General features: G+C 48.1%; 8 protein-coding genes across 9 annotated transcripts; 4 read left to right on the top strand and 4 right to left on the bottom strand.

Moving 5' to 3' along the window:
* Positions 1-7,778: 7,778 nt before the first annotated feature.
* On the bottom strand, positions 7,779-9,536 carry LOC101766859 (GDSL esterase/lipase At5g03600). The gene is made up of 3 exons (XM_004958776.2): positions 9,429-9,536; positions 8,671-9,326; positions 7,779-8,575 (listed from the first exon to the last, which is right to left on the bottom strand). Exons 1-3 carry the CDS (start codon positions 9,475-9,477, stop codon positions 8,051-8,053), a joined length of 1,230 nt encoding a protein of 409 aa, XP_004958833.1. The 5' UTR covers positions 9,478-9,536; the 3' UTR covers positions 7,779-8,050.
* Positions 9,537-17,734: 8,198 nt separating this feature from the next.
* Positions 17,735-18,583, top strand: LOC101766442. Its single transcript, XM_022823870.1, has one exon. The coding sequence runs from the start codon at positions 17,735-17,737 to the stop codon at positions 18,581-18,583; it is 849 nt and encodes a 282-aa protein (XP_022679605.1).
* Positions 18,584-36,165: 17,582 nt separating this feature from the next.
* On the top strand, positions 36,166-38,815 carry LOC101775594 (AAA-ATPase At3g28510). Its single transcript, XM_004955279.4, has 4 exons — positions 36,166-36,353; positions 36,467-37,089; positions 37,528-37,926; positions 38,036-38,815. The coding sequence occupies exons 2-4, from the start codon at positions 36,497-36,499 to the stop codon at positions 38,478-38,480; spliced, it is 1,437 nt and encodes a 478-aa protein (XP_004955336.1). The 5' UTR covers positions 36,166-36,353; positions 36,467-36,496; the 3' UTR covers positions 38,481-38,815.
* An 8,660-nt stretch (positions 38,816-47,475) lies between these two features.
* On the top strand, positions 47,476-49,272 carry LOC101766033 (luminal-binding protein 4). Its single transcript, XM_022823869.1, has 3 exons — positions 47,476-47,825; positions 48,121-48,124; positions 48,217-49,272. Exons 1-3 carry the CDS (start codon positions 47,476-47,478, stop codon positions 49,270-49,272), a joined length of 1,410 nt encoding a protein of 469 aa, XP_022679604.1.
* Positions 49,273-49,420: 148 nt separating this feature from the next.
* LOC101775193 (flavin-containing monooxygenase FMO GS-OX-like 8) lies at positions 49,421-51,467 on the bottom strand. Its single transcript, XM_004955278.3, has 3 exons — positions 50,398-51,467; positions 50,229-50,311; positions 49,421-50,130 (listed from the first exon to the last, which is right to left on the bottom strand). The coding sequence occupies exons 1-3, from the start codon at positions 51,463-51,465 to the stop codon at positions 49,563-49,565; spliced, it is 1,719 nt and encodes a 572-aa protein (XP_004955335.1). The 5' UTR covers positions 51,466-51,467; the 3' UTR covers positions 49,421-49,562.
* Positions 51,468-52,242: 775 nt separating this feature from the next.
* LOC101774785 (flavin-containing monooxygenase FMO GS-OX-like 8) lies at positions 52,243-54,473 on the bottom strand. 2 transcript variants are annotated; one of them, XM_022824529.1, is made up of 3 exons: positions 53,451-54,473; positions 52,671-53,361; positions 52,243-52,531 (listed from the first exon to the last, which is right to left on the bottom strand). In XM_022824529.1, exons 1-2 carry the CDS (start codon positions 54,246-54,248, stop codon positions 52,714-52,716), a joined length of 1,446 nt encoding a protein of 481 aa, XP_022680264.1. In that variant the 5' UTR covers positions 54,249-54,473; the 3' UTR covers positions 52,243-52,531; positions 52,671-52,713. The 2 variants fall into 2 exon arrangements, with proteins under 2 accessions (XP_022680264.1, XP_004955334.1); XM_004955277.4 differs by lacking the exon at positions 52,243-52,531 and having other exon boundaries at positions 52,549-53,361.
* Positions 54,474-55,615: 1,142 nt separating this feature from the next.
* Positions 55,616-59,804, bottom strand: LOC101774382 (probable inactive purple acid phosphatase 2). Its single transcript, XM_004955276.3, has 2 exons — positions 59,010-59,804; positions 55,616-57,164 (listed from the first exon to the last, which is right to left on the bottom strand). Exons 1-2 carry the CDS (start codon positions 59,802-59,804, stop codon positions 55,902-55,904), a joined length of 2,058 nt encoding a protein of 685 aa, XP_004955333.2. The 3' UTR covers positions 55,616-55,901.
* Positions 59,805-60,927: 1,123 nt separating this feature from the next.
* On the top strand, positions 60,928-62,331 carry LOC101765620 (neo-calmodulin). Its single transcript, XM_004958773.1, has 4 exons — positions 60,928-60,988; positions 61,377-61,534; positions 61,956-62,036; positions 62,197-62,331. Exons 1-4 carry the CDS (start codon positions 60,928-60,930, stop codon positions 62,329-62,331), a joined length of 435 nt encoding a protein of 144 aa, XP_004958830.1.
* The last annotated feature ends 6,274 nt before the right edge of the window (positions 62,332-68,605 follow it).

The raw sequence follows: 68,605 nt of genomic DNA, 5'->3' as shown, positions 1-68,605 counted from the left end.
CTAATTAGGAGTAGTAAACGTAGACTATTTACAAAACCAATTACATAAGTGGAATCTAAACGGCGAGACGAATCTATTAAGCCTAATTAAGCCTAATTAATCCATCATTAGCAAAATATTTACTGTAGCAACACATTGTCAAATCATGGACTAATTAGGCTTAATAGATTCGTCTCGCCGTTTAGATTCGTCTTATGTAATGGGTTTTGTAAATAGTCTACGTTTAATACTCCTAATTAGTATCTAAACATTTGATGTGACGGGTGCTAAAGTTTAGCAAGTGGAAGAAAACAGGCCCTTAGTTGGCACAAAATTACATCCGTGAATACACCTTTTTTGAGCTTTTTGGAGAAAAAAAAAATCCATAGGTGTTGTCTAGCAAATATAAAAATTATAATCTAGACTCATTCACGGAAACGGACTTTTTTAGTCCTCACTCGGAAGATGCATCCATAGTCCCATTTTTAATTTGTTGCGGACTTCATCAGAATTTTCCCGATCGAAGATAATATAATAAGAAATTATATATCGAAAAACTGAAAGCATAACATTATCGAAAAAAATGAAGTACCAAAACAATAGATTTCTCGAACGCTGATGGACTGTATATGACAATCGTCGCAGCAGCAAATTAAACTACTCAAAAGCTTGTAATCTGGCAAAATCTGTTAGCTGATCACTCTGCAAATCGTAAATGCATCCTCTTGGCCGGCGGCGGGGACGACGACGTATGTTGCTGCTGGCGCGCGCTCCGCGAAATCTTCACCATGTTCTGCATCGCCGGAGTCGCGTACGGCCGCGGTGCAGCTCCGCCTCCTAGCCGGAGTATACCCCCACGTCCAGCACCGCGGCCCGGACGTACAAAGTGTGTTGGCGGCCGCACTGCCACCGACAAGGCGCGTTGCTGCCTGTGCGAGCTCATGCCGGAAAGCATGGCCGCGCGGCCCGTCTGCTCGTACTCCCTCCGGCTCGCCACGCGGGCGGCGAGGTCGCTCAGCTCGTCCTCCAGCGCGTCGGGTCCCCGGCCATCCCCGGCGCCGAGCGCCGCACGGCCTCCTGCCCGTCCTCGAGTATGCGCGCCGCCTTCGCGTGCTCGCCGCGCTCGGCCGCCGCCCGTGCGGCGGCCATGTCCTCCGTCGCTGTCACGCGGACGCGCTCCCGCACCACTTCCATGGACAGTCCGTCGGGCACTTGGGACAATGGCCTCAGCACCGCGGCGTCGTCGCCGGCAACGTCTTCGCAGCACCCTCTCACCGCGTCTCGGTACGAGCATCTCACTTTGATCAATTGGGTGACCTCTTCCGTAGCTTCGGCTGCCGGCACGCGCACGAACACCAAGAAGCGCCTCTCCTCGTCCGCGTAGAGCTCGCCGACGTCCACCGAGGCGGCCCGGCGGTCCGCGTCGACGCGGTTCTCGTAGCGGCCCGACTTGACGCCCAGGACTCGCACGCCCGGGTGCACGCACGCCACGGCGACGCGCACGTCCTGCATGGCGACCGAGAGGAGCCCGCCGACGCACTGCGCGAACGAGTCCTCGATGGCCGCCTGGTTCTCGACGAAGGAGAACGTGCCGCCCGTCTCCTCCGCGACGGTGTGCATCGCCGCCGCGTCGTGGTCGGTGCCGAAGCCGAACGTGTGGATGGGCGCCGCGCGGCCCCTGAATGAAGGTGGCACGAGATCGACGTGCCGACGCGGCACGTACCCATCCCGCCCGTCGGAGAGGAGGATGACGCTGGTGACGGCGTTCCTGTGCCGGCGGTCGTCGAGCTCCCTGGTGGCCACGCGGAGGCCCTCGCCGATGTTGGTGCCGCCGCCCGCGGCGAGGGCCTCCACGGCGCACTTCGCCGAGGCCTTCCCGTCGGCCGCCATGCGCGCGAGCCGGACCACGCGGGTCGCGTCGTTCGAGAAGGAGACGACGCTGAGGCGGTCGGTCGGGCCGAGGTTGTCGATGACGAACCCCACGGCCTGCTTCACCAGGCGCAGCTTCTCGCCGCGCATGCTGCCGCTGACGTCGATCACCGTCACGAGGTCGAGCGGCGCGCGCCGCGCGCCCGCGGCCGCCGCCCCCGGCGCCACGGCGTGCACGAGCACCGCGAAGCTGCCCCTGGACGCGCCCCTGGCCACGGCCGGTCGCTCGCAGTGCGTCTTAACTGCCACCACCGCGTGGTCGGCCGCATCTCGCGACGCCTCGACGGTCTGATCCGCCACCGGCGGGTCGTCGTCGTCGTCGTACGGGCCATGGTTATGATGATGATGAGAAGACGACGGTCGCCTTGCGGGAGGAGGACTGGAGGAGAACGGCAGGTCGCGCCACGCGGCCTTGCAGATCGGGCAGTCCCTGTGGCCGTGCGCGACGCTGCGGAGATGCAGCGGTGGTGGAAGAAGTGGGAGCACTCGGCCGTGAAGATGGCCTGGCCCCGGCCGACGTCGCCGAGGCAGATGGCGCACGGGTCGGCAGCGGCGTCGCCCTCCATCGCGACGCGCCTAGGCCCTGGCTAGGGATCGCTTCAGATCAAAGTTTTCCAAATGGGCCAGGCCCACTGGGTGGCCCGAGGCTCGGCACTAAAAAACCCGGCATGAACACGGGCCCGGCACGAGGGGAATAGTGCTCGGGCCGGCCCAGTACGATGATAGTGCCGGGCCTGGGCCGCATTCCTGGCACGCTGGGCCAGCACGAGCCCGGCACGATTTTTGGGCCGGCCCGACACCCCCGCGCCCCTCGCCTCCCGACCGTTGATCTCCGGCGTCCCGTCGCCTCCTGACCGTTGGATCGAGCCGTTGGGGAGGGGATATATAAGCCCGCCGGCGCGTCGCCCCGCTCGGCCGCAAACCCTAGCTCATTTCCTTCCCCTCCCCGCCGCTCTCGCTCTGGATCTGGATCTCGCTCTCCTCTCGGCTCTCGCTCTCCTCTGGCTCTCCGCCTCCCGCACGCCTCGCCGGCTCGCCGGTCGCCGCCTCTGGCTCTCCTCCTCTCCGCCTCCGCTCTCTCGTCTCCTCCCTCGCCGGCGACCGTTGGCCCCCCTCGCCTCCCGACCGTTGTCTGTTGGTGTTCTACTGATTCGTTCTTGTTTCATCTTCTTCCTCCCCCAACCCCCTCCTCCTCTCGCCTCCTCCCTCTCCGGCAACCGAAGGCCGGCGTCGGCCGCCTACCGGCACCGCTAGCCCCCCTCGCCTCCCGACCGTTGTCTGTTGGTGTTCTTCTACTGATTCGTTGGTGTTCTTCTTCCCCCAACCCCCACCTCCTCTCGCTCCTCCCTGGCTCCGGTGTTCAGATCCGTTGTTAGTTCACCTAGCCGTGCGCTCTGGTGATCCGGATTCGTTGGTAAGCCGTTGCGTTGTTGTCTTCTTCCCCCACCTCTCGCTCTCACCCATTCCTCTATCCACTGTCCTGTTGCCTCCTCTCGCTCCTCCCTGGCTCTGTGCTCCAGATCCGTTGTTCGTTGACCATCGCCGTGCGCTCTAGTGCTCCGGATTTGTTGGTAAGCCGTTGCGTTGTTTGCGTTGTTGTCTGCTGGTGTTCTTCTACTGATTTGTTGGTGTTCTTCTCCTGACTCGTTCTTGTTTTGTGTTCGAGGTTGATCCGTTGAGGGACCAGAGTGTCGACGATGGACGGCGGCGACGATTTCCAGGAGCACACCATCAACGACGAGCTTCGGATGATGGGCCAGCGAGGTGATGATGAGAGTGACATGGAGGCAGAGCGGGACGAGCTCTTCAGTCGTAGCGTTGTCGATCCAATCGACATAGCTGCGACTGAAGCACCACCTGCTGGTCAAGAAGCACCTGATGCTGATCCAGACATGGTGAGCAGCGGCACCAAGAGGTCCCGTTCCACCACCTCTGAGTGCTGGAAGGACTTTGAAAAGATATTCAAGGACATCAATGGGAAGAAGGTAAGGGTCTCTGCCAAGTATAATCATTGTGGCATTATATATGCTGCAAGATCTTCCATTAGCACTGGCCATCTCACCAGGCATGTTGAGAAATGCCCAAACAGGAGGGCTAAGGTTCGTAATTCCCAGTCTCTGATCCATTTCAACCCTGACGGTTTTGTCCGTAAATGGGATTACTCTGCTGAGGTAGCTCGTACTCAATTATGTCGTTTGATTGCTAGACTAAATCTTCCTCTGTGTTTTGGTGCATCTCCTACTTTTGAAGAGTATATTAAACTTGCTCATAATCCTAGATTTTCTGCTGTTTCTACGCAATCAACCACTAGAGATATGTGCAAGTACTTTACTGATTGCCGTGCTAAGCTTATTGAATCATTTGTTGTCGTTTCATCTGTGTCTATCACTTCTGATATCTGGTTTGGTAATGCTAAGGAAGATTACCTTAGTGTGGTTGCTCATTATGTTAATGCTGATTGGCAATTAGAGAAGAGGTTAATTGGTTTAAGGCTTATTGATGAATCTCACTCTGGCCAGAACATTTCTGACCGTGTGACTAGTGTGCTAGAGGAGTATGGTTTGATTTCAAAGGTGTTTTCTGTTACTTTGGATAATGCCTCTGCTAATACTACTGCTATGGAGAAACTTAGTCCTAAATTAGCTGCTTATGTTGGATCATTGTTCTTACATCAACGTTGTGCTTGTCATATCATCAATCTCATGGTTAAATCTGCCATTAGTCTGATTGAGCCATATCTAGATGCATTTAGATCTGCAATATCTTTCATCAATGCTTCTAACCAGCGCATTGCTGCATTTAAGAGATTTTGTCTAGCTGTGAATGTTCGTCCTAGAAAGTTTGGTTTGGACATGAAGTCAGGTGGAACTCCACTTATCTCATGCTCAAGCATTTGCTCCCTTACAGACAGACATTTAATGTTTTCATTGAGACTAACTATCCTAGGGGTGAAAGAGATCCTTTACTGTTGACAGAAGATCATTGGACTGTTGCACAGAGTATGCTATCCTTCTTTGAACTCTTTTATAATTGTACTGTTGCACTATCTGGTGTTTATTATCCTACCTCTCCACTTATGTTGCATCAGCTCATTTTGATTGCTAAGCATCTTAGATATTATGAAAATGATGAATTGCTTAGGCATGTTGTTGTTCCTATGAAAGATTACTATCTTAAGTACTGGAGAGACATTCCTATGCTTTATTCTGTTGCATTTATATTGGACCCTAGAGCTAAATTGAAAGGTTTTCAAAATGTGCTCAGGTTGTTATCTAATCTTACTGGTACTGATTATTCTGCTTACTTCACTGATGTTAGAGCTGAACTGTCTACTGCATTTAAACTGTATGGACAAGTTTGGTGCAGTAAAATTGCAAACTCCTCCACCTCCATCCACTTCTGGTAAGAAAACTAGTGCTTGGGATGATATTTTTTCCACTGGTTCAGATTTTGGTGTATCTGCCTTTGGAATTCATGATCTCCCTGGTACTTCTTTCTCCACCCCTCCTCCCTCTTTGCCTCTTGCTTTGTCTAGAAGGTTATCTGCAAGTGCTTTGCCGCAAGCAGCAAGCACTACTGCAACTGCAAGTGGTATGGGTATTGGCAATGAACTCTCTACCTACTTGGACAGTGACACTGTCACCCATTTTGATGATAACTTCAGCATCTTATCTTGGTGGCATGAGCATAAAAGAACTTATCCTGTTCTGTCCATCTTAGCTAGAGATGTTCTTTCTGTTCCTGTTTCCACAGTTTCATCAGAATCTGTTTTCAGCACTACTGGCAGGATCATTGAGGAGAGGCGGCGTCGATTGCAACCGGAGACGGTCGAGATGCTTTCTTGCGTCAAGGATTGGGAGGCTGCAGAAGCAAGACTTCAGAACTTAATAGAGGATGAAGAACTTGAGGAGAGTTTTGCTAATTTGTACCTAGATGTCGCTGAGAATTCAGAAGTGTAACACTGGCCTGTAATAACTTAAGTTTTTTTAGAACTATTATTTGATTGAGCTAGGCTGTACTCTTTTTTCCTATCCAGGGTTTTTTCTCACGAGGTGTGAGTTTTACCTGGATAGGTTTTTAACGAGGCAGCCATTGCACCAGCTCAAACTTATAATTTATAATCTGCTGTCTCTCTGTGATGTTGATCTGTGATGTGTTGATTTGTGATTTGTGAAGTTTGATAAGATGATTTTATTTTGTTGAAGTTAAAATCTGATGTTCTTTTATAGATAAATGACTTGTGTATGTTGTGTTAATGAGTATGAGTGGTCATTGAGACCTTAGTGCCTGGCCCGGCACTAGCACGCTAGTGCCTGCTGTGTCACCGTGCCGGCCCGACCCTTAAAAAAAGGCCGTAGTGCCGGGCCTGGGCTGCCTGTTCGGTACGACGGCACGACACGGCACGGCACGACAGAGGGGTCGGGCCATTTCGTGCCGGGCCCTTTCGTGCTAGGGCCGAGCTAGGGCCGGGCGGCCCATATGGAAATCTATTCATCAGATTGGCCGCCCTTGAGGCTACGAAATAGGAATATATGCCGGAGATCGGTGTGTGGACGTGCCGTGATCGGCTCCGAAAGGTGTCCTGTGCGTACCCGCCCTTGATGCATGCCGCGTAGACACGCAGGAGATCGACCGGACCCTCTCGGCTCGGCATGCACAAAAACGTGTCATCTTCTTTGGGAACTTTGCATTGTTTGGGAATTGTTACTTGCCCAGGTTTCTCTCTAGAGTACGTACACATGCAGCTGCACAGGTGAAGGAGGCACAACAATTGCACATCCTGACAGGGAACTAACGTAACGCTAGCACTTGTGCAAAAGCTTCTGCAAGTGACTTTGAAGGCATTTGTTGTGACTAGAACTTCTGGAAATGACTTTGAAAGCATGCATGTCCCAGTGCAGACCACAGAAGTTTTACAGTAGAGCACATTGTGATTGTAAAATGTCTGACAGTAGAGCACGTTAATGAAATTGTGGGTGGACTTTAGATCAAATATTAATTGGATGTATTGACAGGAGATATAACAGGATTGCTACTTGAGATGATCTAAAAATCGTCTGGGTTCTTGCCTGCAGGTTTCTCTAGTTTCGACTTTCGAGTCTCTAGCTAAATGGTTTAGCTCGATCTGCTGCTATGTGGAGCTTATGGAAACACCTTTTGCTTTCAGTCTGGCAGGTGGCGGGACTTGCAGCTGGTGTGGCATCCCATGCTCGCAATGGCCAAAGCCTCAAGAATAGGGAGCAAGTCTGTCCCTTTCGCGTCTGTCCCTTTCGCCGTCTGCACCTGTACAAAGGCTGGCAACCTTCCTAGCGTCCCGACTAAAATTTCCGGTTCCCATCCATTTCCATCAAATTTTCGACCGTATTGTTCGTTTCTGTAAACCCGTATAACTTGCTCCCGGCTGTCCCGCTCCTACTCCTGCAACGAAATGCGGGAGCGGAAATGAGAGGGGTTTTCCCACCCGTTTCCATCTGTTTTCATCACTATCCGTGATCCTTGCGTGCAATGCAAGTGTGCAACCGAACTACCACTTCCAGGATCTACCTCCATCGACCATCGTGTTATGCCCTTTTCTTTTTTACCGAAAAAGGAGCTAGGAAACCATACCCTTTTTTATATTTTTTTTCTTTTTTACTGAAATAAGGTAACCCTACCTTTTTTTTACAATTCTTTTATTCCAAACCCGTTTATTTCGCTCCCACGGGCAATCCAACCTGAGCCTGCTAGGTGCTACTAGGCTAGAGGCTCTTTCGTTGTATTATAATTCTACCTCTAGCTTCATATTAGTTTCTCTCACAAAGAAAAGTTTTGTTTTGTAGCTAGTCGTCGCAGTTCGTCCTTTGCAAATAAAAAAAATGAAGTTTATGGGATTGCAGAAGTAATTAAATTGAGCAGATAAAAGATGATTTACACATAGTATGCAACCAAATGAAGCGTCATTCTTCTAACTGATCGATGATGACAAACTATAGCATTGTCAACACAGTTGACACCAAAACCTAGACCACCAATAAGCATGGACGAAGAATTATTTATTCCCTTAACTACTAGCTAGCTAGGCACCTAATCCGAACTGACTAACCGAAACTATCTAATCCAAATCTTCTCGTCCATTTCTGTTATTCCAATCGATCGATGGCCATCAGAAGTGCTCGAGGTTGGAGATTCCGAGGAACGCCATGATTGGGCCCTGGAGCAGCTGCATGACGGCCCTCCATCCGGCCTGCGTGGGGTGCTCAATGTCCCAGAAGAAGTACTCCTCCGGGTGTTCGCAGAGCGAGTAGCGCCCGTCGAGGCCGCAGTAGTCGCCGGCGTCATCGTCGGCGGCCTCGCAGCAGGGCCGGAGGCGCTCCTTGAACTGCTTCCCGTACAGCGTCGACCCTTCCTTGGGCTCCACCAGATCCCTCACCACGCTGTTCACGTCCAGGAGCATCACGTCCTCCTCGCCGCCCAGCCGGTCACGGAGGGCCGTGTTGTGCTCGTCGGAGACCCAGCTGCGGCCGTCGTCACAGGAGCTGTAGGGGTTGCTGGATCGCCTCGTCAGCCACGGCGTGCAGCCGTACGAGATCACCGTGTTCACCAGGACCTTGGGGACGCCCAGGTCCTGCAGATCCGACACGATGCTCGCCAGCTCATCGATCACCTTCGATATCGTACCGTTCATCGCCTGCAAATGCATGGGATCCATCAATATTGTACTACAGCGTAGATGTATATATACATATAGCAGCTACATCTAAGAATACCCAGGATACTACTCACGTCGTTATCGACGTATGCGTAGTCGCCGCCGGAGTAGGTGAGGAGCGCCACCGAGTCCCTCAGGTCCTTGCGCTCGACCACGCCGTCCCTAATCAGGTTCCTCAGCTGCTGGACCTGTTCCCTGAGCTTGGGCACGCCCGCCGGCGCGGGCACGCCCGCCGGCGCGGGCACGCCCGCCGGCGTATCCAGCGCGACGGAGAAGCCGACGGCGAAGTTCAGGCCGGCGGCGTCGATGCCGTCGTCCCAGTCGTCGTACGTGTAGGGCGGGGGTGACTCGCTGTGGCCCAAGATCTTGGCCAGAAAGTCCGGCTGCACCAGGCCGTCGGAGAAGCGGCCGCTCGGCTGCCTGCCGTGCGCCGTGTCCGACATGCCGAAGGGGGAGCGCCACGAGCGGGAGAGTACGCCGCGTTTGGGGTCCGAATCGCCGTTGCCGGTGTCGGCGAAGTCGTCCCCGAACACCAACAGCTTCTTGGGCTTGGCATCAGCAGGGGGGCTATCGGCATCATCATCATCATCAGAAGGGGGGCTATCGGTATCACCATCATCATCAGTAGGGGGGCTATCGATATCATGATGGTGGCCGTGGTGACGGTGGCGCCGCTGGGACGACAAGTCGCCGGCGGCCACCGCTCGGGACTCCGCCACACGGCTTGCGCCTGCATGCATATGCAGCCGTAGGTAAGTAGATGCAACACCACATACACATATGCATGAGATACAACAGTGCGAATGCTAATGTTGACAATAGAGTAGCTTACCGTTGAGCAGCAAGAAGAGGACGAAGCAGCTAATGGCCAAAGAATTCATGGTGAGAGGTGAATGAACAGATCGGATTTTTTTTTTCTTATGGGAAAGGAGCTGCTCGAGAGAGAATAGTTTGGGCCTGCGTGGGAACGACGTACGGCTTATCTATTTATAGCCCAGCATCAAGCAAATTGAATTAGAGATTGCGGAGAGGTTTATCTCTTGCACGTATTTGTTCAAGCAAATTGAATTAGATATTGCGGAGAGGTTTATCTCTTACACGTATTTGTTTTTATTTTCTGTTGCAGAGCATCTTAACTACATATAGAGCTTTATCTGTGGCGCGTATTTATTTTTATGTCCTGTTGCAGAATATCTTAACCGTATGCAGCTACAGCTATTAGTATCAAGATTCACCTTCCCTTTCTCCCCTTCCATAGGTCCCTTTCTCTTGGGGCGGCGACGCTGTGAGGTGGACCGAGGATGATGCGCAGCAATCGAGCTGGAGCTGGAGCCGGCCCACCTGTCAGCGATCGCTACATTAACTGAGACGCCACCATCCAGCGTGGTTAGAGACATTCTGATTCCGTTCGATGTGGATTCCAAGAAATGAGATTTTTTTTTGCACAGGACTAAGTAGGATTTTTTTACATATCACGTAACACTATCCATTTTTGACTCTCTGTTTAACTCTCTATCCAAGTTGTCAAAAAAATTTCTCTTCATATTGAGTTACTCCCTTAAACAAACTATCCATTTCCCACCCTCCAAATCCTAATAGTTAGTTTCCTCTCTAGAAATCTACACTATCCATCCACTTCAACATTCTCTTCATTTCGCACTACAACAGACTTTCCATTTCGCTCTCTCCATTTTGCACATTTGGTAAGCCAAACCTGCTTGCCAAGTTTGGAGATTGTGGAAGGGTATTTGGCAAGCCGCATGGGATGGCCAGGGGGCGCAGGGCATGCAGTGCAGAGGATGGGTGCGTGCTGCTGCTGTGGTGCCGGCACTTGTGTCTGTGCCGTGGGTGTGAGGCAGTTGCCAAGGAGTGCTCGTAGACAGCGGCAGCTACTGCCGGTGCTTGAGTGTGCAGAGGTCTTGGTGCTGACGGAAGAGATAAGGTTGCAAGTTGGCTTGATTAAATTGAGTAGTAACACATTGTGTTGGATTTGGTGTATCGGTTGAATTTGTGAGCTGAAAATTGCATGATGATTGCTCGATTAGACACGGAAGGAGGACATGCTGCTGCTTTCTTGCTTCGTGGAACAGGAGATGCAAGAGCTGATGATATGCTTGGTCCGGCTGCCTGATCATGGCGGAGGAGCACTTTTCTTGGAGGTCGTGAGGTGAGGGAGAGATCGTGAGGGGAAGGTGAGGGCAGCCTAACTGGATTGGAACCATTCGTGATGATGTGGTCTGTTTTGAAATATTGGGGAGGCTAGTTTTTGAAGATCTGCTGCGGGATGATAATATTTTGGGGAAAAATTTTTTAGAAGAGCCTCCATTTCATAATTTTGAGGGAGAATTTTTTGGAAGACTCTTAAAGTTGCTCTTATTGTAGTTAATCTAGGGAGGCTACCCATAGTGGTAATTGTGAGTGTTTTGCGGTGTAGTCGTTTGCACCAATCTTCCTATTAGCTCTCTGTTGACGTCAGATTTTGGCACGTGTTTTGAATCGGCATCAAGGAAGGAAAAGACTGGCCGATACGGCAAGCTAAAAGGTACAGTTGGGAATCGGCCGATTGAAGTAACATTATTTCGGCCGATTGACAAAAGGGGTCGGTGAAGGTCGGCCGATTGGAAGCTGGAGCGGCTTAGCTAGTGTGGGTCTAAGGTGGGCCAGGGAAAAGATAGTTGAAGAAAGAGATTGGCCCGTGGGTATATGATGACCAACCAAACGAACAAGATATATTTAGATGGTGTGTCATTCTTCTAACTGATCGATGATGATAAAGTAGAGCATTGTCAACACACTTGACACCAAAATCTAGACCACCAATAAGCATGGACGAAGAATTGTTTATTCCCTAAACTACTAGCTAGCTAGGCACCTAATCCGAACTGACTAACCGAAACTATCTAATCCAAATCTTCTCGTCCATTTCTTTTATTCCAATCGATCGATGGCCATCACAAGTGCTCGAGGTTGGAGACTCCGTGGGTTCAACCGGTCGTCTTCAAAACTGGTCTGTTCAACCATCCAAACCGATCACCTATCTGTCCCAAGCCTTCAATAAAACTTGTAGAGGGTTGAATCAACTGCAACTACAAGTGATTCATAGCACTTTTGTTCCATCGATCAAGAGATTTGGAGGTACAACTTTCTCAACTTGGGCCCAAAACTCGAGCTCTCTCTGAACCTGACTGAAACAGTGCCGTTTTCAAACTTGGAGCTCAGATTTGAATATCCAAATTCACTTTTCTAAATTCAAAAACCAGCATAACTTGTTAACCATAGACTGGAGATTCCATTTTGCCTGTTATCACACAACATTCTTTTGTTAAACTTTCCTGAATATTGAGCCAAAGTTGGCTACTTATTACTGAACATGGATGGCCAATAACTTGGTCATTCAGTTTCGTCAGTAGAGTTCAGCAACGCTCGATTCAAACTTTGGGTTTTATTAACATTCAAACCAACTTTTCCTTGCTCAAGAACTAATGTAATCTGTCAACCATTACTCACACATCCCATTTTGGGTGTTGTTTCCTATCATCTGGTTGTAGGAATTCTTTGAAATTTTCAATCAAAATTGACATGTACACTGACTCAGTGTCACTGGTGTTAAATCTTCCGTTTCATCAAGCATGTAGACAGCACATTGCTCGCTTGCACACTCTTTGTGTGGCTATACTAACATGACACCACTACACTACATGGCTACCTTGCAATCTTCTACTTGAGACCTCTTATGCCATGGTATGACTAGGAGGTAGGGGAGCATCCTTATTTATAGGTGCTCATGATTATTGTGGTGTTGCCATGTGATAACTTTTACATTGTTCCATACAAAATATCCTAACTCTAGAACCCTCCTCATCCTAATCTAGTTTTTTATATTTCTACCATATTAAAATATCTAGTTCTAAAGTATTCATGCATTCTCTCCAATTTTCTAGAACTTTCTTACCTTGCCATGATCTTATTCTTATATATGGCAAAGTTAGTCTCTTGAGATCTTCACAATCTTCTATAATGTTCCGAGTATGCATTACATATTTCAACATTTTGCATACGTTAATGTAATTGGTAGTCAAAGTAGTGTCTCTGGTGACCATGTTGCTATGCTAAACGAAACTTATTTGTGATTAGAGAGAGCATTGAATCTAGGAGAACTCTAATGATATTTAATCAGCTTTAGCTTAGGAACCCATTAACTACCCATGTTTATTTTTATTACAAATACTTGAATGGTTATGGCCTCTAATATATCATGAAGTTGTTTCTAATCAAGTGTCTATCATAGAAAAGTATGCCATTGTGATGTTCAATGTAACTAATTATCATGAACTTATTCTTTGATAAAGTGAACTTATTCTTTGAGAAAGGAGCTGATCGAGAGAGAAGTTTGGCTCTGCGTGCTAGGGGAGGGAACACATACGGTTTATTTATAGCCCAGCATCAAATAAAGTTAGGGATTACGTACGGAGAGCTTTATCTCTTGTGCATATTTATTTTTATTTTCTGTTGTGGAGTATCTTAACTGCATGAAGCTACAGTTGTTAGTATCTCTCTCGGTAGTCATCGGTTGTTGCGTGAGCCGGCTGGATTCTGTCATTTTTTTTGAAATACCATATTCAATATTTACTTGGTAAAGTGAGAATGTAACGGGCTTTGATGATGTCTTCTAGCTAGTCTGTAACCATTAGGGCCTCTAGGCCGAGCTCCGACTGGGGGTGCAACGAATGCTCACTGCCTTTGATGACTCAAACGATATTTTTCTCTTGGTCCTTTATCTTTGTGTTGACCTTAAGTTATAAGCCACCTATTTATTTCAACGTCGACCATATCCTCAAAATGTACCCATTTCTCTCCCAAACCCTAGCCTCGAGAACGAGTAGGTCGTCTGAGTGTCAGCACCGTTCCTTATAGTAAAACCATCAAAAGTTTTTTTTGGAAGTATCACCAATTATAGCGTGCGAGATTATGGACTATAGAGGTCAAAATTCTTAACAACCAACGATACGTGTTTTTCTCCCTTTTTTCACCAGCTTATTTATGAGTTCAATAATTACTGTAAACAATTTTTTTTCAAGCCACATAGGCCGACTTATATAAAAACCTCAAGATAATCACATAGTTTTTTGGCTATTGAAACAACATTGGTCGGTGGGAACAAATTTGAGCTCGATCCAATAACAAATGGGTCAAATTCATTTTATGGTGAAATAATTTGTCACAATTGTCATGCTATCGGATGCCACGTCAGATCTTGTCCACTGTGGAAAAACCGTATGAGCCAATTTATGACATTTCTGTTGACGTTTTGTAGGCATCATAGATACAACAACACATTGAAATAATGAACGTCACTAATCACGGTTTGTGATGCTCGATTGACAATTAATGATGAACGTGTTTCGTCACTCGAGCATCATAAATGACGGTTTATGAAGCAAAAAAATATATTTATGACATTTTTCGGTTTGTCATAGACTAGAAGGTTCCTTGTAGTGATTATGAGTTATTAGGAGCAACATAGACATTTCTTACAAATATGAATGTATATGAAATATTCTAAATGGATACTTATTTTTGGACGGAAGAAGTACTATTTACATTCACGTGCAGCATGCCTTGAGTGACCGTGATACACTGAAGCGATTAATCTATAATTGAGAAATAAAAGAATCAATATATCCTTAGGTTTTAAAATTACGTACTAAGGGGGTGTTTGGATACGAGGTGTTAAACTTTAACAGTGTCACATCGGATGTTCGGATGCTAATTAGGAGAACTAAACATGAGGTAATTATAAAACTAATTGCAGAACCCTGTGCTAATTCGCGAGACGAATCTATTAAGCCTAATTAATCCATCATTAGCAATTGGTTACTGTAGCACCATATTGTCAAATCATGGACTAATTAGGCTTAATAGATTCGTCTCGTGAATTACACTCCATCTGTGCAATTAGTTTTGTAATTAACCTATGTTTAATACTCCTAATTAGCATCCAAACATCCGATGTGACAGGTGTTAAACTTTAACACTTGATTGCCAAACACGCCCTAAGAAAATTACCAAATCCAAACCCAATGCGCAACAAAACATAACGATTCCCATTACCGAATCCTTTGTGTTGGGTTGGGTTGGGCTGGGCTGTTTCTCATCTTAGCCGGAGGCCCACCGTCCAAATCAACCCTCTCGTTCGTTTCTTTCCCCGTCTAAAACCCCAACTCCAAGAGAGAAACCCCACCCCCCGCCGCCGCCATGGACGGCGCCGCCGTCTCCATCCGCCTCCGCCGCTCCACGCCCTCCCACGACGCCTACACCGTCCGCGTCTACGACCGCAGCTTCGCCGCCCTCGCCACCGCACGCCCCGCCGACGCGCGCCGCTGGGTCGCCACCACGCGCTGGCTCCACTGGTCCCTCCACCACCGGGGCCGCCTCGTCGTCGGCCTCGGCGTCCAGTGGACACCGACCCGCCTCCCTCTCCACGGCGTGCCCCCTGTCCCCTCCACGCTCCAGATCTGCGTCGGCCACCGCTGCCTCCTCTTCCACCTCGCCCACGCCGGCGGCGCCGTCCCGGAGATACTGCGCCGCTTCCTCGCCGACCCCAGGGTCACCTTCGTCGGCTCCGGCTCCGACAACGACCGCCGCATGCTCTGGGCGCACTACGGCCTCCACGTCGCGCGCGGGTGCGAGCTGCGTGCCGTCGCGGGCATGGGGAACGCCTCCCTCGAAGACATGGCCGATCGCTTCCTCGGCTACCCCGGGATCCACAAGCCCAGGGACGTCGCCATGAGTGCCTGGCACGCGCCGCGCCTCTCGTCGGACCAGGTCCAGTACGCCTGCGTCGACGCCTACCTCGCCTTCCACCTCGGCCTCGTCCTCTGCCCCGCCGCCGCCGAACCGCCTCGCCGGCCCGTCCTCCCCCGCGCGCCACCTCCCGCCTACCAGCGTCCTCCCGTCCTCGTCCGCCAGGCGCCTCCGGCCCAGCAGCGCGCTCCCGCCGCCTTCCGCCAGGCACCTCCCGTCCAGCGGCGCGCTCCCGCCCATGTCCGCGCGGCACCTTCCTTCCAGCAGCGCGCCCCCGTGGTTGCTCCCGCGGCGCCTCGCTTCGAGTGGTCTCCTCGGGCGCTCTCTGGACGTTCAGCGCCGGCCGTGGTGGGTGTCGGCGCGGCCATCACCAGCAGCAAGCTCGCCGGCCTAACTGAGTCGGACATGTACAGCGAGAATGACTACTACGACGACGACGTGGGCATCACTGCTACCCATGGTCTGCCCATTCGAGTACATGCTTCAGACTCGGACGGCATTGTGGACTCTTCAGATGGGTTCGAGCACGTCAGGCTTGGAGCGTTCACTGATGATGAGGAAGGCGAGGACGATGGCTATATGAGCTACAGTGGGACTGGGTCCCTTGGTCATGAGAATGAGGAAGGCTGCAATGGGGATGATCAAGAAGGTGAGGAAGGCTATGATGGGGATGATCTAGAGGATGAGGAAGGCTACCAGGAGTACACTGGGACTGGAATTCTCACTGATGCCAGCAATATGGATGGATATGCAGAGTTTGTCAGCAAGGGAATGACCACTACCAACATGGAGGAAGAGTACGGTGGTGGCTATCAAGCATTCGAGTACCTGGGCTACAACGAGGTGGTGCCTGACAATGTGGAGGATGCACTTGCACAAGATGATCGGTATGATCAGGGGGTCGACTATGGGTGTGATCAAGACGACGAAGATGAGTTCGAAGAGTTCTACTTGCTGTGATCTCTGATGCTGATCATCAAGGAGTACTGGTGTCGGCCGAACTCAATCGGTGGTTGCAATATTTCTGGAAATATGCCACTTTTATTTACGTCCTTTTTATGCAACTTACTTTGAATTTCGTACTGAAGACTATTTATTACTATTACTACTATCAGTCTGCCTGTTGTTGGTGACACATTGAATTTCAGAGATAAACACATGTAGGATACCACATTAGGTCTACGTGTTATGAATTTGCGAAATCGCGACGATGAAATTTTGCTTGGCTCAGTGCTTGAGCTCATCGATCGACGATCAAAGTCTAGTTGGCATCGTTCCACTTGTATATCAGGATTGGAAGTTTGGTTTATGATGACATGTTATTTGATGATATCAGTGCATCTATATGCGTGGGGTCATATATGAGCAAGTTGTACATCATTTCATCTCTGTAATTGATGCATGATCAGAAGTACGCTTGTTGGCCAAATTCGCAGCGCGGTTCCTGAAATTTTGCTTCCTTTTCCTTTTGTGTGTAATTAACCTTTGAAATTTGCTCGTTTTTGTGTTACTTGCTTTGCATTTGGCACTGATGCATACGGAGTATGCTTATTTTTTTGGTGCTGCAATGCTCGACACATATAAAATCACTCTGATGTTGGGTGAGAGTTTGGATGGAAGATGAGCTGAACAATGCAGGATACCAGCACAGTCAGTGTATCTCTGACGATGAACTTGTTCAGTTATGATTCTGAGCTTTGCTTTGGTTTAGGTCGGTGATCGAAGTTGGGGTCTTTGTGATCATTTACCTTGATGATGGCAGGCTACGGTTAGATGATGATGATGTGGGCTGTTTGGTTCGTGAGCACGATTTGCAAAGCATGCAAGCATCATGATGAGCTGCATGATTCAGTGCTAGTGAATAGTTTATACGCCGTGCTTTTTATTAATACCGCACATTATTACCGCCGTTGCTCTGTCATCATGTATCAGTGACCAGGCACTGGCCATGGTTGCCGGCCGCAGCGCCGCCGCGCCCGTCGATGTCCCGGCCACGTTGACTGCGCACCCGGCCGTCGCGCGCCAGTGGGTGAACATGCATGCATTATGGGCCCCGTAATTCGGTGTTAGTGGAGGTAATGGGGTAGTTAATTCGGGATTGGTGGAGGTAATTAGGAATTTTAATAATTTTTTTTTTTTTGGGATCGCTATTTTTCGATCGGGATACGCGGGACTCTGCTCGCGCCTACAAGTACATGGCCAAGCAGGCTCAGTTGTAAACACCTCGCCAAAAGCTCTCTCTCGTCCTCGCCGATTCTTCGTCGATCTCCTCCTTCCATCGCCTATCTGCTGCCGCGCGAGGACCATCCAACTCCTACCAGTCACAGTTTGCCCATGGTTGCCCGCCGCAACCCCGTCGTGCCCAGGCGCACGGTGAGCGTCGCCGGCTGCCCCGTCCAGACGACGGTGACCGCGCGCCCGGCTGTGGCGCGCCGCTGGCTGTACACCACCCTGTGGCGCCAGCGCCGCCGCCTCCACCATCCCGCCGGCGGTCTCACCGTGGGCCTGGGCGTGCAGTGGACGCCGCCCTCCCGCCGCCTCCCCGCCGGCGTCGAGCCGCGGCCGGGCACGCTGCAGCTCTGCTGCGGCAACCGCTGCCTCGTCTTCCAGCTCGCGCGCGTCGGCGGCGGCGGCGCGGTGCCCCAGATCCTCCGCCGGTTCCTGGCGGACGCCCGCGTCACGTTCGCGGCCTACTACGTAGCGTCCGACTGCCGGAAGCTGCGCGCGCACCACGGCCTGGAGGTGGAGTCCACGCTGGAACTCTGCGGCGCCGGCGGCACGGGCAGAGCGTCCATGGCGGACATGGCGGACAGGCTGCTGGGGATCCGTCACGGGATGGGCAAGCCGATGAAGCTCAGCAGGAGCAGGTGGGACGGGGCGAAGCTGTCCATGGAGCAGGTCCGTTACGCCGCCATCGACGCATATATCTCGTGCCGCCTCGGCGTGCACCTCCGCCGCCGTGCCGCCGTGCACGTGGCAGATCAGGACGATGAGTCGGAGGCCGGGTATTCCGACGACGACGTGCGGTCTGCGACGAGCGAAGCGTCGGAGGAGCCGGAGTACGAGCACGGCGGTTGGGGTCGGTTCGTCGGATTCATAGAAAGAGTGAGCGGAGACCAGCAGGATTGGGAGGCATCAGTCGACGACCATGTGTATGATAGTATGTGCTCTGTCGTCTACTGATCAGAAAAGGCAAGGATTCCAACTCCAAGCCTGCCCATGGAACTAGCTTACAAGTTCCTTTTGGTAGTGTTACAATTCGTAGCTGTGTCGTCATCTTGTTCGGAACGAGATCCTCCAGTAACATTAGTTCCTGCCTCTGCAGAGTCATTAACATTAGTTCCTTTTAGTTTAGTGTTACAGTTCCATCTTGTCCATGAACTTTGTAATCTCCGGTTGTTTAATGCAAATATATGTATATATATCAGAAATATCCATGGATGCTTTTTGTGTACCTTTGCTAATTGCTAATTGCTAATTGCCAGTACGTGGCAGTCGATGAACGTGACATTACAGTAAAAGTGACGTCGTAGGCGAGACAGACAGCAGCGAATGAAGAAACTGTATGTGTGGTCTGTAGAAGGTGTGTCTGCCATGACGAAACATGAAGCAAGTGGAACCGCCTCGCGTCGGTCTCCTCACGAAAGGGCGACGGCGGGGCTCAGGCTACCAAACCATATGGTTTGATCATCTTAATTTATGAGTCTATTAGCTTACATATAGCCTAACAGGCAACTCATTGTGATACAATTGGATGTATTATTGTTTCTACGTGACATTACCCGTGCTTGCAAATGGGAGCAGTCTAGACTTTAGCAACTAATTTGAAAACTAATTGTACAAATGGAGTCTAATTCGCGAGACGAATCTATTAAGACTAATTAATTCATCATTAGTAAATGGTTACTGTAGCACCACATTATCAAATTATGGTTTAATAGATTCGCCTCGCAAATTAGACTCCATCTATGTAATTAGTTTTGTAATTAAACTATATTTTAATAGTATCAAAACATCCAATGATAGGTGGTAAACAGGCCTGGTTGAACGTGCCCTCGTGCACACCACGCACGACCCTCAGCCACGCGCCCACGCCTGGTGCTGCGCAGGAGCCCCAGGGGCAACTGCTACGGACCCACGGCGCTTACCGCTCCCCATGTGTGGCATCTGCTCACCGTCACGTCCTCATCAAGGAGCAGGCCGTGCGACCTCAACATCAGCCCATGTCGGGTCATGCCCCGACCGGAGGAGGCCTCCCGACCTAGCCACCTAGCCAGGCGGTGGCGTACCGAACCCCCGTGCGCCACATGTCGCAGGCCCTCCTATGCTATAGGAGTTGACGAACGGGACAACCGCCACGGGCAGCACAGGACCTGCCACGATCGCACAGCGAAGCGGGATGATGAAGCTCGACGTGCCAACAGGACCCAAAGCGGGGCCCACTTCGGCCCATCACGCCGACCACGCTGTTTCTGTCCCGCCGCGCTACTCCATCGCCATCATCGCCGACGCCTCCGGCCTCGACCCCGCTGGCCGTCGTGGCGCGGGGGAAGGCGGTGGTCGTGCCGGGGTTCTTGATGGACAGCCTCGCCGAGGACATGAGGACGGGAGAGGCCATGTTCCAGGTCACGCTCATGAGCCCGTACGGCAGGTACTGGGACGTGCATGTACACGTGCTGGGGGAAGATCGGCGACGCCGCCGCCTTGGGTCGCTGGTGCGCCGACTCCTTGGTGGACGCCGACGTGCTGCCGGTGCCGCAGCTACCCCGGCGGCGATCCAGAAGCAGACCGTGTTCTCCTCGTCCTGGAGCTGGTGCCGAGCATGCCCCCTGGCCGCCATCGCCGCGGTCACCGCCTTGTCGAGAGCGTCGAAGACCGGAGCCAAAAGGAAGGTGACCGGAGTCCCAGAGTCAACGATCATCATCTGGCTCGCGTAGACAGATGGGTGCACGAATCGTCTGCGGTCGTCGTCGTATCCAAAGATGAGATTGGTGAAGCTTAGGTCGCCGCCGTCCCTGGCGCACGGGCCAATGGACAGGAACCCCTGCGCGCCATGGTTGCCGGGGAAGCTAGCAGTAGGAGAAGGCATTGTAGCCGTTGGTCTGCGCGGCCATCACCTGGTTGAAGAAGGAGGAAGTCTCGTTCCCGAAGCCGACGATGCCAGCTTCAAGGCCGTTGAACCTGACGTCCTCGCTGCACCCGAAGACGAAGCCGTCGACGACGCCGTAGTCGTCGGAGAGGGCGAGCCTGAGCCTGTCCTTGCCCAGCCTGCCCACGGAGACTGCGCCAGGGGACCGGACCCGTAGCGGAGGCTGTAGAGGCAGGTGTCCGTCTCCTTTTTTCGCAGCCGGAGAGGACGCCGAGGCGGTCGTGGACGGCGGCGCAGTCTTGGCTGGAGCAGGCGACGCGCTGGTACGTACGTGGTGGAGTTGAGGTGGTCGAAGATAGGCCCGACCTCCGGAAGGTGCGTGTGGCACTGGATCTGGCAGCTCCGGCACTGCACCCACGAGAAGGTGGAGCCGGTGTCGTGGTCACGAGGTTGAAGACGGCAGGGGTGCCCAGGCTGATGACCACTTGTCCTTGTGGATCACATCGTTCGCGACGATAGGGCTCGCCTCCGGTAGCAAGTATGCAGCTTGATGGATTGAATTCCCGGAGGACGATGACGATGAGTCCAAGCAGGGATGCTTCCTGTGGAACACGGGGAATTGCAAAGCACCGCCTTGTTCTTGGAACCCATGCTACCTGCCATGCATGCACATGCAGAGTAGTCTTGCTGAGTGCACAGGCAGCTGGGAAAAATAAAATAAAATTCTACCCTCCCTAAACTATGCGTGCACCACCATCCAGCCCAGCAGCCCACGCTTGCTGCGCATGCATACTTTCTTTTACAAGCAGGACAACGCAATAAACAAACGGGGCAATTCAATGCATTGTATCAGAAAAAGCCCACACGGATGGGCCAGCGGTAGTCTGCTAACAAGCCAAGTGTGTCGTGTGCATGATGAGCAAGAGTTGCACTAGTAGAAAAACGACCTTCCATCCTCAACAAAAATCTCGGATGTTTTTGGAACCGGGACTAAAGATAGTCCTGGATCTAAATTTTGCAGTCCGTGGAGACACCTTTAGTCCCGGTTGATGTTACCAACCGCGACCAAAGGAGGTTTTTAGGCCCGGGTGAAAGACCCGGGACTAATGCCCCGTTTGGATACAGGGACTAATTTTTAGTCCGGGTCACATCAAATATTAGATACAAATTACAAGGACTAAATGTGAGCTAATTATAAAACTAATTGTATAAGTCGTGACTAATTCAAGAGATAAATCTATTAAATCTAATTAATCCATGATTAGCACATATTTACTGTAGCACCACATGAACAATATCTAGATAAGTTTTAGTTCTAGATATCTTAGGATGGTAGGAATATAAGAAACTAGGTAAGGACAAGGAGGGTGAGTTAGGATATTTTATATTGAAAAGTGTGAAAATTACCACATGGCAATACCACAATGATCATGAACACCTATAAATAGAGGTGCCCCCTCCCTCCTAGTCGATTTCTCAATAGTGAGCGAGGTCAATTATTAGTATATACATGCAGAACGTAGTATAATTAATAAAGATCAGACAATCGGCTAGCTGAGAGACAGTCAACTAAGAAAAAATCCTTCGATATTTGAGACTTGGGGTATTTGAGACATGTCGTGCCATATCCATCATATATATGATCAGTAGGCTTTCTGTATCAGGATATATCAAACGATGACAAAGATAAATCATGTAGCATAAGGATTATATATAACTATGATTACCAAAGGATAAAGTAAAGCACACGCCCACATGGTCCAACCATGTAGCTTAAAGAAACCACCATAACAATGAACACCTCCATCCACAATATTTATTTCGTACTATTGTATATGTTTGGTTATGTTTCAACTTGATTTCGTGAGATCAACAAGCATGGCTCCCTAGTTTTATTTATCATCTACATACATGCAATACAAGCTCTCCACCTACCTAGTTATATAATGCTAATCATCATGTTAATCATCACATTGTCATGCATATAACAACAATAGGTGAAATTGTAGTTTTAATGCTTTCTTTTTTGCTTAGGAATTCCTTCTTTCTTAGGGAAGCCTACATCTGCTTGTACGGTCTCAGTGTCTTGAGGCGACAATATTTTGGGACATTCTCCATTGAGGATTACTTTTTTGGCCCATTCTCTCTATTTTTTTGGAAAAATTATCCCTGGGCCTACCTGAGCCCATCGTGTCCGGGGCTCGTAAATGGAAGAGAGAGATTAGGCATTGGTTGGACTAGTGATCCAGCCTATGTCGTCTCTCTTCTTCAGTCATGTGCTATTTCTAATTATGATTCCTATACTATATATTCTACTTCTGATTCCTGTGCTATTTCTAGAAGCAAACATTGATAGTTTCCAGCAAGTCTTTGTTTTGTATGATTGGACGGCATGCCTGTCATCGCTACTCTGAATTATGGCAACTGTTTTCTCTTCCGAGTGGACAACTATGAGTGTTTTGTGAAGAGAAAGGGGCAAGCAATTCCTCCTTATTTTGATATCTTCTCAACTGATTGTCATACCAGAGTTATGACTTGTCCGGCTTCGGAAACCTTTGACTGTCATGAACGACATTTTGCCTTTTTTCTTAATGTATGTTCTGAATTTGTGAATCTTTTGTAGCCTCTTCATTGTTTGAACCTCAACCAGTGTGTACCTTGATTTTTTGTTATTTGAAGGGTGCCCACAATATATGCTATTCTAAACAAGTAAATGAAACTGAAAAGCATACTGTAGCTACGACTGGTTTTGAAGATAGTGCTGATGCCGATGTGAGTTCTTTAGTTTTTAGTTTTATTCTGTTTCTCCTCCTTTTAAGCAGTATATTTATTAGAGGACCTGGACAAATATTAATGCACCTTGATTTCAATGTCCATCATAGACTGCAAAAACTAAAAGCTAGCAGATGGTTGTTGGCTCGATGCTGATGTCACTGTTTTTTGTGCTAATGGGAAACAGCTACAAGGACAAGATAAAGATCAATTGGCTGAGGTGAAAGGTGCCCTTATGGTTAGTGTACTAATAATTCCTTAATTGCAAATATATTGCAGCATATCCCGTTTCTGGAAAAGAAACCCAATGCAATTATGCCCTGTTTTATGATACAATGTTGTTGGCCAAGCGCAACAACTACAGGAGGTATTAGTTAAGGATAGCTAACACTGAACTAGAGCTCAATCTTGGCTGTTTCCTTTGCTGTATAATCAAACCCTGTAGAACAAACTGAGGGAGGGCCTTAGCTCTTGTTGTAAAACTCTTTAATTATCCTACTCCTAACTCCTGTGTTATCTTTGTAAGCGAAAGGTGATAAAGTTTGGACAAGTCTGGTTTTGTATGATTGGACGGCGTGCTTGGCATCGCATTTCTGCATGTCTGGCATCTGTTTTCTCTTCCAGGTGGACAGTTATGAGTGTTCCATGACAAGAAAGGGGGGCAACCATTTCCTTCTCATCATGAGATCGTGCCAACCGATAGTCATACCAGGGTTATGACATATATGCAGCTGCAGCTGGAGAAACCTTTGACTGCCATGAACAGTCTTCCGCCTTTTGGCTTACAGTATGTTCTGAATTATAAATCTCTTATAGTCTCTTCATTTAAACGTCGGAGGAGGAGCCGGATTCCTTTCCAGAGTGAGCGGAGACCAGCAGGATTGGGAGGCATCAGTCGACGACCATGCGTATGACAGTATGTGCTCTGCCGTCTACTGAGAAAAGGCGAGGATTCAACTCCAAGCCTGCCCATCGAACTAGCTCCTTTTGGTTTAGTGATACAATTCGTAGCTGTGTCGTCATCTAGCTTGTTCGGAACGAGATCCTCCAGTAATAACATTAGTTCCTGCCTCCTGCAGATCCTCATCTTGTTCCGAGTGGACCTAGGTCCACATGCCAATGACTCAAACTGGAGAGGATCCGGTTCCATCTTGTCCATGAACTTTGTAATCTCCAGTTGTTTAATGCAAATATATATGTATATATATCAGAAATATCCATGGATGCTTTTGTTTACCTTTGCTAATTGCTAATTGTCAGTATGTGGCAGTCGATGAACGTGACATTACAGTAAGAAGAGTAAGAGTGACGTCGTAGGCGAGACAGACAGTAGCGAATGAAGAAACTGTATGTGTGGTCTGTAGAAGGTGTGTCTGCCATGGCGATACATGAAGCAAGTGGAACCAAGATTATGTAGTGAAGGCAGCTGGGTAGGTGTGTCCAATTATATCGAGAACCTCCGTATTCTTGTAACAGTACTTGTTATGAAATTCATAAATTTTTCTCTTTGCGATAGCTTATCTACTTCTTTAATTTTTCTTGTGCATAATTTCGGGAAGCAAAATTGATATAGCACCAAACAGTATTTTCCTCTCACAACAAATCAGCCGTTTCAGCTTTTCAGCCGGCTTATAAGCTGAAGCGAACGGGCCGAAGGAAGAAAAGTGATATAGCACTATGAAACATGAATCGGGAATAAGAAGATAATTATTTTACAGAGGGTAAAAACCCGTAGCAACACACGGACACTTCTGCTAGTTAATTATTAAATGCCCTACCCTATATTCATGATGTATTTTTCTAACATGTGCAATGTCAGTTCTCATCTCGCAAAATTTGAAGCCGGACTCCACTTGTGCGTTGAGAAACAAGAAAAATATAAATTGTATTAGGGGTAAATTGAACCAAATGAAATAATTTAAGCGGTAAACTAAAAAAAATAATTTAGGGAATTATTTAGGTTGGTGCAGGTTAAACATGCCGATGCGACCAAGCATGCAATGTCAGTTATCATCTGGCAATGTCGATGTGACCAATGTCAGTTATCATCTGGCATGGGTGCTGCCGGGCACGGCGGCCGGGCCGAGGCTCCGGACGTCCAGCGGCGTGCGGGCCGCGCCCGTCTATGGCGCGGGCCCTGCCTCCAACGGCCAACCCGAGCACACATGCTCTCCCGGAGTGACGGGCCCATCCCTGACGCGTGACGGCAGCGTCTGGCCGTGGGCCTGACCACGACACGCGACGGCGCTGGCTATCCAAGGGCATGCGGACCCATATCCGTCGGTGGCGCAGGTTGGGTCCATCGAATCCGAGTGGCGCGACTGTGCCAGACCATGGCTCGGCGGCGTAATACCGCCATATCCGGGCGGCGCGGGGCCAGCGCCAACTCCTCGAGCTACAAGTGGGCGGCGCCTAGTCCCATTGCATCGCGGTGCGTGGCGGTGCTGCCACTGCCCCGCGGCGGAAGGAGCTCGAGACAGCGGCGCTGTCGGTATTTCGTACCGCCGACTAGTGATTATACGCTGCGCTCTCCTCATTTCTGATGGGTAGCACACGAGACACAAGGGATTATACTGGTTCAGGAATGTTCCTACATTCAGTTTCAGTAGGAGTCGTGTTCCTTGCATCGTTTGCTCTTAAACTTACAATAGGACGCTTGCAAGCGAGTGACAATGCTTCAGAAAGAGGTCGGAGGTGTGTGTGTGGGGATTGTGGGCTTTGCACGTCGTGGGTAGGTCTGAACCTGAGTGTGCCGTTCGTTTCGGCTTTTCCTCTACCTCCATTGTCGGTTCACGGTCCTATCACACTGTCATCCAGTGCTGGGCCGCACCCCCTCCGGCGGGCCTGCATGGGGCCTACCGCTGGGCTAGGCTCTTGTCCTTGACGAGTCATTCTGGCGAGGTTAGTGCTGACGTTAGGGGAGCCTGGGCTGGTACATCCATGCGTGGATTGACAAAGCGTCCTATCCCCGAGCACGCGCCTATATGTAGCTGCCTACGACGACGAGACGCTTCCCTGCAACTGCTAGTGTTGGGCGGTGTCCACGCGAAGCTTCTCGCCCGCTCACTCACGCGGCCAGCCCCGGGGTTACATTTTCTAACCGTCTGCTGAACATATAAACATTAAATTAAGTACGTATCGGTATTTTTAGGTAAGGGTAAACACCAGCCTATTATATCCACATCTGGATATAGAGTTCTTAGACTCAAATCATTGAAAGAACACACAACAAAGAAAACTTTAAAGACAAACAAAGAAAGTTAGGATCTGTTTGGCTCCAGGGTGTTAAAGTTTAACACCCGTCACATCGAATGTTTGAATGCTAATTAGGAATATTAAACATAGGCTAATCACAAAACTAATTGCACAGATAGAGTGTAATTCGTGAGATGAATGTATTAAGCCTAATTAGTCCATGATTTGATAATGTGGTGCTACAGTAACCATTTGCTAATGATGGATTAATTAGGCTTAATCGTCTTGCGAATTAGCACAGGGTTCTGCAATTAGTTTTATAATTAGCTCATGTTTAGTTCTCCTAATTAGTATCCGAACATCCGATGTGACACTGTTAAAGTTTAGCACCTCGTATCCAAACACCCCCTTAGAAGACTAGTTCTTCCAAATCCCATGGTGAGAGGAGCAGCGCCCTCCCCCCCGCCAGTGACCACCCGGTCCCAGCGTCCACCTCCCCTCCGGTGAGTGTCCTCCTACAACGTCCCCCCTCCCCTTCCCCCTATCTCCTAGCCTTCTCCTCCTGCCACCATGGATCTCTCCATGCTTGACCTTTGCCCTGGCCTAAACTTCTCAGCTAAGATACGATCCCTGCTTGGCGCCCATGTCTCCTCGCCTTCTGGTTCGGGTTTCTGGCTCCTAGCCACCTTCACGAGATCTCGGGTAAAACTCTCAGTTGAGAATGTGGGTTTCATCCTCCAGTCTGTCTTGGGAGGTTCAGCTCCCCTTTTTCAAGTCTGCGAGGTTTAAGATTGGATTTTCAAGTTCTGTGTTTCTTCTAGAGATGTTGGCCTTTTGGTGTATCAATTGGGTATTTCGCAATGTGAACCTTTCAAGGTGGCTTTCAATCTGTTCAATGATCGTGGTCTTCTTTTTGCTCGGTCGATCTTGGCTTCTGCCCAGGGAACTCTCTTCCCGTGGATTCATGTTGCATCTAAGAAGAAGATTCATGTTGCATCTAAGAAGAATAGGATTAACGCTTCTGCTTCGTCTCGCCCGCGTTCTCCCCCTTTAACTGGGGCTAATACCACTCCAATTGGTGATTCTCAGCCTTTCTCAAGAAAGTTCAATAATCAATCTTCTCGTCGGATCTCGGTTTTCAATCGTCTTGGGCGGCAGTGGGTTGATAGATCTCCTTCGCAGAAGAACTCTCTGACCTTGGGCTCTGCAACTGCAAATTCAAATTCACCGCCAAGCATTAACTTAGCCCTTAATTTGGGACTGCCAACTGTGCCCGCCGCAAGTCTTAATGAAGGCAACAACGGTCTCTCCTCTCGGTTGGCAACGTTGCCTCCTGGCAGTTTCTTGGGCCGGAATTCTTGTTCAAGATGCTTTTCCTCATGGCATTCTTGGGCTGATTGTTCAAGGCCCATCAGATGCGGCCTTTTTTTTCGCTTGGGCCATGCTGCAGCCTCATGTCGGTTCCCACCTCAGTTGCCGGGACTTACTCAGAACATGCAGTTCTCCTCTACTGTTACACCGGCTGACTGGGAGGGTGCAAGGTCGACTCTTGGTTTGCGAATCCTCTCTCTTTGACAAGTGGACCCAATTGTTCACTGGTTCTTTCCAAGGGGAGGGGGCGGCGGCCCGGGGGGGGGGGGGGGGGCGTGAGGGGAGGTGGCCCGGCATGACTTGGTTTATATGGAACAAGTGACAGATTTGGGGTACTCGGCAAATCTTTTTTTTCATTTTTCCTTTTCTCCTTCCTTCATTCTTTTCCATAACGTGTTCTTCTAAATTTGTTCCGGTGCACTTTAAAATATCTTGTTAAATTCACTCAACAGTATATATTTTATTTTTCTAAGAATAATATTCTATTATTTTATGCAGTTATAGCTTAAATTCCATTTATATTAATTAAAATTCTATAATTGCACTTATTAAATTAAAATTATCAAAATGTTCCAAAAAATTATTAAAATTTCACATGAAACAATCTATGTTGTCTATTGCCTATACAAAAAGTTGTGTAGTCAAACCACAATTCGACTGTTAGTTTGACTCCAAATCTTACTGGATGCTTCTCAATGCTACGATTCTCTTCTAAGATGCTTCGGTTTCTAAACATCGTACGTGACAAACTGTACGAAATCTTTTCAATATTTTACTACAGCCTCCACGTATGATATCATCATATCATGACAAATTTCATGATTTTCATACTTCGTTTGCTTTTTTAAGAATTTAAAAACCATTCGACCACACGTTTGTGGTCGTGTTCCCTAAACGAGATGTTCGAAATTTCTTTTCATTTCCTGGGTAAGGCGTCACACTAGACTCAATAACATGAATATAATTTTTCTACTCATTTTATTCTATTATTTGAATCACTTGCGTTTCAAATTTGACTTATACCAAAAAAATTTCTTGAAATGCAATAAAATAATTAAATATAGCAAAAACATCTAGAAATTTACTAAATTTTAACATGAAGTACCACATATTGTATGTGCAGAGTAGAAAAATATTTAAGGGTAGAAGAGGAAAAAATTTATTTATTTGCCGAGTGCCAAAAAAAATAAAAAACACTCGGCAAACTTGCTTGTTTGCCGAGTGAAAAAAAAACACTTGGCAAAGAGCTTGTTTGCTGAGTGCAAAAAAAACCACTCGGCAAACAAGCAAGTTTGCCGAGTGCAATTATTTTGCCGAGTGCTTTTAGCGCGGCACTCAGCAAAGAGCTTGATTGCCGAGTGCCCGAGGGAATGCACTCGGCAAACTTAAAAACACTCTGCAAACATACGGTTTCCGGTAGTGTGCTGCGGACGCTGCCGCACGCCACCACACCTGCATGCGGCTGTAGCAAGTCAATTGGCGCCGCTGCCGCAAACCACCTAGCTCGCGGGCCGCCTCTGCAGGCTGTCGTAGCCACGGGCCATCGTAGCCGCGGGCTGTCACAACCTCTGGCCGCCGTTGCAGGGCGTCGCAAATTTGGGCAACTAGCACCCTCCCATGGATCTTCTAGGGAAGGCCGCGGTGGCCTGGGCGGTGCCGGATCCGTGTTTGCTGGTGCCAGATTTGGGCCTCCCCAGCCCAGGCCTGCCGCAGGTAGCCACCGCAGCATGAGATGAGAGGGTGGGGAGGATGGGGAAGGAGAGGGGAGGAGTTTCGTGGAGGAAGGAGATGCCCCTGCAGCCACCCTCGTCGCGGCTGGATGGGCTTCCGCCGGCGGCGAGTCGGAGAGGAATAGGGGGTGGCGCTAGGGTTCAGCGCCCGTCCGAGTCTCCCTAAGCGACGCGGGGCCGGGTCGAGGTTCCTTTCAGTTACGTATCAGTTGCACATATGATTTCAGTGCGTACATGCACTAGTAGAGAATTGGCTTTCGATGCACCCCCTTTTGTCCCGGTTTAAAGTTATCCCGGGACAAAAGGTTCACCAACCGGGACTAAAGCTCGGTCACTGGTGGGGGGCTCACCAACCGGGACCTTTTATCCGGGTTGCAAAGGCTAGTGGTACCAACCGGAATAAAAGGGGGTCTTTTATCCCGGTTGGTGTTTCCAACCGGGATAAAAGGGTCCCCCACGAGTTAATACAAAAGGATAGCATCCATATATAGTTAGATGTGGTGTGTAGGTGGGATAGCAAGGAAGCTACGCACGAGGCTGGAGGTTGTGGGTTCGAATCCCACGCAGCGCGCACGCGCATATTTCGCGTAAAAATTTGCGTGTCTTGCGACGTGCGCGTGTGTGGGGCCTCCTGGGAGCCCGGGATTTCTTTGTTTTTTTTTTGCAGCGCCTGCCGTGGTGATCCGTTTTATCCCGGTTGGTATTACCAACCGGGATAAAAGGGGGTCTTTGTCCCGAATGCAGCGCCTGCCGTGGTGATCCGTTTTGTCCCGGTTGAGTGACCCGGGACAAAAGAACCCCCTTTTGTCACGATTGATTTATTCCGGATGGATTTTCAGAAGATTTGCATCATACCAACCAGGACTAAAGGCCAATTCTCTACTAGTGATGAAAGAACCAGCAACGATACAAAACTGATTGAGACCTAGGCCTTGTTTACTTCCCAAGTTGGGAGTTGCAAAATTAGCAATTTGCCATAAATGCGGCACTGTAGTGTTTCGTTTGTATTTGTGAATTATTGTCCAAATATTGACTAATTAGGCTCAAAAGATTCGTCTCGCAAAGTACAACAAAACTGTGCAATTAGTTTTTGATTTCGTCTACATTTAGTACTCCATGCATATACCGCAAGTTTGATGTGATGGGGAATCTTCTTTTTGCATAGTGTCAAAGTTGGGAGTTTGGAGGGAAGTAAACAAGGGCCAAATGTGAAGACAAAAGGTGACATATAATTGCGCAACACGCACGTCTATTTTTGACACTTTTTTTACTCCATCCTTTTAGGTTCCCAAACCCTAATCTAACAAAGCACTACTAGCCCCTGATCTTATTCTTAACGTCCTAGTGGGGTTCTACTAGGCTTTAGCCTTTTGTGTACTTCGTGGTTTTTTATGACCACGGACCCGGAGATAAAAATTGTGTTGCGGCACTCCAATGATGTGCAACTTCAAGAGGGCTAAACCCTTTAGAGTCCACTAGGGATTTTCTTTACTCATAATATAGAAATTCTCGTTTCCAGTCTCAGTTATTTACCCTTGCTTGTGAAGCATAACACCATCTTTTGTCAAATCAACATATTCGATTATAGTATTCGAACCACAAAGGTTGCTAATCTTGCAGGTTTATATGGGTGGCGCAACACATGGTAGGTACTAGGTAGTACAGCACTCCGTATGCCATTGTGTGGCGGAACCGCCCAACTTAAGCTGGTTTAAGTGCGCCTAATCGCTGTTGGAACAGCAATTATCCGAAACGCACCTAAAACAGCATAAGTCCGGTAGTCCGTCGAGTGTCCCTAGGACTCCTCGAAAGATCCACGACGTGTCTCATAGCCATACATTAGGATAGTATCCGTGATGGGATAACATCAACAAATATTACATTTTTACATACATATAGAAGGTACGAGTTATTACAGAACATAGATTGAAACAAACTTAGCAGTGCAGTGTTAGACAGAGTTCTAAGATTTAAACATAAACAGTTCAGGAGTAGATGAGCATTTAAAACTTCTTCACTGAGGGTATTGTGAGACTCATAACAATACCCTAGGGCTTCGGGGTTTCCTCCTCTGTAGACTCCTGCGGAGCTTCTGAAAGATAGCCACAAGGGAAAACCCTGAGTACGGGGTACTCAGCAAGTCTTACCCGACTAACTAATATAATAGTTTTTCTTGGGATGTATGTGGTAGCTTTTTGGTGTACTTGGCTGATGCAACTTTTGCCGAAAAGCTTACTATAAGTGATGCCTTAATTTTATCTTTTATTTGGATTAAGTCATTACCTAACCATTCTAAATGAGGAGCAGAAAGTAAAAGCAATCATAGATATTAAGTCATACATCAAATATCAACCAAAGGTATATATATTGCATGAATTGATACTACGATGCTCAACAGTGATCAAGTGCATTCATAACCGAGAATTGCGGCGATCCGGACCCATTTACATCCTGCAGGAGAGTACCCTGATCACCAGCTTTATACGACTGTCCAGGTTGTACCTAACAACCTCTCGATTAGCAAAATCAATGATTAGGAATACGACTACCCGGACCCAGGGACGCACCCCCACATGGGACCCCACGTCTGGCTCGATCTCCATGTGAGTTTCAGGCTACGCCCCTGCCAATCTCCAGCACGTCAAGCGCGGGTACGAAGTATTCCTGATCATAGAGTTTACTAACCTACTGGGCTTTACTGGTCCCATACCCAGTAAGTGATCAGATGCTTATCACTTGATCAAAGGTTAAGACAACGAATCGGGCCTTAACCAAATTAATTTAGCAGACAGAACTACATCTCTAGCTTCTGTCCGCTTTCAACTTTCCAAGTTATCTTCCATAAGCAACATGTATGACTAAAAAGTTTTCCTTAAGGTTGGTAAACCAAGTATGTAAGCAAGTAAGCAATTCTAGACTTGGGTATCATCTAAGGTTTGAACAAGTGGCAAAGATGTCCTTAAAGCAAGGCATGATCATACACAAGGATAGGTTTCAAGCAACTCCTAGACTTAGTGCATACATATAGCAAATAACCGATAATTGGACACATGAAATACGACTCCAAAATAGATAGGTATAAATGCACCGGGGCTTGCCTTGTTCGCTCAAAAAGTTAGTATTCTCTGACGGGTTGGCTTCACAGGGGACTAATTCAAAAACTTCTTCGAACTCCGAAGGTCCTTCTGAAAATTCCAAATATTCTCCTTCTGGTGCTTCGGGATCTATAGCACAATATATGCAGGGGTTAGGAATGCAAAATTTTGAATAAAAGACTATACAACTTTCCTTCATGATAAAGTTGCAAGCCAACACACATAAACCCAAAAAGATTAACCCACAATTTTATTTTTCTTACTTAACCCTCCTTAAGGCTTTTTCTTTTATCTTTAGAAAAAGTTATAATTATTTTCTAACTTGAAAAACCTAATCTCCTATGAGTTAAGAATAATTTGTGATTAAGAAAATGTTATTTCATATTTTATACATTTTATAAATATTAAGTATTTATTTAATACCTTAAAAGAAAGGCATTAAATAAATACCTAATTTTTTATTATTTTTCTAGGGTGTAAAAATTTTAATGCATAAAGGAAAATAAAACAAACCTAACAAAATTGGTTTCACTAATTTTGGACACTCCTAGAAATTTCTGTGATTTAAATGGTGTAAAACGGATTTAAACTAATTTCTTTCTAAAGGAAATCTAATTTTTCCCGAAAAACACCCGGAAAAACTTTTCTCACTCAGCTCGATGCTACCCTCTCTCACGCGCACTGGGCCCCACGGTGCGGACCCCACCTTTCTCCTGTTCCATTTACCCGCCGCCCCTTTCTTCCCCGGACGGGCCCCGTGGGCCGCTTTCCTTTTCTTTTTCTTTTCTCCGGTCCGTCACTGGCCCACGGCCCTCTTCTTTTTTTCTTTTCCTTCGCGGCACGGCCTGCCCTCCTTTTCTGGGCCTCCGGCCCCTTTTTTCCTTTCCGGTTGATCGCGTCGGCTCCGCGGGCCTCCAACACGCCGGCCCACAAACGCCCGCGCCCCGGCCTCTTACTCCCCCTCCTCTCCTTTCTCTCTCTGCCGCGCGGGCCCAAGCATCCAGGTGCTTCTTCCTCCTCCCGCCAAAACGCGCGCGCGACAGGGGGTGGCGCGACTCGCCGGCCGGCGCCCCACCGGCGGCGAAGCTAGGTCAGGACAGCACCTCTACACCTTCACGCACCCGTGCGCGGCAACGGCTCCTTGGGAGATGGCCGGAGCCATTCCCTCCACGGCGGCGGGCGGCGACACCTTCGGCCGGTCGCGACTACTCACGACGATGGCACAAACTACTCGAACAACTACTCTTACACCATCCTAGTACCCTAAGGACCTGCCTCCGACTACTTAAGAAGAAAGGGAACCGGTGCAAGATAGTGCTCACCGTGAGCGGGAGGCGCGGCGATGGCGGACAGAAGCGGCGGTGGTTCAAGGCGTGCCGGCGAAGAAGCTGGGCAACAAGTTGCTAGGGTTGCTGGTGAGGTGTGGGCGGAGGTGTGGACGGAAGGAATCGGCGGGAGCTGCGGTGTGGCGGTGGAATTTTTGCTCGGCGGCGGTGACTTGGCAGAAGGAGCGGCGACGGTAAAAAGAGCGGCGGTGAAACGGCGGCGCGGGAGCGGTAATTATACAAACAACTTACCGCGCGCATGGCTGCCACCGTGGTCTACCCATAGGCTTATGTGGTGAGGAGGTGGCCTAGTCGTCGCACTGGCGAGCGACCGAGAGCGGCGGCGGCGACACGTCCTGCTGCTCTGTCACCGCCCCTCTTTCCTTCTTCTGACGCCCGTGACTTCAGAGCTAAATTGCGGTCGATCTTCAATCCAACGGTCCCCAAGTGTCTTAACAGAAGTTGGAGATAAACTTGAATCCTTCACTTTTTATTTATGCTCTGACCCGAGATAAGCATCAAATACAGCTGAATTTTGAATTGTTTCTCGTGTTCTTCTGAATTTTACTGAAATCAATATTCAGCTCGTCAGTTAACTGACAGTGTCACTTGCTTCACTTTGGAGCTGAGTTTAGTGATCCAATTCCTCTCCTTTCAGTCCAACTTCTTCCCAAATGTGTTCTACAACATCCCAAGGTTCCATTTTTCTCATGAACATGTACACCTTTTGATCTACATCTCTCTGAAATCAATTCCAAAGTCGGCGATTCACTGTCATTTTCAGACTTAGTTGTTTCAGTGATGTTGTTTACAGTGACAAGATGCCGACTTTAGGCCTTTATTTGAAATAGCTCCCTCTGCTATTCTTGATCAACAACACCCAAATCTTGTAGTCCAAAGTTCATACTTCAATATGGTATAGTTGTCCTGATCACTTATTTGAAAAATTCTTCAGAAATCAATTTTGAAAACAGACTCTGCTGCTGTTTTTCTGAGTTCCTATTTTCGGACAGTGAACAGTAAATTCAATTTTCCTTTTTCTTCCTTTGATTTCTCTGAGATATTTAGCACCATTTCTGTTCCAAATTCTTGATCCCTAAGTTCTCATCACTCTTACACTTGTATTCTATAATTTTGCCGAATTTTTCTGAATTTCAAATTCAAAATTCAAATTTCGGCCAAATTTGACCTGAATTTGATTTTTGGCCATTTTCTTTTCCTTTTCTTCTTGAATTGCTTCCAATTTATCAAAGTCACTTTAATAACTCAATTAGCAGCTGTTACACATTGCAAGGCTACCTTATTGTGAATTCCCTTTTTATTCAATTGTGTACTCGTTCCTGGTTGCCTCTGAACAAATCTGTTGTAGATTTGCTCCAACTCTTTTTCTTCGAAAGACAGATTTGCTCCTACCGAAACAAACCTTTTAATAATTTAAAAAAATACATTGATGCCTCTGGAAATGGAACGGCTCGCTGCGTACTCTGCTAGCGGAATCTCATCGTGAGACGGGAGGGAATCGACGGTCACGTGTCGATCCCGTGCAGCTAAGAAAAGTGGCAGCAGACAGAAAGCGGCCAAAGCGCGCATATACAACTCGACCGTACGAAGTGCATGCCTCGCAAATCGCAATGCAAAAGTACCGATGCTAATGCACGCATGGAGAGATCCCATTAGCCTGAGATTGGACTGGTAATTAAGAAGAGTATACGCCATTAGACTATCTTATCGAATCCGGGCAAGTTTTTATATAGGTAATCCGGGTAAGTTGAGCTGAAGGCCAAAAGGACAAAAGGTGCCCCCGGATGGTTTACTACTCACCACGCACAAGCACAGAGTGACAGAGAGAAAGAGCCGCCGCGGTGACAAGCAACAGTACACGCGCTCTGCGTTAAAAAAGGACACCGGCAGTGCAGTGGCGCCATCAGCAGCACAAGGATACAAAAGCAACGCTGCGAGATCTACCGACGACTGCTACTCCTCCTGCTCCCTAGTCTACTATCGCTCGTAGTGCACGGAAACCGACCTGCAGATAGAAAAAAAAGGAAAAAGGTCGCCGGCGAGAACCGAGGTGTCGACGAGAGCCGAGAGGTGGTAGCTCTGCAGGCTGGCAGCTACTGTTCATTGCTTAACCTAAAAGCCTACTGTTCATTAATTTTTAGACCCAGTGTCTCAAGCTCCGCCACTGATCCCTAGCACGCTCACCTTTATTTCCGCTGTTAAAAGCAGCAGCTCCATCGCCGCCTCGCTTCCCCAACAGTCCAAGAAGCCCCCGTTTGCATCTCCGATCCTTCCTCTTTCTCACGCCGACGAGATCAAACAAGGCCTGTGATCCGAGAAGGCCGGCACCAATCTCAATCTTCGATCGTTGCCAAGGTGAGCTAACCGATGGAGCACCTCCAGTCCCTTCCCTCCACGTACCCTGTGATTATCGCGCGCGCGTTCATCTTCATTCGAGATCATCTCGTGCCTCTTTCTTTGTGTAACAGATATCGGTAGCGATAAGAGAGGCAGGCACGATGATGGCAACGATGAAGCAGTGGGTGAGCGACGGCATCCGCTCAGCGGGATTTCTCCTCTGGGCGCCGCTGCTAGCGTCCTACGCTCCGCGGGGTCTGCCAAATATGTACTTCAACCTTCACCTCCGGCGGTATGCGAGGCGGCTGGTCCCGCTTCTGGACCCCTTCGTCACTATCGACATCGTCAGCAAGAAGCCTTCCAGTTCCAGTTTTGCCAAGCCTTCCGAATATGACAAGTGCAGCGACGCCTACCAGGAGGTGAAGGCGTACCTCACCAAGAGGTGCTCGCGGGACGCGCTCGCGTTCCGCGCCGATGCCACCGGCCAGCGCTGTAGCTTCTTGCTCAGCCTCCGCCAGGGGCAGGAGGTGACCGACCACTTCCAAGGCGTCACCATGTGGTGGCTATTGGTGCCACGCAAAAGAGGCGTGTCGGAGGAGAAGAGCCGCCTCCGCCTCATGTTCCCCCAGCGGCACCGGGCGCTGATCGTCGACGAGTACCTACCGCACGTCCGTCGACAAGGCCGCGAGGACATGTTCGGCAATCGAAGGCAGAGCCTCTACACCAACAAGAACAAGAGAGAGTATTACGGCGGGTAAGTTATATTGCACTCACGTACTTGATTTGCTACTTGCTCTGCAGCATCTTTTGCCATGTACGTACGTCGACTGTAATTCTATACTAGAATATAATTTCAATTGACCGTGTTCATCCCAGCTCTTAGATCTCCATATATGCCTCCCGTTAGGACTAAAATCTCCTGCTTAATTACATTTATTTATTTCTCTGTGTACTTTTAGCTCTCAAGGCTAAATATGCAAATCATCCAATGCATTAGGCCAATTCTCTCTCGTTTACACACATGGATATTCTAATTAATTAGCTAGTTGTGTAAGTAGACGAGTACCAACTTATTCAATAGTACCAGCAGCCTTTTTAGGTGTTATTTACTTTTACCTTTTCGATGCTGCTTCATACGTATTCATGCTAGCAAATATGCTTTCCATATATGCCACGGGTTCTCTCGTGCCAGTGATGATAAGGTGTGGAGCAAGATGGACTTTGAGCACCCATCCACCTTCGACACCCTCGCGATGCACCCGAACAAGAAGCGCAGGATCATGGAAGATCTGGACAGCTTCCGTGGAAACAAGGACTACTACTGCCGGATCGGAAAGCCATGGAAGCGCGGCTACCTCCTCTATGGCCCACCAGGCACAGGCAAATCCACCATGATCGCCGCCATGGCCAACTACCTCAACTATGACATCTATGACATCGAGCTTACATCATTGTCCAACAATAGCGAGCTCCGTGATCTCGTCACCAATATGACAAGCAAGTCAATCATCGTCATCGAGGACATAGACTGCTGCTTCGATGATTTCAACAGCCAGCGAACGGAGAACAAGAGCCAGAGCATATCGTCCGGGTGAGCTTATATTACTCGAACATTACTGGTGCCATTAGCTACTTGCATGGTGTCATTTGCTATATATCTATAATTGAAATGTCACCTGACCTAAATGGTTGTATACCAGGTACGAGAAAAAAGAGAGAGTGACCATGTCCGGCCTGCTCAACTTCATCGATGGTGTCTGGTCTACTCTAAGTGGTGAGCGGATCATCGTGTTGACGACCAACTTCCCAGAGAAGCTCGATCCGGCGCTGATCCGGCGTGGGCGGATGGACATGCACATCGAGATGTCCTACTGCTGCTTCGAGGCGTTCAAGATGCTAGCCAGGAACTACCTTGGCATTGGAGCGCACCCTCTGTTTCAAAGGGTCGAGGAGCTGCTGCAGGTGGTGGAGATCACTCCAGCTGACGTTGCCGAGTGCCTGCTTAAGGATGAGGTCCCAGGCTCCGACCGTGGTGTGGAGGCATTCCTTGGGCGCCTCATCGAGGAACTCGAGAAGAAGGCCCAAGAGCAGAAAGGCAAGGTTGGAAACATTGCTGCTGCAAAGCCAAAGCGGCAGCGGCGTTGACACACCAAGTGAGTGAGGATGCTTTTAACGGGACCAGTAAGGCGGAGGCAGATCGAAGAGGCCATGTCTGTTGACTGATCGAGGAACGGCGTTGGCGTGACGAATATCTAAATAAATCCATGAAAACACTCGATCGAGTAGTAGTTTAGGGCAAAGAACCCGATGTTCCCTTTTCATTATGATGAATGGACCTATTTTTATTCAACTGTACTACTATGTACGTAGGTAAAATGTCGTTGGTCATGCCTCTGTATTTTTTTATTTTTGATGAATTGGCGCCCTCGAGACGAGCAGTATTATTATCCAGGGTGATCCCTGAGTTTTGCGATGCTTAACCTACCATTGGTATCCCTAAGCAGTATTACTACGAACGGATCACTGAGGATTTGCTTTTAAAATGTTTGGGTTTTTGGAGAGGTTTTTTTTGAAATGTACTTTTGGGAGAGGTTTATGGAGGTATCTGTGGTACACATCAGTTGACTCGGCTCCTAAGATGAAGTGGCTTCTTAGACGAGCTTACTTTTATTACCTAATATGATAGCCGATTAATTTCACTACTACAAAGGACGTGAAGAGTGTTAGAAGTTTGGCATATTCAGATAGTATCTGCAGCGTTGATGTATCATATTATTAAGCCATGACCTTTTCAAGGATGGGGATTATACTTTGTTGGAAAAATTCATCCTTCTTCATCAAAGGGACATCTTTTTTGCTAGTGAATACTAATTATTTTACTAAGTGGAATTCCCTCAACAATATGACACATCAGGAGGTAATTGAATTTATCAAAGAGCATAACATATATAGATTTCGCATTTCACAAATATTGACCACGGATCGAGGAACTTCATTTATATCTAAAGAGGTTATATATAAAGAGTTGCGGGAGTTTGTCGAATCTTATGGTATTAACTTGCTCAATTCATCTCCATATTATGCTTAAGAAAATGGTCAAGTTGAGTCTAGCAACAAGATTTTGATTAAGCTCATTAAGAAGAATATAGAGGAGAATTTTAGAAGATGGCATGATGTATTGTCTGAAGTTTTATGGGCTCATCGTATTTCTAAACATCGTGCTACTAAAATTACTCCCTTTGAGCCTATGGTCAAGAGGATGTTTTGCCCGTTGACGAGAATTTAGGCGCATATAGATTGGCTAAGCAAAATGACCTTAATGTTGTTGATTATCATGCTTTGATGATGGATAGTATTGTTGAGGTAACCGAAAATATTGGAGGCTTGCAAGAAAATTGAGAAGAATAAAATTCGAGTTGCTAGAGCGCTCTATTAGAAGATGGTAAAATTCAAGTCTTTTCAGGTTGGTGATCTGATTTGGAAGACTATTCTATCTATAGGAACAAAGAGCAACAAGTTTGACAAATGATCTCCAAGTTGAAAAGGACCGTACAAGATTATGAAGGTGCTTTTTGAAAATTCTTATATGGTGGAGACTTTGCAGGAACAGCCGCTGCCTAGAGCTCTTAGTAGAAGGTATTTAAAGAAGTATTATCCAAGTATGTGGCAAGATGTTTAATGTTAATGTAACATGGCTGATATCTTTAAATATCACCCTTAGAGTGAATGTTGATGAGTGAATTATCTAAGAAGCATTGTCCTTAAGCTTATTTTTATTTTCTGGTATGCAAAGCTTTAAAAATAAGTACGGGGCATATGTTGGTGGCTAAATTTAGCATCAAGCCGATATGATTGGGTCCTGAAGCCGGTGTGCCAGTTTCACCGGTCCGACCCTAGTCGGAGTAGAATTGAAGAATCCTTATAGATTAAGACTTGTAAAAGGATTTACTTGAGGGGCAAGACCTCCCTACCCTATAAATATAAATTATTTATAGGGCACCCTTTTGCAAGTCTTGAGGAGTCCCAATCGATCAATCAATAGTATCTTTACTTTTTTATCTCCAACTCTAATCTTTTCCAACCCTTTTTGCTCCCCCTCCTTCGTCTCTATGGTTGAGGAAGTTCTAAGTGGTATGCCGATCTCAGAGCAGCTCTAGCCGTACCATCCCTAACAAGATCCCTCCCGAGGTGGTGATCTTAGTTTTCACGGGGTGATACAGAAAACTATTTTGGTTTCATATTGGGCCAACTTAAGTTACCCGAGATCAAGAACCGAAATAACCGAACTTAAGGGGTGTTTGGATACTCCTATTAAAATTTAACACATGTCACATCGGATGTTTGATGCTAATTAGGAGTATTAAATATAGTCTAATTATAAAACTAATTGCGCAGATGGAGTGTAATTCGCTAGATGAATCTATTAAGCCTAATTAGTCCATGATTTGATAATGTGGTGCTACAGTAACCATTTGCTAATGATGGATTAATTAGGCTTAATAGATTCATCTCGCGAATTAGCATAGGGTTCTGCAATTAGTTTTGTAATTAGCTCATGTTTAGTCCTCCTAATTAGCATCCAAACATCCAACATGATATTGTTAAAGTTTAGCACCTCGTATCCAAACACCCTTTTAGTTTGGCTACTGATAACTGGAAACCAGAACCGACATGTTCGATTTGGGTTCCGATTATTTCAGTTTGATCTTCAGTTCTCGGTTAATTATGCCCACTCCTGAGAGCAGGTACAACAATTATTGTTGAATCGCCCACCACCTCATCCATCCAGGCAGCATGCTGCCATGGAGGAGAGAGAAGAAAAAAGTGCACAGCTTGGCGCAATCTGAGTATCTGACTACTAGCTCAACACGGAAGCCAAGAACAACAGCATTAAACAGCATGCAGTGGCAAAGCTGTTTTTTGGGTGGGCCAATCTGAATAAAGAAATATTATAAGAAGAGTTTTGAGAAGATAAAAAAGTTAAGCGACCATTGCTGTGGGCACCTTGCCTGCATTATCATTTGTTGATGACATGTGTGTTGTCATTTGTTGATGGCATGTGTTGTCTTATAGACAAGATATTGGCTCTATTAGTGACCTTGGTCTGAGGAATAATAGGAAGGATGGGAGAAGAGGTCATTGGTTGGCCCAGTGATCCAGTCCGATCCCGTGCGTCCTCTATCTTCAGTGTATGTGTGTGTGCTGAACGGCTAAACCCTCTGAAACCCCCACCGCGGCCATCGAATCGAGTCGATAGAGAAAAACCAGCGCAAACCGAACCGGATATGGACTCGGCTCTGCGCTGCGCACGCTGGCTAACCCAATTATATATCGATCTATAAATCGCAATTGTACACTGCTCCCTACTAAACCAAGGATCGTTTGTTTCTGTTGATGCTAGTATCCGATAATTCAATGGCTCGCATAGATTGCGCCATTAGCGCTTTCGCATGCATGGCTCCTTGCAGCAGTGGCCGTCGACCTGAGCAACACCAACTCCGCGTCGCCGGCTACGGCCGCGGCGGCCACGCCGAGTCCATGTTCCATCTCTGCATCCCCTCCTGGATCGCCTTCCCCGATGACGGCGGGGTCCTCGTCGGCAAGGACGCTAGGAACTACACTGCTGTCAAACCATGAGACAGTTAACTTAAAAACGTTTTCCACTACTTTGCATGAAAGTAAACTGCATCATTTCTATTTAGATGTGCATTTTAAGATTGATCTAGTGTGAAACCCTTATCCCAAAATAAGTTTTGCAACATATAACTAATCCTATCAAGATACCACTCTAGGAAAGTAAAGTCACACAAGTTATAAGTAAAAAATGCGGAAACGTAAAGGAAGGGATGAGGGGAAGCAAACTCTTGACACAAGGATTTATCCCGTGGTATCGGTAGCCATTAAGTCACCACTAGTCCACGTTGTTGAAGCACTCACACAAGAGTATTGCTTCCCGGTCACCAAGTCTCTCCCAAGGCGCCCCTTGATTTGCCATAAAGGCTCAGCCACTAAGGCTCATGCCAATTCCCTCGGTCACCTTGATGTCGTCTCCACTAATGAGCTTCTCCATGAATGAAGGGGGTCTCCACATCCCCCGCACATAGTCGTCAACGCTGCTCCACACCAACCCGGAGGGTCAAAGACTTGCCGACGAGCCACTAAGGCCCCAGGACGCTGGCACACCTCTTGTACAGCGTGGTTCACTCTAGAACCTGATCACAAGGTAGGCACATCTTGCACTCATTCCTCTTTAGGCCTATCCTAACACTAATCACTCTTCTAAGCTTGTGCTAAATCTTGGATGAATCACTTTAGCACTTTTGGTGGTATGGATGTGTTCGTGAGGAGTCTTAGTCTTCAATGCACTCTTTTACGCTCCAACCCCTCCAAATGGGCGAGTAGAGGGGGTATAAATAGCCCAAGGGCTGAAAAGAACCGTTGCTCCAACGGCTAGCAAATTTTGGTACCATCGGATGTTCCGATGGTTTGATTTCATAGGCATCAGAACATCTGGTGCCACTGCTCACGCCATATAGCCAGTGGATCCCTCTGACATCATTTCTCCTATGCTTCATCCGATGGTGCCATCGGAATATCCAGTGCTGAAGGAAATCTGATCAAAACCTTTCTGGAACTCTCTGAAGTATATATGCTTCGTCTGATGCCTCCTCTTTACCTACCATTGGATCATCCGGTGCTATTAAGTTCTCTTCGTCTTCCAATCCTTCTCTTTAGAATTCATCCGACGCAACTAGAAAATGGGCCATCGGAACATATGATGGTAAATTGCTCTGGTGGTTGCTCCGATGCACTTCAGATAGGGTATTGGAACATCCGATGGTGCATTTTTCCTCCCAATTCGTCCAATGCAATCACTAAAGATACCATCATTTGGATTCTTCAATACCATAGAATAATCCTTGGTACCATAACTTGGTCACTTGAATACCATAGCTTAGATGCTTGAATACCATGACTTGGATATCAAGAATACCATAGCTTGGATGTTTAAATATCATGATTTGGACCTTACCATGGTTCGGTTTGTATACTTGGGACCTATAAAAACCTACAAGGCACATGCTTAGCAAACTATTAGTTCCAGTGATTATGTTGTCCTCCATTTTTTCACAATCCCACCATCAAACATACGAACTAAACAATCTATCTAAAAAATAAATACTTTACCAAACCAACTATAGCAAGTATATTACGAAATAAACATATTAGACATATTAATTGGACATCAATTGGACATATTGCACAAATAAACCTACCAATGTCATGTACACTGTACAAATGGATCGATAACTAGATACATCTAAGCATGCAACAAGTTCTACACGTCAAAATCGCGGGCAAAGAGTCTACTGCGTATGAACTAAGCATCCACTACTACGTAACAACATTAAATTTCATCAAAAAGTCGAAACAACATTCTAAAACCTAACCTTAGTCACCTAAACATCCACCAATCTAGCAAATGGTACGGTAAAACAAGGGAAAAAATGGGGGAATACCTTCCCAAGGATGCGGTGATCGATTCCCCCCAATTTCCCCACCAAAAATCGCCAGATTTGGAGGGGATTTTGGAAGGGAGGGAGGCGTCGGGCAACGAGTTGGAGGTGCTGCTCAGGTCTGCCTAGAGGACGAAGAGAGGAGGAAGGGCGTCGCGTAGCGGTATGGGAGGCGTTGCCGCACCAGGCGGTCTAGCGTGTCAAGTGCACCACCAAGTCAGCACCGCGCTGGTGCTGCTTTCCACGCCACACCAACGTTTTGCCGCGCCACGGCCCATGGCGCGACCAAAAGGGTCACAACGCGCAAATAAAGTTGGGGAGAGTTTTTCTAAAAATATCTTTAAAAATTAAAAAAAAAACTCGAGAATATGCCGTATAAGGTTGTGGAGAAGGACGTGAGACCTCACATCGAGATGGAAACTAAGGCTTTTGGGGTGTTTGGCTCTAGGAGGGCTAAACTTTAACCCTGTCATATCAGATGTTTAGATACTAATTAGGAGTATTAAACATAGTCTAATTATAAAACTAATTACACAGATGGAGGCTAATTTGTGAGACAAACCTATTAAGCCTAATTAGTCCATGATTTGATAATGTGGTGCTACAGTAACCATTTGCTAATGATGGATTAATTAGGCATAATAGATTCGTCTCGCGAATTAGCCAGGGTTCTGCAATTAGTTTTATAGTTAGCTCATGTTTAGTCCTTCTAATTAGTATTTGAATATTTGATGTGACGGGGCTAAACTTTAGCCACGGTATCCGAACAATCCCTTCGTCTTCCTTACGAGATCCCTGTGCTCTGGTTCTCTTCGCGGTACAGCTCGACCTCCTGGTGCCCGACGGTGTGGACGGCGAGTTTCGTCAACAACGGTGGCGCGGCGTTGTCGTCTGGTACGTGGTCGTCGTCGGTGACGGCTTGAGGTAGCAGCAGCTGACCATCGAGCACGACGTGGCCATCGCAGCAACATCAGCTCGATGCCGTCGTCCGCGTGGCGCGGCAGCAGCTCCGAGCGGCGGCTTCAACTCGCGGCCGGTCATCCTCCTCCTAGCACGCTCGGGCTGCTCCAGTTCTTGCTCCGCTCACGGCGCTAGCTGTGGTCAGCGAAGGCAAAGCGGAGCGGACGGCGCGGCAGCAGGGTCGCGGCTCCTGCTACGGTGCGCATCCTGGCCTCCTCGTCGCCCACGCGTCCTCCTTCCCACGAACGGCAGTGGAGGCTTGGAACTCGGGGTTTTCTCCCACGTTGGTCCAGGGCGCAAGGAGGCGGCGGCCTTGGTTGGAAAGGTGGTTCTGGTGGTGGTTTTCATGGTGCGCTGCTCAGAGCAAACAAGGGAGGAGCAGGAGGGCGAGCTGCAGGTTGCTGTGTGGCTTCGGAGAAGAAAATCAGGTGGAGGAAGGCAAGGCTTGATCGGCTGCTGGCGTGAGGAGTTGAAGGGCGCAGGTGCTCCTTGCTGCTTTGGGCCTGCTGCTTGGATTGGAGCAGAGAGGGACGGAACGAGATGCAGCGCTCGTTGATTTGCTGCGGTGGAAGAAAGGAAAGACAGAGGAGAGAGCGGCTGCTGCTGGTGGATTTAGTCTCGCGGTGGAAGAAACAGGCAAGGGATAAAGCGAGCAGACAAGATGCGGCGGCGGCTCGGGAGAGACGGAGAGCTGTGAGGCTTTATAGCAAGAGACTAGGGTTTGGAAGCTTGAAGATTTCGAGGGAACGGCGGGGATCCTCGGCGTCTGTGCCAGGGGGCGCGTGGCTCGCATTGGCGGAGCTGGGCGGAGCGGCGTCGTTTGTCTGCGTGCAGCGTGGAGGAGAAAGGGGAACAGGGAGATGGCCGCGTGCGCTGGGCTGGCGAGCAGAGCAGGCCAAGCTGGGCTGGCGCATGCGTGCGGCCCATCAGGTCCGGTGGCCTGGTTGCTGAGCACGCTGGGCTGGGTGGTGGCCAGGCCAGGCTGCTGGTTTGTGTGTGTGCTCGTGCGAGATTAGGCCGAGCCGCTGGGCTAGTGGACAGCTTGGGTGCAAAGTTAGCCGCATCAAGTTATGTTCTCTTATTTAAAGTTAGCATTAGTTTGTATGTTGAATCTAATTCAAAATACAAGCTCACACGTGAGATCCAAATAAAATTCAAATCACTCGTGCAAGCATGTTCTAAATTTTAAATGCCCAAATTAATTACTACATTTTAAATTTTGCAAAAATTAATATCCCTCATCAATTTTGAGGGATATTACAGGATCCGTAGCCTAACTGTTTTTTCACCAAAATGGTGGCAAATGATTGTTCATAGGTTCATGTGGACGATGCATGCAATGTCGAGACTGTGTTCATCTGCACTCACCCCCTCCACTTTTTTTTACTGGCGTCTGGCAAAAGCCTACCATCGACAAGCATTAGTGTTTGTTTGGCCTTATTGTTCTTTGTAGTCATATTGTAGATCATTTGTGCCGGGCCTTTGTTGTCTCCACATGCTGGGGACCATGTCAATCGTAGAGATCGGATTTTTGTGTAGTTTGGTTAATGTTCAAGGTCCTTTGTCTTTTTACAAAATCAGGAGTTGTCACTGTTTAAGATGGAAAAACAATTCCACTGACCAATGACTCTTGCAGTCTTGCTGGAAGACGGGACAAAAAACAAGCTCCACAGTAAAGCACAAGGGGAAAAAAAATCTAAATTAATTCTGTCAACTAAAAGATTTTTGGTTCAATTTATCTTTTTTATTTATCCATACACAAGTTGAATTTAAATTTAACTGTTGCAGCATGTTAGTGGACATCACAATGTCCGTAAAAAATATATATTATGAGTTTTCATTTAATTTTGTACCTTAAGTTTAAATTAATTATTAAATATCCTACCCCATATTCATGATGTATTTTTCTAACATGTGTCACGATGTCAGTTATCATCACACAAAATTTGAAGCCAGACTCCGCTTGTGCGTTGAGAAAAAAAAAAGATAAATTGTATTAGGGGGGGTAAATTGAACCAAATGATATAATTTAGACGGTAACCTAAACCAAAAAAATAATTTAGGGAATTATTTAGGTTGATGCATTTTAAATATGCCAATGCGACCAAGCACGCAACAGGCCTGCAGATGCGCACGGCACACGCGCACTGTCGGGTAAGCGTGTGCCGTTGCCGAGCACATGCATGGTCAATCAAACGCGTTACGATAGAAATTTTTGATGTTGCAAATGTTGCAGAGGTTTGCAATTGCCGCAGATCTATGCATCTCGTGATGTTAATTACGATGATGGAGGATTTTGAGATATTTAAATGTTATAATATCTTGCTTTTGATGTTTATTTCATCTATTGATCCTTTATGCTGCAGCACACCTACATTTATTTGCTTATAGTAATGTTGCATGAAATATGTTCCGATGGAAAATTTTCCATGGAAGATCCGGACGTCGGACGACGTGGGTCACGCACGTCATGCTGGTGCAAACCGAACCAGATATCCAACGCATACGGGTCGGATTAACCAGCGCAAACCGAACGGGATATGGACTCGATCGGCATTGCGCCGCGCACGCTGGTTGACCCAATCTGTACATTATCGATCTATAAATCGCCTACTAAACCAGGGATCGTTTGTTATCTGTTGATGCTAGCATTCGGTAATTCAATGGCAGGCATAGGTCGCGCCATTAGGGTTTTCGCATGGCTCCTTGCAGCAGTAGCGTTGCTCTTCTCGGGTACGGCGAGGGCGCTACTGGATCACGAAGACTACGAGCCTCGTCGTCATCGGTCCTACCCACTCGGGACGGTGATCGCCGTCGACCTGGGCAACACCAACTCCTGCGTCGCCGGCTACGGCCCCGGCGGCCACGCCGAGTCCATGTTCCATCGTTGCATCCCCTCCTGGATCGCCTTCCCCGACGACGGCGGGGTACTAGTCGGCGACGACGCCAGGAACTACGCCGCTGTCAACCCCCAAGCCGCCTTCTCCGGCTTCAAGCGCCTCCTCGGCCAGAGGTAAGCATCAGATTGATTTCCTCTTCCAATTAATTCTTTTCCCTTAATTTCGACCATGCAATGCCGGTCCTAAGATTTTTGAGGTCCTATGGCGAACTCATCACGACGGCCGCTCTATGCTATATATAAATCTTATAATATGTAAGCGCTAATTTTTCTTGCAAAACGAAAACAAATCTGGTGATATATTTTTAAGTTAACATGTTTGATAATGTAGACTAAAACTACTATGATTACCTTAAAGAAGAGTAGAACTCCATAATATCTATTCTTCTTGATGCAAAATCATCAAAAGGACGGTATTGAGATTAATAGCATCAGATCGATTTCCTCTTCCAATTACTAATTCTTTCCCCTTTCGACCATGCATGATGCTGAATGAATTGGTGAGAATCCTTTTTTTTTTCTTCCGATCCCAAGCAGAGTGAGCAGGCTGTACGAAGGAGGGTTCGTTCAGAGAGTCATCGAGAATCTGCCCTACAAGGTTGTGGAGAAGGACGTGAGACCTCACATCCAGATGGAGACCAAGGACGGGGTGGTCAGGCATCTCAGCATCGAGGCGATGACGGCCACGGTGTTCGCCAAGCTCAAGGACATGGCGGAGGCGCACCTCGGCCGCAAGGTCCAGCACGCCGTGTTCACTCTTCCGCAGCATTACTGCACTGAGGCGGCGAGGGACGCGGTGCTGGACACCGGCAATTACGCCGGCCTGCACGCCGTGAGGATACTCGACGAGCCCATCGCGGCCGCCGTCGCCTACGGCCTCCACGGGAAGCTGCGCGACGAGGGGAACGTCCTCGTCCTGCACGTCGGCGGTGGCACGGCCGAAGCTAGCGTGCTGACGTTCGCGGATGGGGTCTTTGAGTTCTTGGGAGCGCACCTCGAGCCTTTCTTTGGAGGAGATGACTTTGATCGGAGGGTCATGGATCACTTCATCGGATTGGTCAGGGACAAGTATGGACGGGACATCAGCAACGACAGAGCTGCTCTCAGGAAGCTCAGGGCAGCATGTGAAGACGCCAAGAAGACATTGAGCGGTGAGGACCTTGCACTCGTGAACGTCGAATCGCTTGTTGATGGAGTGGATTTGTCGGAGCCGCTGACACGGGCCAAGTTTGAGGAACTGAACCATGATCTGTTCCCCAAAGTCATCGAGCTGGTGGATACGGCCATGTCGCAAGCTGAGCTAGGGAAGGAGAAGAGGGAATTGATCGATGAAGTCATTCTTATTGGTGGAAGCACCATGATCCCAAAGGTTAGAGAGCTCATCAAAGACTACTTCGAGGGGAAGAAGGAGCTGAATACAAAGCTGAAACCCGACGAAGCGGTTGCTTTTGGAGCCACTCTTCTTAGCCATCCTTCTGCAAGTGGTTATCCCTGTATGGGAGTCAACAACCGCCATCAGATTGGGGGGGCATCAGATAACTGTTATGCCTATGGCTACTAACTGTTGCTTCAGATTAAGATTATATTTGTGTTGTACAAGGCTAATTTCTCAGTGTAAAGTGCTGAAATACCTTGTTTAATAAATTGTTGATGCAGTGTACTACAAGCTTTTGTTCTACAATGAAATTTGCAATTTATAGGAGCAGTTGTACAATCCAAAAAAAAGGAATGTATAGGCATTCGAGGAAAGCTATGGATTTGGATTGGAACGTAAATATTTGAATATAGTTCAAAAAATGAAAAAAAAAGACCTAGAATACAGATTATGGACACGTGCATTAAATAAATTTATCATGTGCAGATCTTTGGCGGTGGGTGTAGTGGCTCTGGCTCTGGTATGACGTCGTCGTCTTGGCCATCGTTGTCCTCGGTCTTAAGCCAGCCCTCCGAGCGCAGGCCTTGCAGGACAAGGTCGCTGTCGTGGTAGTCGTCACGGAACGTCTCCGTGTCGTCGCACAAGCGTGTGACGGCCGCCCGGAGGAGCTCCTTCTTCCACTCCGGCAGCCGCGGGAAGCCGCAGTGCTTCTCCCCGAACTCGTCGCAGTACTCCAAGTCGAAGAAGATGGCATGCGAGAGGCGCTTGGGCACGCCGGCGGTCTCCCTGGCGCGGTGGTACTCCTCGACGGAGCGCATCATCTCCTCCGGCGACGGCAGCGATCTCCGGCCGGATAGCACCTGCGCCACCCACCTCGCCTGCACCTCGTAGAACAGCGGCACGGCCACCGTCCTGGGCAGGCCGATGAAGGAGAGCGACGGCGCCAGAGACGGCGGGAAGGTGTGCTCGTACAGCGGGCCCACGCGGTTGTCGTCGACGGTGACGAGCCCGCCCGTGTCCAGGAACGGGAACGACAAGTCGTACCTTCAATTCAATTCATTGGATTGTATCGAGCGTCGTCAGTAAGCATCAAGCATTTCTTCCCAGAAGATGAGCAGAGCAGATGATGGATTATTGCTCACCCAGTGCAGTAGATGACGGCGTCGGCGACGACACACGATCCGTCGGCGAACATTACCCGCCCATCCTCGCACAAGCACTCGATCTGCATATTCATTTGATGAGAGATCATGAGATCACATCGGCACCTTGATCAGACTCTGAAGGAATGAAAGATGGATTTGAAATTGCCTGGAGGTGCAGGTGAAGGTTGTGGTGCCTGGACACAGCTTTCCTCATGCCGGGGACGACGGCGCCGTCGTCCATGGACTTGACGCTGACGTGCACCTCCCTCGCCACCTCGCGGAGCTCCAACGCGATCTCCTTGCCGCTCTCGCCGCAGCCGACGACGACGACGACCTCGCCGCGGAAGGAGTCGGGGACGCGGTACGAGTGGGAATGCAGCTGCCGCCTCCTCCAATTCTCCATGCCGTTGATGGTTGGGAGCTTTGGCTGGGAGTACTGGCCGGAGGCGACGACGACGGCGTCGAACACCTCCACCGTTGCCTGATCAGCCTCACCTTGTTTGGCGCTCCTCACCGTCCACCGCATGACGCCGCCGTCGTCGCCGCGGGCCGCCATGCCGACGTGCAGGACCTTGGTGTTGAGCCTGACGGCGTCCATGAGCCCGAACGCGTCGCAGAAGTGCCTGATGTACCTGAGGAACTCGCCGTGGCAGGGGTAGCGCCGGGAGTCGCCGGTGCCGTCGTGTCGGGGGTAGAAGGGGAAGTCGGAGAAGCCCATGCTATCCCTTGGCGCATTGAGCCGGAGAGAGGCGTAGACGCCGCTGTGCACGCCGGCGATGCCGAGGGGATCGCCGGCGTCGGTCCCCGGGTCGTACAGCCACTGCCCGCCGACGCCGGCGCTCTGCTCCATGACCGTCACGTCGTGGCCCTCCCGGCGCAGTTCGCGGGCGGAGATCAGGCCCGAGACGCCGGCGCCGACCACGCACACCGTCTTAGTCGACACCATCGTCGTCGCGGGGACGATCCTAGCTGCGACCCTGCCGGACACGCAGGCATATAGAGCAAGATTTTGTACTCCGACGCCATGGCGAGTGGTCGCGAGTGCGCCACGCCCGTCACGCCTCAGCCCGGGCTCGTTCCATGTGCTTGCTGCCAGTGGCGTGGCACACGAGTCTAAACATTCTCTCTCTCTCTCAGCCCGGGCTCGTTTCATGTGCTTGCTGCCACTGCCAGTGGCGTGGCACACGAGTCCAAACATTCTCTCTCTCACATGCATTTTGTTCTTTTTCATCATCTTCTTCCTCTTCTTCCCAAAACATGCTCTCCCACATACTCTATATTCCACCACAAGGAACCGAAGCAATAATTGAGCTACGTTAAGGGGTTGTTTGGATATGAGGTGCTAAACTTTAACAGTGTCACATCGGATGTTCGGATGCTAATTAGAAGGACTAAACATTAACTAATTATAAAACTAATTGCAGAACCTTGTGCTAATTCACGAGATGAATCAATTAAGCCTAATTAATCCATCATTAGCAAATGGTTACTGTAGCACCACATTGTCAAATCATGGACTAATTAGGCTTAATAGATTCGTCTCGCGAATTATACTCCATCTGTGCAATTAGTTTTATAATTAGTTTATGTTTAGTACTCCTAATTAGTATCCAAACATCCGATGTGACAGGTGTTAAACTTTAGTAGGGTGTTCCCAAACACCCGTTAAGTGTAGCTGTTTCTTTAAATTTGTGATCACTATTTTTCCTTTATTCTCAGTCCAACTTAAAGACATCTTATCTACTTTTATGATCCATGTATAGGCTTTTGCTCTCTTCCTTTCACCGTGCAGTGGTGATCCTCATCATCTCCCCGGGGAGTATCAATTCTCAATCCTTATCCTTTGGTTGAAGAGGATACCTCACCTTCGAAATTTGAGTGTTGTAGCTTTTTTCGATCAGTCTTCGAAGTTGTTGTCTTTTTTAAGATGATTGAATTACAACATTTATTCACTCGATGCATGTGGCAGAAGAAGACGCGCTCTTTTTCAATGATGTAATAGCATGTATTGTAAGGTAAAGTGTCAATTTCATGTTGGTCCACAGATTGAAAATTACATCTTCTACATACTACCTTCTACATACTACACCATTTGGTCGTTATCAAGCTCTGAAATCTCAAAAATGAAAGAATAAAAAGAGAAAAAGAAGAAGAAGAAGAAATGACATGGCCATCAGGCATCAGCACAGCCGGCGGCCAACCGTCCATTGTTTCCCAAAACCCGGTGGTGAAGAATCTCGGGTGGAACCCAAACATCTCACCCCTTTGCCTCTAAGGCTCTCACATGTTCACGTGAACACCTTAAATCAAAACCAAAGAAGTCATATTATATTCTTTATTAAATATTATTTCATAATATATCTATTCGTCGGTATCATAAATCTTTGTAATTCTCTATGATTTTGATCAAACATAAAATGGTTTGACTCATTCACCTACAATTTACGACGGAAAGAGTAGATAATTGGTACTTGTCATGGGCCTATGGCTGTGGTTGTGCCATGCTCGTCGTCTTCATCGCCAGCTCGCCATCCATCTCAACTCTTGGCGTATCTGCATCGACAAGCCACCCTTCCGAGCGCAACCCCTCACGGACGAGGTCACTGTCATGGTGGTAGTCGTCACGGAAGCTCTCTCTGTTGTCACGCAAGCGTGTCAAGGACGAGCAGAGGAGCTCCTTCTTCCACCCGTCGAGCCTTGGGAAGCCACAGTACTTCTCCCCGAGGTCGTCGCAGTACTCCAAGTCGTCCAAGACGTGGGTGTGGCGCTTGGGCACGCCGGCCATCTCCCTGGCGCGTTGGTACTCGTCGACGGAGCGCATCATCTCCTCCTCCGACGGCAGCGCGCTCCGGCCGGACAGCACCTGAGCCACCCACCTCGCCTGCACCTCGTAGAACCGCGGCACGACCACCATCCTGGGCAGGCCGACGAAGGAGAGCGACGGCGCCAGCGCCGGCGGGAAGGTGTGCTCGTACAGCGGTCCGACGCGGTTGTCGTCGACGGTCACCAGCCCCCCCGTGTCCAGGAACGGGTACCAGTAGTTGTACCCGGTGCAGTAGATGACGGCGTCGGCGACGACACACGAGCCGTCAGCGAACACCACCCGGCCGTCCTCGCACAAGCACTCGATCTGCACAAGGAAGATCATATCAGATCAGATCACGTTTATTTGTCAGAATCTGAATGATTTGGAAACTTGAATTTGTATTTGATTGCTGCCTGGAGGTGCAGGTGCAGGTTGTGGTGCCTGGACACGGCCTTGGACACGCCGGGAGTGACGTCGTCACCCATGGACTTGACGCTGATGTGCACCTCCCTCGCCACGTCGCAGAGCTCCAGCGCGATCTCCTTGCCGCTCTCATGGCAACCGACGACGACGACCACCTCGCCGCGGAAGGAGTCGGGGACGCGGTACGAGTGGGAATGCAGTTGCCTCCCCTTCCACTTGTCCATGCCATTGATGCTTGGGAGCCTTGGCTGGGTGTACTGGCCGACGGCGACGACGACGGCGTCGAACACCTCCTCCTCCGTGATCACCTCACCGGGCTTCATCCACCTCACCACCCACCGCAAGCGCTTGTCACCGGCAGCAGCGCCGCCGTCGTCGGGCGGCGCCACGCCGACATGCACGACCCTGGTGTTGAACCTGACAACATCCATGATCCCAAACGCATCGCAGAAGTCCCTGATGTACCTGAGGAACTCGCCGTGGCACGGGTAGCGCCGGGCGTCGCCGCTGCCGCCGTCGCCCTTGGGGTAGAATGGGAAACCGGAGAAGCCGGTGACCTCCCTCGGGATGATGAGCCGGAGGGAGGCGTAGATACTGCTGTGCACGCCGGCCGTCCCGAGGGGGTCGCCGGCGTCGGTCATCGAGTCGTACAGCCACTGCCCGCCGACGCCGCCGCTCTGCTCCATGACCGTCACGGCGTGGCCCTCCCGGAGCAGCTCCCGGGCAGAAGCCAGCCCCGAGACGCCGGCGCCGACCACGCACACCTTCTTCTTCGACGACGACACCATCCGCCGCCGCCGCCGATCGATCGGCCTGCAGATGCACCTCGTCAGAGATTGTGTGATCCCCGAGTAATCTTGAGCATCGATGGAGTCGTCCAACTGCTCCTGACGTCCTGCTTTTGTATGACTGGCCGGCCATTCACCAAACTCTACGGGTCTTTGTCAATACCTAAGGCTGTGTTGCAAATAAAGGAAGGTTCTGTCAGACAATCTTTGCATTATCAATGGCTGATCTTTGAGCCTGGAGTGTTTGGGAGGTGGGGGTTAAACTTTAGCCATGTCACATCAAATGTTCGGATACTAATTAGGAGGACTAAACATAACTATCTAATTACAAAACTAATTGCAGAACCCCTAGGCTAAATCGCAAGACAAATCTATTAAGCCTAATTAATCCATCATTAGTGAATGGTTACTGTAGCACCACATTGTCAAATCATGGACTAATTAGGCTCAATAGATTCGTCTCACGATTTAGCCTAGAGTTTGTGTAATTAGTTTTGTAATTAGTCTAGGTTTAATACTCCTAATTAGTGTCCAAACATTCGATGTGACGGGGGCTAAAATTTAGCCCCCTCCTCCCAAACACCCCCTGAACTTTCAAACACAGAAGATGTTTCATCGATAAGACAACTAAAGTTACACCTGTTCGACGTATCTCCGCTTTCGTGTTGTGACTTCACCTTGCCTTACATAAGGCGAAGGCCCAACACTTGGCATGTGCAAACAAAAGCAGGCACATGGTGCATCCTAAAGAATACTCCGAATGTGTTCGTCTTACAAAAGAACTGGATCATTGTCGCACAGATTAACAAGTTACTGTATCCCAAATACCGGGGATCAGTTGAATGCTAGAACAACCTCTATTCAGGGACAGAGACACGATCGACACAATGGCCAATCTTTGCGAAACGTTGGCTGTTTCCTCCATTCTCTGAACGATTGTCATCAGATATGCACGAGTCTTGGTCACAAAATGGTGTCTCTGTTTCCGTTCTGTTTCCAAGTTGAGTGTCTTGCAACTGCTGCTGCTGCTGCTACTGCACGAATGACTCACCAATCTGGTCCAACTTCACAACAAGGCTGTCGATATCATATCATTCAGATGTCGATGGTAAGCGAGATGATCATCAGCAGTACAGAACAGAACCTCTTCTGCGTCGTCTTTCTGAAATCGAAGCTTTTGCCGGCGATGCCTGCTCGTCCTCCCGATCATGCCTTGCTTTGCCCAAGCCTGTGGTGTGGTGGATTCGGCGCTTGTGGAGAGCAGGATGCTTCGCGGTGGGCCACGGCGGCGGCGACAGCACGTCGAGACCTCGCCGGGGGGTTCTGCGCCGGCCAGGAATATTTTCAAAAATCCCTAAACCCTAAAATGACTCTAACGATCATGTTGCATTATGGTACAGGTTAAACACTCCAGTCAGCCAATACACTGTGAACATTGTCAATTATTAAATACCTATACACTGGACAATCACGACAACAGATATGCAGATAAAAAATTCCATTGCCCGAGACTATCACATACAAAGGCACCATCTTACATAACTATACAGTTGTGTGACAAGGATACAGAGCTAGCCCCCAAAATGTCAAAAGTGACTTCACCGTGTTGGGGTCTATTTCGGTAAATAGGTCGAAATATTGATTCAACACAACTTAAGATTCCTCGTTCTTTACTGGAGTCCACTGTGCAGCTTCTTTCTTTCTCCTGACAAGAAATCCAAAACCAAACCCCAGCAGCAGTGCAAACATTACACTGCCTCCGATTTCCAAGTACAACGGAGAAATCCTTCGCACGGTGCTGACTCCTGTGCTGAGTTTTGTACCATCCACCGCCTCAGCAATACTACTGTTACTGGATCCTTGACCAGAAAATATCTCCACCATATCATGGACTTGCCCATCATGGTTCCCCACATAAGTTAGTGTTAGCTTCTCCCTTGTTGCTGCAAGTCTCGTGTATCCAAACACACCACCACGGAACATGGACCTCTCAGGCTGCGGAAAGATGGGAACATCAGGGTGATCAGGCCTCGGTTGCCATATAGGTTGCCAGTCTTGACCACCCATCCCGATCACGAGATGCACAGGAGCACCAGGGTATTGGAAGCTCGATGAAGTGTTGACACATTGGAAGTTCTTCATAGGGCAGAACCTCTCGTACCTGTGGACATGTCCCCATAGTGCAAGGGTCACATTGTATGTCACCAGCAGTGGTTCCAAATTCTGGAGCATCTGCTGTTTCAAAGCAGCATCCCTGGTTTCATCACTTGAGGTGTACATGGGACGGTGGCCCTGAAAAACAACGAATGGTGTTCTAGTTCGGTTCACCTTCTCAAGGTCCGCTTTTAAGAAGTTGTACTGATCACTGCCCTGAAGAAAATTAGTTTCAGTTGACATGTACACGAAATGCACCACACCTGAATCGAAGGAGTAATAAAGATTCCTGGTGTCTGGACCACCATTACCAGTAGGTAGAATAGAATTGCCAGGCATTCTGAACTTGACACTGTATGGTATTCCACACTCACCCCCACCATCCTTTCCATATGTAGCCCACGATGGTTTCCAAGGTTGTAATGGCCAATCATACTCATGATTTCCTATACAGACATGGTAGGGGGTATTGGCAGCAATAGGCTCAATCTGGCTGAAGAAATGATCCCATACCCAAGAATAACCTCTAGCATAGCTGATGTCCCCAATGTGTGAAATAAAGGCAGGTTTATCTCCAAGGGCTTCAATATCACGGAGGATCCACTTTACTGTCGACAAGCTCTCAGCTTGTGTGCGAATGTAGGTGTTATAAGGCACATATGTTCCCATGTCACCAAAAAGAAACGCGTTGGTCTCATTGGCTTCACTGTCACGTGAAATAAAGCTGTAAGTCTTGCTCCATCCTCCTGTGTCACTGCCAACCTGCCAAAATAGTTTAGTTGATTAAATTTAAGAAATGAGAAGAATATACGTAAAAAGCATCCTCATCAGGGGAAAAGGCCAGTGATGTTTGACTCCCCACGCAAATGGATTCTAGTTCTATTATTCAGAACAAAAAAATTTAAATTTTAAAATTATGGTTCTAACTAAAAGATCAGATGTTCAAATTCTAAACACAAGTATCGCTTAGTGCCTACTGAGCCTTCTGGCAACCTATTAAATTCTCAGAACCTATACTTCAGTCATCAGTATACTAACTTCAGTTATTCAATGGAATTCCCGTATATAATGCTTGAAGTGATGGTGCTCACTACACCAATATAGTTGGTTGCACTGAATCCTAATTGCTATTTTGTAGTACAAGTCAATTCTGAACACTTAATAATCAGTTCAATTATAAACAGCAAGATTTTCAATATATGTAAATAAAAACTCAAAAGTTTACTAAGTCACATATGATGAATCACAAAATCCCATTTTTGCAAAACTATAATCCATCAGGTTCACTCCAAAGCTCAAATCCTACATTTCACAGGCCTACATTGCAACTTTAGGCTGCAGCTTACATATGATTTAAAAAAAGCTACCCCTTTATTCCCTTAGACAAATTGATAAAAGTAAAATCTTGATTTTTTAAAACAAATTGATACAGAGATTACTTGGTACCCAGAATCAGAAAAAAAACATCATACAAAGTAACATCAATGCGAAGCAACAAGCTAAGGCCGTGTTTAGTTGGGGAATTTGGGAGGTGCCAAATTACTGTTACAGCACTGTAGCACACTGTAGCGTTTCGTTTGTATTTGTGAATTATTGTCCAAATATTGACTAATTAGGCTCAAAAGATTCGTCTCGCAAAGTACAACAAAACTGTGCAATTAGTTTTTAATTTCATCTACATTTAGTACTCCATGCATGTACCGCAAGTTTGATGTGATGGGGAATCTTCTTTTTGCATAGTGTCAAAGTTGGGAGTTGGGAGTAACTAAACATGGCCTAAGAATAGGTCCCTTGAGCAAGGCTATTTTAAACATTCAAACTTTAAGCTTAGAAAGCTTGTAATGATCATATTCACCACATTAACTTTCAGCTCCTGAAGATACTAATAAATAATGCTTGGTGGTTTTCAGTGCTCACCACACTTTTTTTTTATTAGATACATTGACACACTATAGACCGTACCATATTCACTATTTAGTAATACAAGTCAATTTTGAACACTTCATAATCAATACAATCACAATTTGCATAAGCAACTTCCAGCGGATACATACAACTCATGTGAAGCAACAACCTAAGAACAAGCCACTTGGGCAAGACTAATTTATAAGCAGACAGACAAACTATCAGGAGGTCAAAATATCCCACTCTATTATGAACTCTAGCAATGCATACTTTCAAGATTTCAGATATCTCCTTTACTTGAGCATCATAACCTTACTATGGCACACATGCTGAAACAAATTTCAACCATTTCCCTGAACCCCCGATGCATAGCTTCAGTACTTCAGATATATCCACGAAACTGGATATTATGAATTTAAAAGAAAAATCCTTCTATGTCACCGATGCTGAATCAACAATTTAATCTTTGAAACAGAATGATCCATTCAGTGCACTACACCTGAGGTAACCCAACCGCAACTTTAGGCTACACCACTGCAGCATATATGACTTGAAATAAAGCCTGTTTTCTGTTCTGAGAAAAATTGATAAAAGTAAAATTTGGATTCTTTTTTTTAAACAAAATGATACATAGCTAAATTTCTATCAAAAATCAGAAAGATTGGACCATTCCAAGTTACAGCAGTGCAAGATATGCAGTACCTTGTAAAAGTACTTCCTTCCGGGCTCCAATCCCTTCATGAGGCCGTCGAAGACGAATCCCGGATCTCTCCAGGCGACGCTGCTGTTCGCCGGCCAATCGCACATGTGCTTCTGCTCGTACGTCCTCACCTCTGTGCCCACCTCCGTCCAATTCTTCTCCTCCTCCTCCAATCCGTACCTGACGACCCTCTTCCCGGCGTCGTTGCACAGGAACATGACCCGCATCTCGTCGACGGCGTCGGCGAACGCGAGGTGCACCTGCTCGGGTCGCGCGGGGTCGCCGACCGCGACGTCGCCGGAGACGGCGACCCGGTGCTTGGCGTGGGGGAGCGGGTTCCGGTCGTGGTCGATGTGGTGGTAGGAGTACTCATTGGCGGGCCAGCGGAAGAGGCGGAACTGGTAGGGCGCGCGGAGGGTGGGGAGGCGCGGGAGGGAGAGCTCCCCGTGGCCGTCGCGCCAGGAGGCGGAGCCGTTGAGGAAGAGGTAGCCGAGGAAGTCGCGGTCGCGGGAGGACGGCGGCGAGTAGATGGCGACGTAGTCGAGGCCGTCGGGGGACGGGAGGCCCGCCCAGCGGATCTTGATCTGGCGGTCTGAGGGGGACAGCCTCGCTGGGGACGCGGTGAGGGTGGTGCCCGCCGCGGCCTCGCCGGCGGTGGCGAGGGCCGCGACGGCGAGGAAGAGGAGGAAGGGGAGGTGGGGGTTTTCGGGGTGCATTTTGCGGGGGACGCCGTAGAGAAAGTGGCTCGTGACGCATCCTGAGGATTTAGGTGAGCCTGAGGAAGTGAGGAGGGTCATTTGACGTTGTGGGACCCATTTGTCAGTTGAACGAATCAGGAGTGGAGTAGTACTAGCGTAGGTCAAACCGAATATTCGTCGCACCCTTGGACAGCTTTAGAAAGATTTTGCTTCCTCGGAGGCTTCCATTCCATGTTGTTAGTTTATACTAATTCAATCTCTGCAGGATTAACAGTTCCCAACCTTAAAAAAACCCATTGAGTTCGGCTAAAAAAGAGAGAGAAACAAGATAGTGCCAAGTCATATTCACAGCTTCACTTTGCAAGTGTTTCTTATCCTCCTCACTGACGTTGTGGGACCCATCTGTCAGTTTAACGAATCAGGAGTTGAGTAGTACTACACGTGTAGGTCAAACTGAATATTGCCGTAACGAGACAGAGTGAACAAGTCTAAGGGCGTGGCTAGGCAACATAGAAGCCAAGGATTCTTTATTTTAGAAAAAGGATATGTGTGCTATTACTGTATCAGCTGGGAAGAGCGTGGCTTTGTTAAAAAAAACTTTACTGCCATGAATACACAGTATCAATATGCAACCTCACATAGAGGCAGAAACGCAGACAGGCCACAAAGAGTTGTAGCACAAGGGAGAACGAAGCTAACAGTATAACGAAACAATCAAGCTGAATGGCTTCCTAAAGAAATCTTGGCATTACACTGCAACGCAACCGGCTGTGATTACCGTAGACCAAGAGGCTGGAGCTGGGCATCACTGAACCCACAAGGCCACAGCTGGACCTCACGCTCACGTGCCGTCCCGGCCCGTTCCCTTTCTTTTCCAATCGGACGAGCTGCGAGCGCCGATGTGACACGTCACACGAGCAAGGCAACGGTGATGCTCCTGGGGTGGCGCAGGAGTCGGTATGGGTAGGTGCTAGGCAGGCGTTGTAGGAATTGGGAGGTTTTTCGTCACTTGCAGGCGTACTTCGCAGGAGTTACCAAGCTGAATCGCTGACACGTTGGGTCTACCAAGCTAGGCCCACTTGAGGCATTTGCGAACTCGGAAAGCGGCCAGTCAAACGGGGACTAATACGTAGGTGACAGGGACCTTTACTACGGAACTAGTTAGTGCCTTCTCCAAACAGACACAGGCTGAGGAAAGGCAAGCTCTCTACCGCGAAGAGATATGGCGGAGCGCTTCACCCAGATCAAAGCGGCGTTCGACCTCTTCGACCGCAACATGGACGGTACGTGTCCTGACCTTGTGTAATTCGATGATGTTCATGCTCCAGGTTTTCTTGCATGTCACCCGCTCGTTTCTCTGCTAAATGGCGGGACTCTGTATCTGCACTTTGATTGGTTGGTCCCGCTATGCATTTGTATGCTTACGAAATGTGCACTTTTGATAGATCATGTCATCTGCTTGTTGTTTGCTTAGATCCTGGGAAATTCCTTCGTTAGGCTGCGTTACTGAATCCGTTAAAGCAGAGGTTTTGGATAGATGGTTTGGAAACATTAGAACAGACAATTCAGACCATTGTTTAGCTTTATTTTCCTTTCTGCAGGATATCAGCAGATTAACTTTAACTCACACACGGGAAGATCTAATGTTGCGTTGAATCGTCATCGATACAGGTTTCATTACCGTCGAAGACCTAGGAGCTGTGTTGGAGTCCTTGGGTCAAAACAACACTGCATTCGAACTGCAGAGCATGATCGCAATGGTTGATTCTGATGGGGATGGCGCCATCAATTTTGAGGAATTCTCAATGTTGATGGAACTCAAACCGAACGTATGTATTGTAATTTCCTCTTCTGTTATACTATCCTCTTAGGGTACGTACCCGATTTTCTGCTAAGTTGCACTCCAAACTTTTGCTCATATTTCCTCTTCATATAATTTACATACTGTGCTTTCAAATCAGGGGTTAGCTAGGGATCATCTTTGCGTTGCTAGTTATATGGACATTTGAATGCCAGACATCGCCATTTGCACAGGAATGCAATGCACACTGTCATGTGAAACCCTTAGTATGAAACTGAACATTTCGATTCAGAGTCTGACGTGTGAATCCTAAATTAAATTAAGCTCTTCAAATAGACAGAAGCATGCAAGCATGCAGATCGAATTGAACATAAAATCAATATATTCCTCCACACTCTGCTAACAAAATACAGTTTATGTACTGATTCTCCTGATCTATGCTCTTGAAGGGCGTTGATTCAGATGAGGAAATGACTAGAGCATTCAGGATGTTTGACATGGATAAAGATGGCTTCATTTCTGAAGCTGAGGTGAGCTCCCAGATTCTGACTCTTCTTATCTACCTGATCACTCTACTGTAGATTCTACCTTTTTTTTCTCTAGCGGAACATCTACTTGAGATCTCCAAACGATAAACTCTTGGCATCAGTGAACGTATCGCTAAAACCCAGTTGTTTTTGGACTCTGCAGCTCTGCCACATCATGTACAACCTTGGAAGTAATCTGAGTGGCGATGAAGTGAAGGAGATGATGCGGGTAGCGGACACGGATGGCGACGGCCGTCTGAGCTACGAGGAGTTTAAGCAAATCATGCACCGCATTTGAGTCCAAGATGATTTCCGGTTGAGGACCTAGGTTGTCTGCACGGCGTGCGCGTTGTGGTGTTGTCGCGTGTGCTGCTCTCCCCTGTTCCCTGGGAGCATTGTTCTGTGCTTTGTTTTTTTTAAGAAGCAGGAGGGCATTCCCTGCTGGTTATATATTAAATAAAAAGGAACGTAAAGCAATTACGTAGAAAAGTGCGAGAAAAAACAAGGTGAAAATCCAGAGAAAAGGAACCGAGCAGCAGTTTTGTGTGTAACCAGACATTCATGCTGGGAACCAGAGTTGGCCACGCTCGGTGCAGAACTAGAGAGAATTCAGAGATGAATTTCTTCTTGCATTGCTGAACTGTAGGATGTATACCTTTGAACATCCAGTCATTGGTTGTCCAAATGCACCAAGTTATCAGAATAATGATGTCTATGAAGAATGCTAGCTTTTCTTTTATTTGTCTGAAGATGGAGTTAATTGACCTTGTGGTGATGACCGAGACACCGATTGAGCTCCAACAGGCTTTTGCAAAATTGCATCTAAGGAATAAGCGTCCCCACACTTTCTCTCTATCCACCCCTCCTTCGTTGCTCCCCAAGAAACAAAACTCCTTAACCCCTCCTCCCAAGTCCCAACCAAATTAACGCAGCACCTTCTTGCCGGTCCATCTCCTTACTTGTGTGCCTTCCAACTCGGTTGGTGTGTCCAGGAGCATTATTCACTACGCCAGAATTGATTTGTGCTGGCACAAGGAACTTAGCGTGCTGGTGGGCGCGATTGGCACCCGCCAGCATAGAGAATCGTCGAGCCGGTGGGGAAGCGCCTGTTAGCACAGTGGCATAGGTCATCCCATCTGTGCTGGTCGGTGCGTGAATGGTTGCGCTTAACACTGCTGCTGGGGTGGGTGGGGGGGTTTGTCAGCTAAGAATGAGTTGTCGCAAGAAAAATCTGGGCTGGAATTGGATGAGAAACGGGCTTTATTCTTGCTACGTGGGTCTGCTACGATTTGATGGGCCCGTTGGCGACGGAACACTGATATGGGCCCCTTCTACGATATTGGGCTGTGCCAACCTAACTGCAGGGTCGTGCGAGCGGGCCGAGTCCAGGCCACGACAGCAAGCCCACCAAGCTGTACAAGGCAGCAATTTCTCATCTGCTCCGTATTCCACAGTTTGTCTTCCTTCCGATGATCAATGATGATTGCATAAATGATCGAGATATTTGAAGAGTTATGTCACGTTCTGCAACTTTTGAATTCTGAAAAATTCTTGTAGTTTCTATGATGTCCATGATGTAGCATCGATGATGGAAAACTCCAAAAAGAATTAAATCCACACTCAGGCACTCAGCCAAAAGAGATAAGCTTAGTTCCCTCCCCTAAGTTTATGGACCATCATTGTAGGAATTTGAGTAGACATGATGGCATATATCTCAAGCAATCATAAAGACACAAATTGAGATTAATTCTTGTTGCATAAAACCGAGTGCAAGTGACGATTAAGGGCCTGTTTGGATGGTAGGTTTTAGGTCGGTAAATTACACCTCCTAATTAATATCCGCTGGTGAGCTATTTGGATGAGTGGTTAGCACACTAAAAATACAACCGGTTTAGCCTAATACCGGTGTAAAAAAATAATTAGGTTATAAGGTCTGGAAAAGAAAACGATGCCGCCGCTCGCCCATCGCCTCTGCCGCCGCTGCTCCCCGGTACCACGCCCATGTGCTCGCGCCCCCCAGCCATCAAGATCTCCACCTCGACCCGCACTTCTCTTCCTCCTTGCCGGCGTCCGCGAGCCCGTTGAGCTCCCCGCGCGCCTCTTCCTCCCCACCGGTGCCCCGCGTTGCTGCCGCACGATTCTCCAGCGCGTGAGCTCCCCGGTGGTGCGGCCGTCGAGCTCGCCTGCGCGAACGCCTCTCGCCGGCCACGGCTCTGCCCACCTACTGCTCACCTAGTCGTTCACCTTCCCCTGCTCTGCTTGCCTGATGCCGCTCGCTGGCCGGCGAGCTCGAGATTTCTGGGCAGAATTGAGCTCAAGCTCATGGCAGGATGCTTGATTCCGGTGGCCGAGATGTGATGTAGGCGGAGGGGGATAGAGCTTGGTGGCGGAGAGCTCATTTCGGGCAGCAGTGGTTGTGTTTGGGATTTCGATTTTAGTCTCGCTCCTAGCGAAATGGGGACTGGGTGTTGATGTGCCAGGGGCGTCAGATTGCTGAATGCTTCTACGTCGTTTTTGTAGAGTTCAGAAAGAATTCCAGTACCCAAACATAAATTTCCAGGGGAATTGTTTACAAGGGTTTTTCTTGTGCATATGAAAATACAACCGGAAGCTATATATTTACTGGTGAGAAAATCTACAAGACTTCCAAACATGCCCTAAGTAGGAATGTTGTACATCAAAGACGTGATCCTAGAGATCTTCGCAAATAGTGGATCAATATTTACTAATCAATCGTCAATTTTGTTCTTTTTCTTCTGTCTACAACATTTGAGCTTTGTTGCTATTTGTTGGCACGTTAGTTACAGCCGGTTTAAGCTTAAACCTGTAACAACGGTTGCATGCATGCCTTATACAGATGCCATAATAAAAACTACTCCCTCCGTACTAAATTGTAGGTCGTTTTGGTATATCTCGGTTCATAGCTTGTGCTATTCATCTAGATATACACTATATCTAGATGCATAGTTAAATCTATGAATTTAGAAATGACGGTCTATAATTTGGAACGCATGGAGTACTACTTTAAAGACAACTACATTAATGCACCTTTCATAGATGTCCAATGACACATGAGATTTTGTATGAGAGAAACAGAGACTCATTGTTTCATGAAGCAATCACCCCAAAAGTTAAAAACTAGTAGGACTATAAGATCAATTTCCTATCATTGTACGAGTTGCTAGTTTCATGAACCACACAACATTCCTTTATTTTGTGCCACAGCAACACCCCGCTAAGATATATAAAGCCATCCACATGTGCGGAAAAACCCCTAAAGAAAGTCACCGCGGGAGCCAACATGGAGGCGAAGAAAGCCGATATGAGGAACAAGCAAGTGCTTTTCCACGAGGAGGCTGCTGTGGAAGTGGTGGCCTTAGGGAGTGGAGAGAATGTGACGTCTTCTGAGGACAACAAGGCTGGGGGCACACCTAGTGTGGCTATAATATACGTGTTTTCGAGACAAATAAACTGATGGGATACGAGGTAGGCTACGCTAGCGTAAATCAAAATTTCTACCGCGTATAACCAGGAAGAACTGCCGTATAAGGATCACGGGATTACCACTCGACGCACTACTGGTGCGGAAGATGTAGATATGCGTCGGTGCAGTGAAGACGATCACGTAGTCGTACGTAGTCGATCAACGTAGTCGTACGTAGTCGATCACGTCCAGCAGCTCCTCAGCAGCTCGTCCACGTGCACAGCAAGATCGCCTCCGGTGCCGCGGCTCGTCGTCGGCTCGTCGTGGCTCGTCGGCGGCTCGTCGATGGCTCGTCCAAGTGCTGCAGGCGCAACACCTCCAAGGTATCCACACGTGCAGGGAGGAAGCGTCGCAAGCCGGACTGCTAGATCCGCGAGTTGCAACAGGCGAGGGCGTGGGAGGCGCGGCAAGTGTGTTCAGCCAAAAGGTGTGAAACCCTAGGGCGCCCCCACCCCTCTATTTATAGGGGTTCCTGATGGGCCTCTGGATCCGAGGCCCATTAGTACTCCTAAACCTAATCCAACTCGGATCAGATCCGAATTGGGCTTCCAGCCCCTTAAGTGTGTGACCCTATGGGTTCGGATACGTATAGACATGGCCCGAGTACTCCTACTCGGCCCAATAGTCGGTAGCGGCCTCTAGCAAGACGTGCCAACTCCCATACGCACATGAAGATCATATCAGACAAACCATCACAACATAATATACATGCTATTCCCTTTGCCTCACGATATTTGGTCTAGCTTCAAGCCGACCGCTCTTTCTCGATCCTGTGATTCGGAATCCCTTTGTAGGTTAACTCTTAACCGTACGTAGCATGGCCATGCATTTTCGGATCCGATCACTCGAGGGGCCCAGAGATATCACTCTCAATCAGAGAGGGGCAAATCCCATCTTGATTGACCATGTCTCATAGCATGCTTCTTGACAAACCCGAAAGCTACCTTTATAACTACCCTGTTACGGCATAGCGTTTGATAGCCCCTAAGTAGGTCGATCCACATCTAGAATACATGCGACAATCTCAGGTCTAAGGACAAAGCGTATATGTTGTTTAAAGAGAGAACTACTTCTCATGTTGGGTCAGTCCTAACACATGTCTCCACATGTGTCCACATTATTAGTTCAACATCTTCATGTCCATGACTTGTGAAACATAGTCATCAACTAATACATGTGCTAGTCTAATATTCATGTGTGTCCTCACATGAACTCCGACTAGGGACAACTTTAGAATAACCATACAAGTAAAGAGTTTCACATACAATTCACATAATTGCAAATCAATTCAAGTAGCCTTTAATGGATATTCAATGAACACAATATACAAATCATGGATACAAATGGAATATCATCATCTCTATGATTGCCTCTAGGGCATACCTCCAACAGTCTCCCACTTGCACTAGAGTCAATCTAGAAGGTACCTAATACCCATAGCTCTTACATGCGCATCATGCTTAGCCTGCGGGAGTGGTTTTGTCAACGGATCAGAAATGTTCAGATCCGTATGTATTTTGCATATCTTGATCTCACCCCGGTTAACGAAGTCTCGAATGAGATGAAATCGCCGCATTACGTGTTTGTTCTTCTGGTGGTTCCTTGGCTCCTTTGCTTGCGCAATTGCCCCATTGTTATCACAGTAGAGATTCAATGGGCTGGACGCATTCGGGAACACACCAAGCTCAATGAGGAAATTTCTTATCCAAACACCTTCCTTCGCGGCTTCCGAAGCCGCGATGTACTCGGCTTCTGTCGTAGAATCGGCCACCGTCTCCTGCTTGGAACTCTTCCAACTAACAGCACCACCATTTAGTGTGAACACAAATCCTGATTGTGACTTTGAATCATCTCTGTCGGTTTGGAAACTAGCATCGGTGTAACCTGTTACAACGAGCTCCTCCTGACCTCCATAGACGAGGAACATATCTTTAGTCCTTCTCAAGTACTTAAGAATGTTTTTCACCGCTGTCCAGTGACTCTCACCTGGATCAGATTGGTGTCTGCTTGTCATACTTAGCGCATATGAAACATCTGGGCGAGTACTTATCATTGCATACATGATAGATCCAATAGCCGAGGCATATGGCACTCTACTCATGCGATCCCGCTCATCAGCAGTCGAAGGACACTGAGTCTTGCTGAGATGTATGCCATGTGACATAGGCAAGAACCCTTTTTTTGCCTCTTCCATGCTGAACCGCTTCAACACTTTGTCAATGTAAGTATCTTGGCTTAAACCTATAAGCCTTCTCGATCTATCTCTATAGATCTTAATGCCCAGAATATATGCCGCCTCCCCTAAGTCCTTCATCGAAAAACTATTTTTCAGTGAAGTCTTTACGGACTCAAGCATAGGAATGTTATTTCCAATCAGTAATATGTCATCCACATATAAGATTAGAAATACTACAGAGCTCCCACTAACCTTCTTGTAAACACAAGACTCTTCTTCGTTCTTGGTGAAGTCAAACCCTTTGACCACTTCATCAAAACGAATGTTCCAACTCCTAGATGCTTGCTTCGATCCATAAATGGATCTCTGAAGCTTGCATACCTTTCCAGCATTTTTCGGATCGACAAAACCCTCGGGCTGTATCATATACACGTCCTCAGCTAAGTTTCCATTCAGGAAAGCTGTCTTGACATCCATCTGCCATATCTCATAATCGAAATATGCAGCTATAGCTAGAATAATCCGAATGGACTTAAGCATCACTACGGGCGAGAAGGTCTCGTCGTAGTCAACTCCTTGAACTTGTCGAAAACCTTTTGCGACAAGTCGTGCTTTATAGATGTGAACATTTCCATCCATGTCCTTTTTCTTCTTATAGATCCACTTGCACTCTATGGCTTTAACACCATCAGGCGGGTCAACCAAGTTCCAAACTTGATTGTCTCCCATGGACTCTATTTCGGATTGCATGGCACTCTGCCATTTTTCGGAGTCTGGGTCCATCATTGCTTCTGCATATGTCGCAGGCTCATCATTGTCCAACAATAATATTTCCCGCATTTCGCGGAGCCTTGCCGACCTTCGTGGTTGTGGCGGTGCTTCTCTTGCCATGGGTATCTCAACTTGTTCTGC

Source organism: Setaria italica, chromosome II (assembly GCF_000263155.2).
Source record: "Setaria italica strain Yugu1 chromosome II, Setaria_italica_v2.0, whole genome shotgun sequence".
In the NCBI taxonomy this organism is placed as follows: Eukaryota; Viridiplantae; Streptophyta; class Magnoliopsida; order Poales; family Poaceae; genus Setaria; species Setaria italica.
This window is presented reverse-complemented; position numbering and strand designations above follow the sequence as displayed.

Coding starts and splice junctions, on each gene's coding strand:
- LOC101765620 (XM_004958773.1), top strand. CDS start 60,928: ATGGCGGAGCGCTTCACCCAGATCAAAGCGGCGTTCGACCTCTTCGAC. Junction 60,989..61,376: donor CTTCGACCGCAACATGGACG/GTACGTGTCCTG, acceptor TCATCGATACAG/GTTTCATTACCGTCGAAGAC. Junction 62,037..62,196: donor GCTTCATTTCTGAAGCTGAG/GTGAGCTCCCAG, acceptor TGGACTCTGCAG/CTCTGCCACATCATGTACAA.
- LOC101774785 (XM_022824529.1), bottom strand. CDS start 54,248: ATGGTGTCGTCGTCGAAGAAGAAGGTGTGCGTGGTCGGCGCCGGCGTC. Junction 53,362..53,450: donor ACCTGCACCTGCACCTCCAG/GCAGCAATCAAA, acceptor TTCCTTGTGCAG/ATCGAGTGCTTGTGCGAGGA.
- LOC101766033 (XM_022823869.1), top strand. CDS start 47,476: ATGGCAGGCATAGGTCGCGCCATTAGGGTTTTCGCATGGCTCCTTGCA.
- LOC101766442 (XM_022823870.1), top strand. CDS start 17,735: ATGGTTGCCCGCCGCAACCCCGTCGTGCCCAGGCGCACGGTGAGCGTC.
- LOC101766859 (XM_004958776.2), bottom strand. CDS start 9,477: ATGAATTCTTTGGCCATTAGCTGCTTCGTCCTCTTCTTGCTGCTCAAC. Junction 9,327..9,428: donor CCTCTTCTTGCTGCTCAACG/GTAAGCTACTCT, acceptor ATATGCATGCAG/GCGCAAGCCGTGTGGCGGAG. Junction 8,576..8,670: donor ACGCATACGTCGATAACGAC/GTGAGTAGTATC, acceptor ATGCATTTGCAG/GCGATGAACGGTACGATATC.
- LOC101775193 (XM_004955278.3), bottom strand. CDS start 51,465: ATGATGAAAAAGAACAAAATGCATGTGAGAGAGAGAATGTTTGGACTC. Junction 50,312..50,397: donor ACCTTCACCTGCACCTCCAG/GCAATTTCAAAT, acceptor ATGAATATGCAG/ATCGAGTGCTTGTGCGAGGA. Junction 50,131..50,228: donor GCCGTCATCTACTGCACTGG/GTGAGCAATAAT, acceptor ATTGAATTGAAG/GTACGACTTGTCGTTCCCGT.
- LOC101775594 (XM_004955279.4), top strand. CDS start 36,497: ATGATGGCAACGATGAAGCAGTGGGTGAGCGACGGCATCCGCTCAGCG. Junction 37,090..37,527: donor AAGAGAGAGTATTACGGCGG/GTAAGTTATATT, acceptor CTCTCGTGCCAG/TGATGATAAGGTGTGGAGCA. Junction 37,927..38,035: donor AGCCAGAGCATATCGTCCGG/GTGAGCTTATAT, acceptor GTTGTATACCAG/GTACGAGAAAAAAGAGAGAG.
- LOC101774382 (XM_004955276.3), bottom strand. CDS start 59,804: ATGACCCTCCTCACTTCCTCAGGCTCACCTAAATCCTCAGGATGCGTC. Junction 57,165..59,009: donor GAAGGAAGTACTTTTACAAG/GTACTGCATATC, acceptor CTATTTTGGCAG/GTTGGCAGTGACACAGGAGG.